We start from the raw sequence: 72,089 nt of genomic DNA on the forward strand, positions 1-72,089 counted from the left end.
AGTATGCACCAGGGGGCTGCCTTTCAGGGAGGTGTAATGAGGCCACGCCCCTTTTTGCACCTCTCTGCAACACAGCCCCCTGGCACATACTGGAGGCTCCTGGTGGGCTAGTTGGCCCCAGAGACCCCCAGTATTCAAGGGGATTCAGTTCCCTCTCTGGAAACGCGCCAGGGGGCTGCGTTGCGGAGAGGTGTAATGAGGCCATGCCCCTTTTTGAACCTCTGGCATCGCAGCCCCCTGGCGCATACTGGAGGTTCCTGGTGGGTTAGTTGGCACTCAGGGACCCCCAGTATTAAAGGGGATTTAGTTCCCCCTCTGGAAACGCGACAGGGGGGTGCGTTGCAGAGAGGTGTAATGAGGCCACGCCACTTTTTACACCTCTCTGCAACACCGCCCCTTGGCGCATACTGGAGGTTCCTGGTGGGCTAGTTGGCCCCCAGGGACCCCCTGTATTTAAGGGGATTTAGTTGCCCCTCTGGAAACGCACCAGGGCAAGGGGACTTAATCCCCCAACTTAGAACGCGCTACAGGGCGTGTTTGCACTGTGGTAAAGGTAGGGGGCGGGGCTTGAGGTGATATGTGTGCAAACATGCCCTGTGGTACCTGAGTTATACTTAGTACAACTAACTATAACGGAGGAATTTTAATTGTTTTGTACGAGTTAAATGTCCAGCTAACTATAACACCCCTAAAACCTAAGTTTTTTCAGTGAATATATATATATATATTTATATATATATATATATATATATATATATATATATATATATATATATATATTACCTACTGGCGGTCGCCAGTAGGTAGGTATAGTTAGGATTGGCTACCATAGGAAATCAGCAACATTCTATTGGGAATAACTCTGGCGCCGCTTGAGGAATTTGTGTGTAATTTTCCCAAATTTTGGCCAGCTCCGCAGCGCTCCTTCCCTGAAAGTTTTGGGGGGATTCGTGAAGTGGGGGCTGAGAAAAAAGGGGGGTCCAAAACGTGTTTTCCCCATGTTAATTTCCATAGGACGGTCTGACAAGTCTACAGCCCGAACCGCTGAACGGAATTACGCCCAAACTTGGCAAAATTGTAGGGACTGGTACGCAGATGTGCTTTTGCTATATTAGGTGAAAATTGCTCCAGTGTTTTTTATGAAAATTAACTACAAAAACACATATATATCTATAGGCGCGCTTCGAGCGCTCACAGGTGCGCGTACCAGGGAGCGCACCCGATGCGCGAGCAGAAAGCTGATTGGAAGTCGGGTGTCTGTCAACATTCTAAACAGTCCGGAGAGTCCGCCATCTTGTGCCTCGGTAGAATCGAGACACAAGAGGTGAAAAAGAAAGGGGGAAATAATTGAAAGGGGGCAGAGTAGACACCCCCTGACCCCTAGGTTTTCTGAGGGGAGCCTAGAAGGACCCTGAAGGGCAAAAAAACTTTTTTTTTTTAAAATTTTCGCGGGTTAAGCGCTGGGTGCGCACCACAAGGAAAAACAGTGTAAAAAAATAGAGTAAAAAAAATAATGTAGAGTGTTTAGAGGAAAGTGATGCATTGCTGGAATGTGTCACAAAAATGATGCAACTCCAGTAATGCATCCTTTCACAAGGGGCCAGTCCTATGTGAAAGGGCCTGCGTCAGTCTTACTGCTGCTGTTAAGCAGGCGCAAGATTTGGACGCAACAGCGTCATAAAAGTGACGCAGTGATATCTCTTAGATGTCACTGCGTCACTTCTACGACTCTTCCTTATGTCAATACTTCCCCTTTGCATACATTACAGCTGGCGCAGGTATAATGTGGCGCAGGGGTTTACAAAGTGACGCATCTACCTAGATGCGTCACTTTGTAAATATGACTCAACAAGGTGTGTTTTTTACAGCACTGGTGCGTCACAAAAAGTGACGCATCGGTAGCGTAAAAGTGACGCGTGGCCTCATAAATGAGGCCTTCAGTCTTCTACTCATGCGTCATATTTAATGTATGACGTGTTATGTTGCAAGTAGTTACAGATATGTCAGTATTTCTGACATATCTGTAAACGCAAAAGTGCTGCATTGCTGGAGTGTATCACAAAAGTGACACAACTCCAGCAATGCAGCCTTTCACATGGGGCCAGCCCCATGTGGAAGGGCTTGCCTCAGTCTTACGCCTCCTGTGAGGCAGGCGCAAGATTTTGACACAATGGCGTCCTAAAAGTGACGCAGTGAAATCTCATAGATTTCACAGCGTCACCTCTAGGACCCTTTCTTGCGTCAATACGCCCCTTTTGCATACATTACACCTGACGTAGGTATAATGTGGCGCAGGGGTTTACAAAGTGGCGCATCTATCTAGATGCTTCACTTTGTACATATGACTCAACAAGGTGCATTTTTTACAGCACTGGTGAGTCACAAAAAGTGACGCACCGGTGGCGTAAAAGTGACGCATGGCCTCATAAATGAGGCCTTCAGTCTTCTACTCATGCGTCATATTTAATGTATGACGCATTATGTCGCAAGTACTTACAGATACGTCAGTATTTCTGACGTATCTGTAAGCGCAAAAGTGATGCATTGCTGGAGTCTGTCACAAAAGTGACACAACTCCAGCAATGCATCCTTTCACATGGGGCCAGGTCCATGTTAAAGGACCTGCGTCAGTGTTACGCCTGCTGTGAGACAGGTGCAAAAATGAGGCCTTCAGTCTTCTACTCTTATTTTTTCTTTCACTTTCTCCGTTTCTTCACTGCCTTACTTAGCTGGTCTCACACTTACTTGTCTTTATCCAGTCTGTATCTCTAGTCTTTCCAAAACATCACTGCTCTTTTCTTACCCTTCCACACTCCTGTTCCTTTACTACAGTTTTTTACGTGTATCCACATTCCCCATGTTCACTCTCCTTCTCCTCACTCTCCTTCCCCACACTCACCTTCTTTCAGCCCCCCTACTTCACTTCCCTTCTCCTCTCGTCCCTTTCTTTGCTTTCTCACTCATTTTCCTCTCCTTTCTCAATGCACTCCACTTCACTTACTCTTTTTCATTTTTTTAAGAATACAGCTCTTTGATGAGAATTGGAGGTAGTTCTGAAAAGAACTTTTTTTTTTCTTCTTCTTTCCTTTTTTTTAACAAAAACAAAAACAGGGAATGGGAAACTGCTCAACAGGAGCAAAAAAACAAAACAAAATTAGGGCAGGGAACGGCAGCGATGGTTATCCAATGCTCAAACCATGAGCAGAACACTTTGTTCTGCATAGCAAATTAGCTGATCGCAATATCTGCATTTAATAACGCCTTTATTAAAAGCAGGCTGAATGTTAGGAATCAGCTCTTGTGATTGCTCCCTCCCTGATGCAGTTTGTCCTCTGGTTGAAGTAGAGGCCCCATCACTGGGAGCCTCTCGTGCCAGAGCCCCGACACTCTCCCGGGCAAAGTTCTGGGGGTGACTCCTCTCGACATGTTGAATCATTGTGGAGTTTCCAAATGAATATTTCTTTGTGGGGTCACCCCGTGACAGGACAGTGTGACAAATCCTGCACTCCACCTTTGGAGCATTTACTTTTTTCTTGTCATTTGGAATAGAAAAAAACTTCCATATGAAGTGTTCTTTTATTTTCGGCTGAGGAACCTCTTCATCCAGAAATCCCTCTGTGTTATCTTCACTGCTGGATGCTCTGGCAGCCATGGTAATCCAAGATATTAATTCAACAAAGATCCGACAGCAAAAAAAGAGGTCTTGCAGTCACAAAAGTGAAAGAAGAAGTGAAGGAAATGGGTGGGGATTTAATTCTTTGTAAAAAAAAATGTTAGCAACCAATGAAAAGAGTTATTTTAAGGTCACATGACTTGACACGCTTACGCTGTGCGCACCGGAGCGCTTCCGGGGGCGCTCACGCAGCGCGAACGTAGGCGCTTCCGGGGGCGCTCACACGGCGCAAACGTAGGCGCTTCCGGGGGTGCTTACGCGGCGCGCCTGATTGACGTTTTGATAGCTTTACGGAAATGCAAAATCATTTTCGTTTTGTAAATCAAAAATACTGCTTTTATAAATATGGTACTAAATGTCTTCCATTATTATTTACTTTGCATGCATATGTTTTTTTTACGAACGCAGAAATAGCGCTCTCAGGAAAAAATGATAAAAAAAATATACATTGAACAAATATATTTTTTTTTTGCAGAAAATATAATTAATAGTTATAAAAAACAGCTAATGAAAAAAAATGGTTACAAAGTCGATATACAAAGGAATCCGCTTTTAAATTTTTTTTTTTTAAATTCACTAAAAAAACCATAGGTTTCACAAACGTTATAGTTAGGAATTAGCTTTTAAAAAACCTTTGAAATTCACTAAAAAGAACATAGGTTTCACAAACGTTATAGTTAGGAATTAGCATTTAAAAAACCTTTGACATTCACTGAAAAAACCATAGGTTTCACAATCGTAAATAGTTAGGAATTAGCATTTAAAAAACCTTTGAAATTCACTCAAAAAACCATAGGTTTCAAATTTGTTATAGTTCGGAATTAGCATTTAAAAACCTTGAAATTCACTGAAAAAACCATGGGTTTCACACCAGTTATAGTTAGCTGAACATTTTACTCATGCAAAACGTTTGAAAGTCCCACGTTATAGTTAGTTGGACTCACTATAACTCGTGCGCCCGCAATCCACTGCTGATGATGTCACATATTACATCATTCATGACATGGTCAGTGACATCACTGATGACATCACTGATGACATCTCAAATGACATCACTGTTGACATCACTGATGACATCTCAAATGACATCACTGATGACATCACTGATGACATCATCCAGTGACTGTGTGTTTCTGTAAAGTTTAAATATGTTTTACATATTGAAGAATAAGTGTATGTATGAGTGACTGGATGAAGGATTTAGTAGGTGCGTGACTGACTGTATGAGTGAGTGATTAAATGTGTCTTACTGAATGCATTGGTTAGTGACTAAACTGTCTGAATGTGTGCATCAGTATGTCTGTTGTTGTGTAAGCTGATGCATGTGTTGATCAGTAGCTATATGAGTGGCTTTATGAGTTATTGATTGGTTGCCCAAGTATTTGTATGTGAGGCTGCGTGTGTGTGTGGGTGGCTAGGAGGTGTGTGACTCTGCGCATACATGTGTGAGCAGTTGATTGACTTGGTGTATGGGTTCAAGAGTGCAAGTGAAAACAACTTTATGGGCGGTTGACTGTGTGCATGGGTGTGTGGGTGAGTCAATGGATATCTCAGTGCTACATGTGCAAGTAAGTACATATGTAAAATGCAGTGCATGTGAGAGTTGGCATATATAAATGACTATACATGAGAGCCTGTGATTGCATAAGTGACTGTATCTATCAATGTGTACTTGTATCAATGATTGTAAAAGAGAGTAAGTATGTTAGTCTATTTTTGAATAAGTAAGTTTTTGTGTGTATAACTGTATAGATGAGAAAATGTGAGTGTGATTGATTTTTTGCATGACTGACTAGGTGTGTGAGTAACTCCATGGATGAGTGACAGTGTGTGAGTGTCTGTATAGGTGTATGTGTACATATGATAGTGTTCTATTGATGAGTGTCTGTATGTATGAGGGATTGTATTTGTGAATGAGTGAATGTGTGTGTAGACCTAGGAATCAGTGAGTGCGTATGTAGTCACTGTTATTGGTGTGTCAATGGTTTCAGCAATGGTAGTTTGTATTTAACATTGGGTGTATCAAAGGTTAGATTAGAGTGTGAGGAGGTGCATCGTATTATCACATGGATGATGTAATCAGTGATGTCATCAGTGATGTCATTTGAGATGTCATCAGTGATTGTCATTTGAGATGTCATCAGTGATGTCATCTGTGATGTCACTGACCATGTCATGAATGATGTAATATGTGACATCATCAGCAGTGGATTGCGGGCGCACGAGTTATAGTGAGTCCAACTAACTATAACGTGGGAATTTCAAAGGTTTTGTATGAGTAAAATGTTCAGCTAACTATAACTGGTGTGAAACCTATAATTTTTTCAGTGAATTTCAAAGGTTTTTTTAAAGCTAATTCCTAACTATAACAAATGTGAAACCTATGGTTTTTTGAGTGAATTTCAAAGTTTTTTTTAATGCTAATTCTTAACTATAACGATTGTGAAACCTCTGGTTTTTTCAGTGAATTTCAAAGGTTTTTTAAATGCTACTTCCTAACTATAACGTTTGTGAAACCTATGGTTTTTTGAGTGAATTTCAAAGGTTTTTTAAAAGCTAATTCCTAACTATAACGTTTGTGAAACCTATGGTTTTTTGAGTGAATATATATATATATATATATATATATATATATATATTACCTACTGGCGGTCGCCAGTAGGTATATATAGTTAGGATTTTTTCTCTATGGGTTTTTTGAAAATTCTATGTCTAATAACTTTGGCGTTTGTGGACGGAATTGGCTGAAATTTTCAGGAAAATGGCACATTTTGTTTCTGAGCAGCCCTTGAAAATTTGGGGGGGGTTCGTCCAGTGGGGGCCGAGAAAAAAGGGGGGTCCCAAAACGTGTTTTTAACATTGAGTTTTCCATAGGGCGGTTGGCCTCACTTTTAGCCCGAACGGCTGAATGGATTTGCACGAAACTTGGCAAAATTGTAGGGACTGGTAGCCCGATGTGCCTTTTGTAGGTCTCAATATATGTGCTCCAGTGGATTTTGAGAAATTAACGTTTAAAAAAAGATATATATCTGTAACAGCGGACCGGGCAGCGCACTGGTTCGCGGACTTTTCGCGCAACGGAGCTTTGTGAAGCGAAGCTGATTGGTTCTCCGGCGTCTGTCAACATTCCAAACAGTCCGTAGCGGCCGCCATCTTATCTCTCGGTAGGATCGAGAGACAAGAGGAGGTCAAAACAAAGGGGGAAATAACTATAAGGGGGCATAGTAGATCCTCGCTGACCCCCTAGGTTTGATGTGGAGGTTTTAAAAGGGCCCCGCGGGGCAAAAAAAAAACAAAATAATAATAATCGAACGGCTGAATGGATTTGCACGAAACTTGGCAAAATATTAGGGACTGGTAGCCCGATGTGCCTTTGCTAGGTCTCAATATATGTGCTCCAGTGGATTTTGAGAAATTAACGTTCAAAAAAAGATATATATCTGTAACAGCGCTCCGCTTCGCGTACTTTTCGCGTTACGGAGCTTTGCGAAGCTGATTGGTTCTCCGGCGTCTGTCAACATTCCAAACAGTCCGTAGCGGCCGCCATCTTGTCCCTCGGTAGGATTGAGAGACAAGAGGAGGCCAAAGCGAAGGGGGAAATGACCATAAGGGGGCATAGTAGATCCTTCCTGACCTCTTAGGTTTGATGTACCATTTTGCCAAGTTTGGTGTAATTCCGTTCAGCCATTCAGGCTGTAGACGTATGTAAATGTCCTATGGAAAATTGCATGGGGAAAACACATTTGAAAGTGTTGAAATTTAGAACCAATTAAAATGTTACTTTGGTTTTGTATTTGTGTGTGATGAAAGTTAATTGGTTATGTATATATGTCAAATGAGAGGAAACCACAGCCATTTTGTGATACTACTGTCTGAGGTACATTTGTGAGGAATTTTTGGTGGTGAATTTCCGGTGTTTGATTTACACAGTACTAACACTTCTGCTACTTTTAAAAAGGTGAGTTGTTAATTTGTAAGGGGAACTATGTTGTACACTTGAAGATAATTTGAAAAATGTTTTCTGTTATTTATTTGCAGTCCTTCTGTTATACTAAATACTTGATAAAGTTAGTTTTATATTATGTATTACTAAAAACGATAAATGAAAGTGATTATTTTTTTCTGCAATTTACAGCAAGCAATTTCAAAATAAAATGGCTCACAATGAAGAGACCGTGGCAATTTCTTTTGAATTGTCCAACACATTGATTGAAATTGAGAGCACCAATAATGAAATATTGTCACAAGGAGGACATGACTTGTATGATTCCATTAGATTGATTGAAATGGACAGCACCAAGAATGAAATATTGTCACAAGGAGATGACTTGAATGATTCCACTACATTGATTGAAATTGAGAGCACCAATAATGAAATATTGTCACAAGGAGGAGATGGCTTGTATGATTCCATTAGATTGATTGAAATGGACAGCACCAATAATGAAATATTGTCACAAGGAGGAGATGACTTGAATGATTCCACTACATTGATTGAAATTGAGAGCACCAATAATGAAATATTGTCACGAGGAGATGACTTGAATGATTCCACTACATTGATTGAAATTGACAGCACCAATAATGAAATATTGTCACAAGGAGGAGATGACTTGAATGATTTTTTTGATCAATCTCTTGATGGCGAATTTATCGAGTGTTTGGAGACCATAGAGTTACAAGAATCATCATTGGAGACTTTTAATGAGGACATTGCTGATGAGGACATGTTACTAGTTCTTTCAAATTTAAAAAATTCTGAAGAATAAATTTATATTTAGAAATCAAAAATTGTTTGAGACATTATTCATTTTTATTTTTAATTTATGAGGTTGTAGCGAAGTGATTGTAGTATAAAATGAGACTTATAGTATAGAGTGCAACATTTTTATGTTACATGGTAAGTTTACTCATATTTACTTCCCTTCTGCCACTATATTATCTCCAATGTGTATTTGACATGTCTTCTTCATCTCCGGCCTCCTTTCTCTCACTGTGTGTCTCCGATGCATCTTATCGCTGGTATTTTGTGTAATTACAGAAGAGAGTAAAATAAAATAGTTCGGAACGTGAAAAGGGGGCAAAGTAGAGTACTCCTCACCCCCTAGGCCTTTTTAGGCGGTCCCAAAAGGATCAGTTTCTGCTTTCCTGAGAGATTATGGTATGAGTTCCATATACCACAATAACTTGCATTACAACATGCAAGATATCTATCTCCTATTACCAACTTTTGGAGATATTCGCGCTAAGCGCGAATATCTTCAAAAAGTAACACCTGCCCTGAGCAGTTCTTAGCCATGTTATCCAATGGGAGGTGGATAACATGGCTAAGAGCATTAGCTCGGTAATGCATGAATATCGCTGAGTTTTTAGCGATATTCATGCATTGCGGCCGTTTATTATCGCATTTGCGATAAACCTTGATAATAGTAAAGTTTATCTTCGATAATTTCTGACGATGCTTAGTGGTAAAAAATTGGTTGGTAAGCATCGTTAGCGATAAATATCGCTTAACTTTGGTAATATGCCCCAACGTCTGTTAACGTTCGATTCGAAGGAAATGAGGAAGTGTTGAAAAACATTGTCTGCGCCATCTTGCCTTTTTTGAAATGCCACACTTTTGTCGTGCACGGCAGCCATTTTAGGTGTCTTGACCAGACCCACTCTCTGCACGCTGTCGATTCGTAGCATGGCTCCTCACCCACGCAAGCATCTTCCCTAGGCACTGGTCACCACCGCTCTCTGTCTTATGCATGGGCAATAAACCTCCCCCCATCTGCGCTGCTCTTCCCTGAGAATCACACTCTGTGCCCGCCCGACACCTCCCTTTCGCCCTATTCACTACCGCACCCTCTGACACTCCTCTTTCTCTGTGTCCGATTGTCCAGGCTATCAGCTAGCCCTGCAGATGTAGTTTATGGCCCCAGCTGTAAAGAATCACCCCTCTTCAAAGGAGTTATAGTAGATCAAGGCCCACACTCGATGAGATCCGTCACACCACACGTGTTCCTACTATCTGAAAACCATCCTGTATTGTGATTGGGGAGGGGACCGAGCCTGAAGCGGAAGATTCCAGGAATGACTCTTTGTACATCAAAGTTTTTACAATTATGTGTCACATTAAAAATATATAGCACTCCAACAAAGTAGTAGGTATATAAAACTTTAATAACATATAAATATATACAACAAAACAAAAACAGTAAAAACATTTAAACAACGAAGAGACCGTGGCAATTTCTTTTTAATTATCCAATAGATTTATTGAAATTGACAGCACCAATAATGAAATATTCTTGTCAGTAGCGGTCTGTTGTGCGAATAGTTCCAAGGCAGCAGAACGCGCTGAAATCTAGATGGCACGAAAGTGATGTCTAGTAAGTTGCCGCCCAGCAAAAAACGACGTGGGGCGCCGCGGGGGTGAGTGAGTCCAGTAGGCACCACAGCTATTCTTACCGGCATTGCAGAATTACTGCTGGGGACAATGCCTGTGCTGTAGCAGGGTCACAGCAGAAACAAAAAGGATTCTGTTGAAGATGTTGTTGGTTTTCAATTTGAAAACAGTTCTGGTGTCAACTGCTATGCTAATGTAGTGGTTAATGTTTTGTTTTCTCTAGAAAATGTAAAAGAGGGGGAGGCAGTCCAAAGTTCCGTTAAAAGGGCAAAGGAAAGGATCGGTGGTTTGAACTATCAGTCAAAAAGGGGAGGGGGTGCAATAATTTTTCCTACCGGGTCACACTGTGCTTTCACCGGAAGTGAGGTCTGCAGGATTCTAGTAATTCAAAGTGAGGCTGGCGCCAGCATGGGAGCGCCGACGTCCCGCGGATACAGTTTCGTCACTCCACGGGCGATCATGGCAGTCATTCCCCATCGGGGGTCGGAGACTCCCGCGGCTCCTCTAGAATCTTCAAGGTCGTGGAGGACTACGGTGGTGGAGTCAACCAGTGACCGGGCCATTTCTTTATGCTGGGCCCGCTCTTGCCAGGTCGACCGCCATTTTGAGAGTTCGGCAGCTACCGGCGATCGCGGGGTCACATGAGCGGACGGGCTCCACCCTGCCGGGCGAGACGTTGCAGCATGGCCACAGTGGAAGAACCGTTTTCCGGGCGCCTGGAGCGCTGAGGGTGCAGCTGGGAAGTCTCCACCTGGGGAGGCGGGAGAGGCCTGTTCGCACCGTCTCTCCCTCCCAGTGCACCCCACGGCGTCTCGCTTGAGATTTGTTATGGCCGGACCAGGCGATGAGGACGAGGGGGGGTCGGAGGCATGTGCAAGACATCCCCCCCCAGTGTTGTCGCAGCCATTATAAAAGAAAGAAGTGTTCCGTCCGTCTTCGGGCCGGGCTTCCGGTGGATGTCGGCCGGACGCCCCTGGCTCTGGCCCCATGAACGGGTTTCTTGGTTTATCGGCTGCAGCCGGATCCCGTCGGCCTCGGCCCCCCGACCGTTGGTGGTCGGACCGGAAGAGCATGTGGCGGGACTACCTGCAACTCTCAAGGGCCACCGCGGCCGGACTGGGAGAGAGAGGGGAGGGTCGAGGAGACATTCCCCCCCCTGCAACTGTTCAGCGTTATAAAGGCAATCCCCTGGCCGGGTCCCGCTGGCCTCGGCCTCTCCTTCGGCTACACCCTACGTTAGGATCTCCTGGCCGAGGCGTGGCAGCAGGACCTGCCTTATATGGGCTGCTCCCGGCTGGGCGTAGCCGGAACCCTGCCCCACCTTGGAAGTTTCCAGAGTGGGGGTGGATGTTCTACTGACTTGCATTTTCCCTAGTCTATCGATTTTTTGGGCGTGGCAGGCGGTGGGACAGCGAGGGGTGATTTGGTTTCTCTTACTGTTTTTCTGGTCTCTCACCACTGGCATATTTTAACGTTTTCTTGTTTCTAGGACATTAATAGGTTTTATCATTACGTTATGTTATCGTTTCTTTGTTCGTTGTTTAATAAAAGTTCATGTTCATCAGTGGCCTACTGATTTTCGTTTTCCTATTTTTTTCTTTCCAGGTTGTTTCATGGTAAAGTTTCTGTTAACAGGATACAGTGATCACTTCGTTATTATTGCATATGTCCTTTTCACTAGGGGTGCTCTCTGGTCGGGCCAGATGACGTATCTCTAGTAAATGGTCCGGGTGAAAAAGGTGCATCAATCAGTGGGGAGTAGATAGGCATGACAGATTACAACGGGGGAGAACGGTCCGCATTACGTACCCTTTCACTACTTGCAAAGATTTTCCTACGTTTATTTGCAAACAGGGAATACCTCCAAAAAGAACTAATTCCCAAACAGTCAATGTTCGGACAATCAATCAATCAATGAGGAATGAAATAGGTACGACGTGTTAAAGGCTTGCGTTACCTACCCTTCACTATCTGCAAAGGGAGATAGAATATTCCTATTCTTCCTCGTTTGCAGGTAGAGAAGATCCTTAAGAGAATTAACTTCGAACAATTCAATGCTCGATTGAAACAATCAACAAGGGGTACTGTGAACACAAATGAACGCCGCTTATATACATACGCATTGCTATTTTCAACAGGTTGTTCCTAATGTTTCTATTTTAGCGAGGTCAAAAGAGATCCCATTAGTGGCCTACTGATTTTGCTCGATTCCTTTTGTTTTTTTACACGATTTTTCGCTATCTGCAAAGACTAAACAGAGTATTGCGACTCTGTGCTTGTTTGTAAATAGAGAATGAACCAAAGAGAACAATCAATCAAATGGAGAGAGAAGCAGGCACGACGGATTACAAAGGGGGCAAAGGGCTGCGTTAACTACCCTTCACTATCTGCAAAGAGAGAGTACTCCTAATAGAAATGAGGGGTGGGGGGCAGCAATCAAAGCAGATCAGTGTGCATAAACACGAAAATGTTTTTACTTACCACGTACTTGACATTCGACAGCTTATGATATTTGCTATTAAAAAACCATTGAAATTCACTGAAAAAACCATAGGTTATAGACCATATATAGTTAGGAATTAGCATTTACAAAACCTTGAAAATTCACTGAAAAAACCATAGGTTATAGACCATATATAGTTAGGAATTAGCATTTACAAAACCTTGAAAATTCACTGAAAAAACCATAGGTTATAGACCATATATAGTTAGGAATTAGCATTTAAAAAACCTTATTTTACTCACACAAAACCATTGAAATTCCATATATAGTTAGTTGCACTAACTATATATCGCGCACCCGCAATCCACTGCTGATGATGTCACATATTACATCATTCATGACATGGTCAGTGACATCACTGATGACCTCACTGATGACATCTCAAATGACATCACTGATGACATCTCATTTGACATCAATGACCACATCACTGATGATATCATTCATGTGACAATACAATGCATCTCCTCACACTTTAATATAACCTCTGTTACACCCAGTGTTAAATACAGAGTATAATTTTTGAAACCATTGACACACCAATACTAGTTACTACATACGCACTCAGTGATTCCTATGTTTACACACACATTCACTCATTTACCCATACAATCATTCATACATACAATCACTCATCTTTACAACACTATCATATGCACTCATACACCTATACAGACTCTCACACTCTGTCACTCATCCATGGAGTTACTCACACACCTAGTCAGTCCTGTAAAGAATCAATCACACTTCCATTTTCTAATCTATACAGTTAAACATAGAGCACCTTACATTCTGAAACATATACTAACACATAATTACTCTCTTATACAATCATTGATACAAGTACACATTGATCTGCACAGAGTCACACACCTCCCAGCCAGCCACACACACACTCAGTCTCCCATACAAATACTTGGGCAATCAATCAATAACCCATATAGTTACTCATATAGCTACTGATCAACACATGCAGCAGTTTACAGAACAACAGACATAATGATGCACAAATTAAGACAGTTTAGTCACTAACCCATGCACTCAGTGAGACAAATTTAACCACTCACTCATACAGTCAGTCATGTACCTACTAAATCCTTCATCCAGACACTTATACATCCACTCATTCTTAAATATGTAAGACATATTTTAACTTTACAGAAAAATACAGTCACTGGATGTTGTCATCAGTGATGTCATTTGAGATGTCATCAGTGATGTCATCAGTGATGTCATTTGAGATGTCATCAGTGATGTCATCAGTGATGTCACTGACCATGTCATGAATGATGTAATATGTGACATCATCAGCAGTGGATTGCGGGTGCGCGATATATAGTTAGTGCAACTAACTATATATGGAATTTCAATGGTTTTGTGTGAGTAAAATAAGGTTTTTTTAAATGCTAATTCCTAACTATATATGGTCTATAACCTATGGTTTTTTCAGTGAATTTTCAAGGTTTTGTAAATGCTAATTCCTAACTATATATGGTCTATAACCTATGGTTTTTTCAGTGAATTTTCAAGGTTTTGTAAATGCTAATTCCTAACTATATATGGTCTATAACCTATGGTTTTTTCAGTGAATATATATATATATATATATATATATGTATATGTATATATATTTTAATTTTTTTTTTCACTGAAACAATCTAAGCTAAAATTGACCTTACAGTAGGATCTGGTAGTAATGTTAGTTAACATTGAAAATTAGTTTGGAACACTTAGAAGTTCACTGAAAAGAAATTGATTAATGAGAAGTTATAGTTAAGTGAAAATGTCAGTTAAAACATACCAAAGAAATTCACCAGTTAAAGTTCTGAAGTAACAATTCTTTGTCCCCTAAAGTAACTATAACTTGCGCTCCTGCCATATAGTGTTGTCAGGAATGGTGTGATTTCATAGGTCGCAGTGATGTTATCAATGATGTCATAAAGTGTTATGAGTGATGTAATATGGGAAGTAATAAGCAGTGCATGGCATGGTCAAAGTTAGTTATTTAGGTCACAAGTTATAGTTACTTGAGATAAATTAAACTGGTGAATTTTAGTGGTTTTCTTTATTCAAAATGGTATGTTTTAACTGACATATACACCTAGCTATAAAGTCTCTTTACCTTTTGTTTTTTATCATTTTGAGTTTTAAAAAATATGAAGTAACATACTACCATACTTCCCTGGCAGTTTGTACTTTTGTTTTCAGTGATTTATTTTTAGGTCTTGCCTAGGCAGCCCATGCAAGCTGTCTCTTTGAGAAATGCTGTATCTACAATATGGGCTTCAAGCACCACCCATCTTTTTCATTGGTTCCTCTGACCCTCCTTTGTAAAGGCCGGCTGTTGTTTAGTGAATGTGCTTAGTGATCCCTCCATTTGAACTTTTGTATCCTCCTATGAGGACTGCCCTGTTACATGTGCACTTACTCTTCAGGTTATTAACAATACTTTGAGAGCATACTTTTTTTTGTTGGCCTTCCTCTGCTTGTGTTAAGTGTTCTGTTTTGTTTACTTCATGCATGAAACATTCAAGGCTACTTCCTTAGCCATGCTGTTTGCCCTTCGTTGGTGTTTCAGGTCTGTCCGCCACTGAATCTCCCCATGCCATCCCCCCACTTCCTCACCCCTACCACAATAGCCTGCCTGCCCCATCACCGCTCTGAGGTTGCTTCTTGTTCCTGCTTGGGTTGGGGAGCATTCATCTTCAGCACCCAGTTGTGTCGTTGTCTCCCATCGTTGCTTATAAGGTGACCATTTTTTGCTCCATATCAAAACCACACTCTAACCATGAATGGCAGCAGCAAGATCCCATGTGGTTCACTACTGCACTTAAATATAAAAGAGCACTTCTACAAGTGTCTGTTTGTGATTGGTTTATGCTTTAAATGCATGCTATGTCAACAACATTGCTCACCCAATATTCTTGTAAGTATGCATTTTAGATTTGATTGGGAATAGGCACTTCATGCTTATCACAGCAAATGCTTTATACCGCATTGTCCTTTATTCCATCATTGAAGACGATCTCCTTGTTTTTTGGGTTGGCTGGGTTTGTTTATATTACGGTCTACTAATAAGTAGGGGATATGTTAGGTGATGCCGCACTACTTTTTATTAATTTAAGTCTGTGTTGTACGGATTACAGAATAAAAATGTTTTGAGGATATGTTATGTGATGTCACCTTCATTTTAATCAATTATGTCTGTGTTTGTAGGTTTTATATGATGGGAGTTTCATGTAAATCCAATATTGGGGCACATTTGCTTTGTGCCAAAGTGGACCTTTCATTTGAACTCCTCATTTTTAATTTACATTATGAAAATTTGGAGATGAAAAAGTGACTAAGCACCTGTCGCAGCACCGACTTTATGGACACCGAACTTCATTTGACTTGATAGAGCTGGGCCATACTGAACTATCATTCAAAACTTGAAAATAATAAGCAGACACACGCTTCACGGACCGCACACTTTGAATTTAACAAACACTTCTCAAATGGGGCTATCTTAAAATGTGTGCTTCATTAATTCTCCACCTGCTTAAAGGACGGCACACTTCACGGTGTACTAACTAATAATAATTTTTATGTTACTTTAAGCAAACTTGCACACTTTCACTCACGCATATCATACTTTTCACAAAGGGACTGTGAAAGCAATTTTCTTTTACAACATTCTCCAGGGAAACTTCTCCATTACAAACTTAGTCACTAGGGGCATAAATAGCATTTCTACTCAATAAATAAATAGAATAGATACACAAGTGTAGTTGTGTCTGACCTTTCACCATGAGAAATTATAGTAATGTTTTAGCACACACTATAATCTGATGCTTCTCTAAAAATGTATAAGAACCAAAAAGAGAGATGTATTGGCTATGCCAATGCTTGTTTTTTAATGTAAAGTAAGATATCCATGGAGGGAATGAGCCTTTAATTCACCAAGCATGCCAACTACTCTGTACTACGATGGGCCATGTAAAAGCAGTTTCGTACTTATATTGTGCAATAAATGCTGGTATCCTCGCACCGCTTGCAGAATTAAAAGTGAAATGGGAAACAGACTAAGCACTCCAGATTGCCGATATGGACTGGGAGAGGATTCTAGTACATATGCCGGATGTCCCGCGAAACACCAGGCTTAAATTAATAACATTTTACATTTTACATCGAGCATACCTTACACCTGACAAGGTTAACCAGTTTGATGTGACTCCTGTAGCAAAGTGTCCTAGATGTAGGGACTTGGGGGCAGAATTGTTCCATAGGTTTTGGTCCTGCCCGGCTTTAGATGGCTTCTGGGAAGCAGTTATAGACTATTTGAATGATGTAACTTTTCGAGCAAATCTTTGTACTCCTTTAACCTGCCTCCTTGGGGGACATCCTCATCCTAAAAAAATGAAAATCACTACTTGATTTACCGATTTGGCATTGATTCTGGCAAAACATGAATTGACAAAAAAATAGAAGTCTGTGCGAGGACCCTGATTGATTAGATGGCGAAAATAACTGGTTAAATGGGCAGGAATTAAGAGTGAAGTCCTGTTTGGGTAACTAAAGAGTGGGCGGAGAAAACTGGAATGTGCACAAGCATGGGACCGCCTTATGAACTGTTTGCTGATCCCAGATACAAACATAGATACACTGAATAGCTGCATTTCTCTGATATCTCAGAAGGATTTAAAGATTAGAATTAACTGTCCTTTCATGGGTTTTCAGGGGTGGGACTTTGAACAATTGTGACGAACTTTGTGGGACTTTGAACTACTGTGGGGTGTATTTCAATACTGGTCATTATGGTGTCCCTCATTTGGCAGCTTGAAAATGGTCAACTGTAGGCAAGAGTGTTAGTTATTAATGACTGCTAGTTGGAAGCAGGAATGATCTAAATGGATGTTGCAATATGTTTAATACCATGATTGTATTTATTGTATGTACTATGTATTAAATTATAAGCGTACTTGTCAATTTAATCTACATTCTAAATCATTATTTATAACCAATTTATTATATGTATTGGCTGGGTGTAGCACGGTTACAACGAATTTTTTACAACGCACTACCATTACATCGCAACTTTTACCACGCAAACCATTACAACGCAATGCGCTGGGGGGCGCTCTAGGATAGGGAATGTATTTAATATACTATCCAACACCTTCCCTGCTATCCACGGGGACTGGAGTTGGAATAGTAAATTAAATAATTCACTATCCAGCGCCTAAAAGCATTATGCGTTGTAATGGACTGCGTGGTAAAAACCGCGTTGTAAAGGCATGCGTGGTAAAAGCATGCGTTGTAGTGACACCAATCCATTGGCTGACCTATCTATTTTTTCTGTACGCTTGCAACTTCTATTTTATGTTCTATTTTCAAAATAATAAAATTATGTTTAAAATAGCTGGATAATATCAAGATAACAAAACTAAAATGTCCATCTCCTTGATTGGTGCTGGCCACAAGCCAAGCCCTACACCCAACAACCTCCCTGTGCACAGCTCATGCTAACTCTCTCCAAATGCCCTACATTGTGCTATTTCAACATTGACATTGTCAAAGGGTCTCAACTGGTAAGCATATCAACATATATAAAGTAGATCTAACACCTTTGTCTTAAATCACCAAAAACTATAATCAGGTGTATATTTCATTAGTTCACAAAATGCAATGGTTAAGTTAATGTTGTAAAAAAATGTTTAATAACGTGTTATTAAAAAAAGAAGACGAAAATCAACATGGAGTCTTTTTAAAAAAAATGTCAGTCCTCAAAACGTAGACATGAAAAACAACCACAAGGGAGCTCTGCACTCCAGCCGAAGAGCACAGAGGTCCAGTTAGGAGTGCTTTAGAAAATGTGGTCTTGATGACACAGGATACTTACTGTAATGTTGCTGGGGAGATGCTACACTCCTTGCAGCTCCCCACAACAACAAAAAAAAAGCTTTGGGGGGATTGGCTTTGGAGCCGAACATGGGGGACACGTCTCCTTATAGCCCCGCAAGTTCACTCCTTCTCAGGGCCCTTATCCTGCTTCATCCTGACCCCAACTGCTGCTACCTTGCGTCACTCACTGCGGAGTGCTCCGGGCCCCTGGTGATGGAGTTTGACAGCGATGGAGGACTGGGAAAGCCCAGACCTGTGCTTGATTGGCGGCGGCCGCGCATGGGGCTGAGAGGGCTGTGCCGTGTCTGCCGTTTCCCACAACCGTTTAGAGAGACTTCTGCTGCGGTGGCGGCCCTGCTCGTGCAGCCCCTGGGGGGTGTGCGATGCCACCCTGACCCTGTGGAGAGGCTGTTGGTGTGCCGACTTGGCAGACAGCCTTCAACGCCGCCACGGCGCCATTGTGGTGACCCATCCCCCCACCTTCCTGAGCATTGGCACCTGTTGTGAAGACGCCTCGGGTCTGGTGGGGCTCCAGATGGGGCCCGGAGCTCTGAGGCTGCCCGCATTGCCTGGACTGCCCTGAACGCCACCTGGGACTGATCGTCCTGCCCTGGGGCTGCAGATCCCGTGACTGCAGGTGCGACTACACAGAGGTGAGCCAGGAGGCCTGGAACTGTGGCAGTCACTATCTGCTCCCAGCCTGGCTCGACTGAGCCGAAGCAACTGCCTCTCTGCTGGAGAGTTGGTGCTGCACGTGGCCTTGGAGCCTTGCCAGTGAGTGGCCCGACCTGTGACTGGCTTCTGCTGTGTGGCACCCCGTTGCTGCCCCCGTGCCCCACTTCCCAGGTGGGAGAGATGCGATGTGAGGCCTGTGGACCGGTGGCTGCCCAGCTGATGGCGTGCGTGTGTCGCTGGACTGTATCATCTGCGGTCGCCCCTCTCCCCAGGGTGGAAACCTCTCTACGGCACCTGGGTTGCTTTAGAGGCGGGCCCTTACCAGATCACTTGGGACATCAGAGGCTTCTGTGGGTGCCAATGCTGGAGGCGCCAGGGCAGTACCCTGAGATTAAACTGGGGGTTGAGTGACTCTCACCACTAATGGCCACCTGCCATCCTCCAGCAGCCTGGTCTTCATCTTTACCCTCTGTGGAGGCCGGCCCGGTTCGGGCCCCTTCGGTCTGCTTCTCCAGCCGCCATGGGCAAGGACAAGCATGGTGCGGTGGCTCCCAAACAGAACACCATGGACCACTACACCACCATCTCTGCTGGGAAAAAAGTTGCTGAGGGCCTGTCCTCCAACACAGAGATGCTGCTGCCAGTGATCAACCAGTCACGGACCACTCTCGAGGCCCAGATCAGGGCCATTGGCTCCCAGGTGTTGTTTCTCCACCAGGATCTTCAGAATGCGGTAGACCTAATCACTGAAGCGGAGACAAGGGTCTCCATGGTAGAAGACATCGTATCCACCCTTCAGAAGAAAGTGGACAAGCTTTCCATGGTCTCACGGGAGCTGGCATCGCAGGTTGAGGATGCAGAGGGTAGGGCCCGCCGTAACAATAATATGGTGGGTTTTATGAAGGGGTGCGAGAGGACGTCGATGGACGACTTCCTTTCAGGTTGGCTTAATGCGCTGCTGCCACCCAAGGCCATGTCTCCATGCTTTGTGATGGAGAGGTCCCACCGCCTGGGGAGCGCCCGAGGCCAGTGATCTCCCCGCTCCTCAACTATGCTGATCGGGATGCCATCCTTCGGAATGCCCAGCTCCATAAAGACAAAATGACTTTTGAGTCTTATCCCACCATGGTCTTCCCTGACTATACAAGGCTGGTCCAGCAGCAGTGCCAGTCCTTCGTGGCAGCCAAGCGATGGCTCAGAGAGTTGAACTTATCCTATGCGCTGTTGTTCCCGGCCTGGATGAAAGTGATCTACAATGTCAAGACATTCTTCTTTGACACCCCGCAAGAGGTCTTCACGTGGACTGATGAGAAATGTAACCTCAAGCCTCACTCACCACTGCATATGGACTCAGACTCCTCCCAGGGCTCATAACTAGGCAGTCAGCCAGATAGAGACACAGCTACGAGGCGTCATAGATCCCACTCCAAGTGGTGAGCCCAGGGCCAGGCGGGCACTGTGGACTGAGGTACCCTTGATCATATGGACATATCTTATCCTGTTCTTCTTCAATGGATGGGCTATGTCGCTGGTGGTGGCTCCCATTTGGGTCGCTCCAGATCCTGCGGGTTGGGGTCTTCATCACCAGCCCTGGAAGGTGTCAGACATTGTACGCGCTGAACGTTTAGGGTAATGTTGGGGGATGTTGGGTGTGGGGGGATCCAGTGGGGGAACCACTTGGATCATCACGTTTGGGTCCAGAGACGGGATCCCACTGCGACAGATAGGTCTTGTGGGACCATTTGTTGTTAGTTCTATGTTTTACGCACCATGCACACAATTCCATGCTTCGTCACTATCACATCGTTTGTCACTATACATTTTGAGGACCAGGAATGACCCACTCTGCAGGTAATTCTCTGTGGGGAAAACTCAACATTCTTGCCTGGAATGTGCGGGGTTTGCTGAACAAGGTCAAGCGGGGTGGAGCTTCATTTAGCCAAGCGCTATTCGGCGGACATCCTACTATTACAGGAGATGCATCTTCTGGGCACTAAAGCCCCCTGCCTCTCCCGCTATGGGTTTGCCACGGTGTACCACTCATGCTTTGCGAGGGGTGCGCGTAGCACAGCAGTACTTATCCACTGCAGAGTGCTGCTTCATGTTACACAGCACTGGTCATATCCGGGTGGGTGCTTCATGGTTGTCTCTGGCACCACAGCCTGTAAGAGATCACAATTGGGAGTGTCTCCGCCCCTCCACTGTTAGGCCAGACATTCATGGACAAACTAACACAACTATGGGGAGATCTCCAGGGCGGCCTGACTATACAGAGTGGTCACTGGAACGACATCATGATTCAGCTTGATAGGTATCGGGCTAGGCTGCCAGATGTACTCCCTCCTAGATCCAAACTGTATATATTGGCACATGCACTGGACCTGGGCTGACTTGTGGCGGGCCTTTCACCCATCGGAGGCCGGGTTCACATATGCATCGTCAGTCCACCCCACTCTTTCACGCCTGGACTATCTGTTCCTACCACAAGCTATATACATAGAGTGACACCCGCCTCCATTATGCCAGGGTCCCTCCGATCATTCGCCGGTCCAACTCAAGCTGCGCCTACAGACCCATCGAGCCTCCTATCGGTGGCGCATGTCTCCATGGCTGCTCCGTGGCGCAGAGTATCAGGAGATGTTACAATGAACAATCGCTGACTATCTCAGCTTCAATGTCGGATTTTCCCCGTCCTCGGTCCCCCTCTGGTCACACGATTAGAGGTGTGGACATAAGCTTTCGCCCAGGGGAGAAGCAGCTGCACTTGGCACAAGTGTGGGAGCTGGAGGATCATCAGGTTCAACTGCAATCCCAAATTGTGTAGGTTTGTGACTCCAGCGCCCATGTTCAGCAACAGCTCCTCAGCGCTAACCCGTCCACATCTATCTTGTTCCCCATTTGCGGCGATCTGAGGAGTAAGACTTGGGCCTCGCAACTGATTATTGCAGATGTGGGCTTCAAGTACCTCAGGGTATACATCATGCTGTGTGCTAACGAAGCTTGGACGCACAATATAGCTCCACTGCTTCCCGCCGTCCGAGACGAAACAACGATTTGGTCCCACTTACCCCTTCCGCTAAACGGCAGGTCCACCATTTTCAAAATGGTGTCTCTGCAAAGCTAGCTTTATCGGCTGCAGAATTATCTGTATCCTATCCCCCATCGTGGTTTCTCCAAATGAATAAACTCCTGAATAGGTTCCTCTGCAGGGGGGTGCGGTCCGGGAGGCGCTTGCAATGTGTATCAAGTCTACGTACTGTGGTGGTATTGCAGCGGCCGACATCCGGGCGTATTCCTGGGCTTTGCACCTCCTGATGATCAATGAATGGTGGTATGGTTCTCAGGCACACCCGGCCTATTCTGTAGAAAGGTTCTTTATGGCAGATACTCCGCTGCTCTATCTCCTGTACAGTTGCTCGCCCTTGGAGGCATTTCCCCCGGCCTGCGGGCCGTTATTCAGATATGGAGGCGGGTGGTTCTGTCTATGGGTAGGTGGGGTATGTTGACCGGTGCTACTCCCCTCTGGCAGGGATCACACCTCTGATCTGTCTCGACAAAAGTGGGGTTTCGTAGGTGGGGTGATATTGGGATATCCACTCGCAGAGACATTATGCAGGGGTCCACACTTAACGGATTTGGTCCTTCACAAATCACAGTTTCATAAGTACCTGCAGCTCCATCACGCACTGATCCCCCTGATACGGCATCTCTTGTCCTTACCCGAGTTTCACCCGTTGGAAGGTCGATTGTTGATGGGAGATCTAGGGGCTCACAAAATCCAGCAAATTTATCAAACCCTCACTACACACTCAAAGACCACTATACATCGGACGCAGGAATGTAGCGAACGTATTTATGTTGTTACTAATAGAGTTATTGATTAAGAAAATATTGCAGTAAGATTTTGTGGAGGGTCAGTGGTAGGAGTAAAACTGACTAAAATTGAGACTGACAGCTTTGGAAAAAAGAAATTGCATTAAACTATTGCAAAAATGAAAATGTTTGAAGGTTTAAAGAAGCTGTTAGGAGGTAAAGTGAAAAATCTTTTTTTATTGGTGATGCTCCTGAAGGAACACCTGTGCATTTTATGTCTACCAATCCGGGGCAAAACATATGTATGTGGGTTCACCAATGGTGCAAGATTACTGAAAAAGAAGGTGCTTTGAGATTTCCAAAAGATGGTACTTTTGAATTGCAAATTATTGACAAATTAAGGGAAGTGTTATGTGAAATAAAAACACCATCTAAAGCTGCACAATTTGAGGCCTTAAGCCTGTGGGAAAAAGCAGCAGGAGAGAAAGCAAGTGAGGATAAAAAGGTAAAGCACCAAATTCAGGAGAAGGGAATTAGTGATGATAAAGAGCTTCAAATAAATAATAATTCAGGGGATGACATATTGGATGCATTGTTAACTGAGTGTCCACCACTCTATGTGGTTCCCACGAAAAATACTGACAACAGTGTACCAGTAAGTAGTACAGTGGCTACTGCTTCTGTTGAACAGAGAGAAAAACAGATTGAAAGAACTGTGCAGACATTTCAGATTGAGCCATTACCTGTTGATTCTGAACTGACAGTGCTACCTCCAGATGTTACTGTTTCAAATGTGACTGATTCAGTCCAAGAATTGCAAACTGCAGATGCACAGAAAATGCCTAGAAAAGTTATGACTGTCCCAATTAATATGGTCCCTACTGAAAAGGTTCAAAGAGCTGCAGAAGGAGTGATTTTGCCAGGGTTTATTTCAGAAACTCAGAATACACAGATTGTATGGTATTTACAACTTCTGCAGCCCAGGATAAAATAAATATATTTGAAAATGGAATTTTTCAAACCTGCTTTGAGGAAGCAGCAGTAATTAAAAAGATAGAGAACATGGGAGAACATATTAACACGTGCCCTGAAAAAGAGAATCAGCTTAGTGTTTTAAATTCAACATGTGAACATGAAGAAATTAACTGTCCCTGCTGTTTAAATAATGAAAATGTAAACCAGTGTCAGAAAAAATATTTAATTTCCCTGAGTAAGGAAACAGCTGCATGTGCATTAACTACACATAATGGACTGACAGATTTGGCTCAAAAATATGAAACTGATGTTTCAGGAAGTTTTCCATTTCAGAAAAGTTTCAGGGTACACATGGATGATGAAGCAAATGAGAAAATGTGTTCTTCAGGAATGCAATTGCACATTGCAGAATTAAAATATATTTTTAAATGCAATGGGTTTGAGCAATTAGGAGACAATTGGACAAGAAAACATGAGAAGAAAAAGAAACCACCAGACCTAGCAAGGAAACTGAATAAGAAAAAGAAACCACCAGACCTTGGAAGGAAACTGGATAAGGAAAAGAAGCCACCAGATATATGTCAGAGACGATGCTCACGAGGTTCCAGCTGTTTCCTTCTTGGCGATGCAAGCTCCCAACTCCCTTGCTAATTAATCAATTGGCAAGGAATTAGACTCTTAACCAACTGATTAATCCACAAGGGAAAGGGGAAGTGGACAGAGAAAACAAGACAAACACTGGATCTTTTTCAGGAGATGTCAGCGGAGTTCTCTCTCGAAGTATTCAGGGCTTCTGGATTGTCATAGACTTCTGGCCAGATATCTATCACTAAAATAACATTTGGATGTCTTATTGTAAACATACCTTGATTTCCACCTCCAAAAATTTTGAGAATAAAACATTTTGAACATACCATGTTAGCATAAGCCCTTTCAAATACTTCTACAATTGCCAGACGTTGTTTAGTTTGACTTGTGTCGCCTTGAAATAAATACAAGCGTAAATTACTCAGAATACCAGACTTATTGACAACTGATTAGTAATTAGTGGCGAGTTAGTTAACGTATCACACATCAAACTAGTTTACCTTGCAATTGTTAGCTGAGATCTTCTCATGGGTTCTGTAATGCACATAAAAGAAAAAGAGCAAGAAAAAACATACCAAATTCTATGTAAAGGAATTCTTCCTAAATACACAAATGCACGTTTGTACTTCACCAGAATCTTCAAACAAAAATCATATAATTGATTAATATTGAAACTCAAGATTATCCTCAAACGGGTGACATCAGGGTTTCCAAACACAGTTCAATCACTGTTGAACCCTTTCAAATATTGTCAGTTCAATCACTATTAAGCAAATATTGTTCATGAAGTCTTAATCCTTCTGTTCCCAAAATCGGAAATTGTTTTTAACCAAGGATTGTTTGTTTAAAAGCAAACTACCAAGAAATCGGAATTGTTTTTACCAAGGATTGTTTGTTTTTATGGAGGTTGCTAAGAAACTCTCCTTACTGTCTACAGGAAACGGATGTCCGAAGAAGAAGTCACCGGAAGTCCGAGGGGAGGCGCCGAGGTCCAAAAGTCGGGAAAACCGCCTCAGAACTGAGCGGTATTGAAGACACGATCAGGTAGGCAGATCTGTGCTCCGGGGAAACTGAAGGGAGGGAACTGAGCTGGGCTGAGGAAAAATGAAGAAGGAGGGAGACGAGGAGTCCAGGCAGATGGGAATAAGTCAGGCAGGACAGGAACAGCTGACTGGAACACTCACTGAGACACTGGATGACGCGAAGCAAAGCGTCTCCGAGTGCCAAGGCAGGGCTTTTATAGTCTCTCTGCTTGGGCGTAGGCTGCCTAACACGTGTTGGGAGAAAAACGTTAGAGCACTCTGGAAACGTGAGGCAGAACATGCGGGGGCCTAGAAACAACGAATAATCATATTCCTTGCAAATCAACAAGCATTTCTAAATCCAAATGACCATTCGTTTAAGTATACTATACCCCATACCAAAACTAACAAGCATTGTTAAATCCAAATGACAATTCGTTTTAAGCTATGCACAACAGTAGAGCTACAAGGAGATTGAGGTTTCAGCTAACTTACTTCTGCATATGCTCCCATGACAATATAGTTGAGAAAATTAATAAGCAGAATGAGGGAGAAGCTTTTGCTTACTCATTGAGAGAAAAGGTAGGAGAAGTGCATGTTCCTATGCCACAGAATAAAAGTGAACTTGAGACAAGATTGTGCTGTGGTACCCACAAGAGGATGGATTTGTTGAAATTTTAAAAGAGTTGTGCATTAATTTGGAAATGTTCTTTTACATTGCCATGCGGACTAAATTGTGGTTTGAATCTAAAGTTGTTGTTCAAAGGCCAGGTAAAGAGACAGAGAAAAGGGTTTGCATGAATGCACCATCATTTTCTGTTGTTATGGAGAAAAATATAGCAGTGATTACTTTCCTGAAGGGCAGAGTGCCAGCAAAGGATGTTGATTGGGTACAGATTAAAAGAGCACAGGATGGAAGTAAAGGTGTTTTGGTTTGTGCAAATTCAGGTATGGATGTTGTACTGCTGGAAAATGTGTCATTTTGCCATCTTTATAACAGATTTGAGCATTGGAAGAAGAAAAATAAATGTAAACATGATGCACAAAAACATGGAGAAATGCAGATGGAAAATGTGCCAGTTAAGCAAATGCAAATGTCAGTACAGGTACCAATGGCAGGAATTTTTGAAGCACAGATGGTCCCACAAAATGTGGAAAATGCTAAAATTAATTTGAATAAGTTGTCCAGAGCAAATGTGAATTATTTCCACAGACAAAAACAGAACCCAGTCCAACAGGTTGCTGTGTTTGAAAATGAGAGTTTTAACCCTCAGAATTCTGAATTTACCAATTCCATTGTGAAGGCAGTGGAACGTCCAGATTTAGTTGCAGGAGTTTTAAACAAAGAAATTACAAACCCAGTGTTAGAAGAATTTGAAGCAAAAATAGGCCCATTTGAGGAAAATTGCAAAACTGTCTGTGACTCAGGCCTAGCAAGAAAACAATTATTTTGCAAATTAAACAGCACAGATTACTGTACATCAGATAATGTTCATTTTCAGATTCCTGATGAGGAGGTACATTTTAAAATGGACCAACAAGAGACAGCTGTAGCATTATTTTCAGAAAAGACAGTTGAAAAATTACCTTCTGCTTTGGAAAAAATAATAAACACAGAAATAAGAGAGTTCACAGCGAAGGATGCCAGACTAATAAAATGTGCAGAACATGTTTTATTAAAGATAGAACCAAATTACATGTATTCAGGAACACCATCAGTTGCAGGAATTTTACCAATAAAAGGATTTTTGATGGAACTGATTGGAAGTTTATGCAACTCTCTGATCACAGGTTCACAGAAAATAAATGAAAAGAACAGAATAGTGCAGGAGATTAAATGCATATTTTTTCCATGTTGTCCTGTGGTACCGAATCCAGCCAATATATTTTTTCACATTCCATGTGCTGAAGAATGGCTTATTTTTTTTTATTTTTGCCAAGTTCATGTCACAGTGCCATTGCATGAGAATATTCAGGAGTACTGTCAAAAAGAAGATGAATACATGGGACACAAAATTGGAAAGGGAGGTAAGGTGTCACCAGAGAGGGTGGAAATGATTTCCAAGAAAAATCCACCTCAAATTCAGAAAGAAGTCAGGACATTTTTGGGAATGGTTAGCTGCTGTAGAGAGTGGTTACTAAACCTTTCCCTAGTGGCTCAGCCTTTACTGAGGCTGACACACAAGGGTGTGTCTTATCCGCTTCCATTGGACAACAATTGCACAAAAGCATTCCTAGAGTTGAAAGAGAAAGAATGTCGCGACCCAGCACTAGGAATGAAAGTTTATTTGAAAGAAAATACACCAATTTGCAGTGAGAGGGAGGGCTGCACTCTCTCATTGCCTATTCAAAAATATGACTGTGTTCAAAGGTCTGTGATGTATTGCCCAATGACCTTTGACCCTAACTTCGCAGAAATGTCAGCAAATGAATTGAATTGTGATGAAACTGAATATGAAAATTTTGTAGATGGCCCATGTTTGAAAGGTGACACATTAAAAGCAGAACATGCTGTGCTCCTTATACATTATGTTGTCAAAGCTTCATGGCTTTCAGTAGTTGCCCCAGCCCAAAATTCCAAATTGATTGCCCTTACCATAACATGCAGTATATCTGCTCAATTGGGAGTCACTGTTGTCATGGGAGAGAGAAATGCTAATTCAGTTGCACACATTTGTGTTCTGTTAGCATATACATTCAATGGAATCTTCATAGTTGAATTAAAAGAGGCTAAAAAAATGTATTTGAAGCAGCACAACAGAGTTGTATCAGAACTGTTTTTGAGAAAAGTGACAACTGCATAGTGGCAAAAGTGTTATTGCAAAGACTGATGCCCAGGTATAGATTGCCAGTTTCTCTGAAATCAGATCATAATGAAGTCTCAAAGATAATGAGTGCAGAACAACAGATTGGACAAGAAATGGATTGTAGCTATCTGCCTGAAGTATCGAGCATAATAAAGCAACACAATGGCAGCACTGAGTTACCTTTTCTAAAGGACTGTTTTTCAGCATCACCAAAGTGGCTTGAAAATACATATGCAAATGCACTTGTGGAAAACACTGATGAGAACACAAGCCATTGCTGTGTAGGTCTGGTTGATGTACAGTGTGCAGTTTCTCACCAGATTGCAGCTGCTACACAAGATCTGCATAATGGATGGTGCAACAAATTTGATCTGAGAGATGCTGTGGTGAAACATCTGAATCTGATCAAAGTGAAAATAAGAGTGAAAGGCCTAGGTTGAAAAAGTGCAAAAGGATTTATGGTGCTCTGTCAGAGTTTCTCAGCACCTAAGTAGTCTAATTTGCATGGAAAAGGTACAGAATGCCACACTGTACAAGCCATTCTGATGGCAAGGTGATGACAAAGAGCAAAGAAATGCTGAAACTGTCCTGTTGAATTCTCCTTTTATTATTTTAGTTACTTATTTTAAAGAAGACAAACTGTTCCAAGAAGCTACTTACAGTACTCTGCACTAAACATTTGAGCTTGGCTATATATGATCTGATTACAGATAAGACTTGTGTTTGCCTTAGAAATAGAAGTAAAATTGTTATATGCTCAGCTTTTGCAATAAGAAATGTCACTAGTGAAATGAAATATGTGTGATGAATTATAAATCATTTGATTATGATCTGAATCATCAAAAGGGTGGGCTGATGGAGCAGATTTCATCTGCAGTCAGGCATTGTTTTATTTTTTGTGCTTCAGACAGACTGCATTTAAATTGCCATGGAAAATTTTGGTGCAAGTTAAAAACATGGCACATGAAAAACATGAAAGTGAGGCCTATTCAGTCTGAAATGCTTTTGCTGAATTAACATGTGTTTTTGCAGTGTGGAGAAAAACTTGTGATAAGTGGACTTTTTAGCTTTGAAGATTAATAGAATGTGTTTCTCTCTTCCCAGCTCATCCCTTGTAATCTAAATTCACCATTTCTGTCTTAAAAGACTTTGACTTGTTGCATATATTGATACATATTTTCAGTTGATAACACCTCTTTTAATAATGTGTGTGAATTAATAATGCACCAAACACTACACATGGGACTAAATATTTTTTGCATGAAAAGCTATCTAAAACACTAAAATCCGTCCATCATCCCCTTTTGTATCGCTTTGTTCGCCCTAAGTGTGGCAGGGTATGCTCAGACGTGAGTCCCTTGCTCACTTGGCCACTGGATTCAAGATAGGCTGGCTGATGAGGATTATGAATCCGAAACCGGTCCCAGGATGCTTGTTTCCGGTCCATGGAAGACATGGCTTGGCAGTTCGGGCTGGACTGTTCCCATGAGGCACAGGGTCAGACTGATATGCATATAGCCATGTCTGAAATGGGGTGGCTGAGTGGGCTAAAGAATGGTGATGGATTAAACCCAGATCAGTTGACTGGGGGTGAGTGTTTGATTTGCTCAAATGCTCCGTCCATCATCCCCTTTTGTACCGATCTAAAACACTAAAGCATGTTGCTATGTGTGCTGTATTAACTGTGTGTGCTTTTAAAATGTACACTAAAGCATGAAAATGCTATGTTGCATATTGCACATTTATTTTGCATGTTGTCATAAATAATAGAAAAGCTGCTTTACGCTAATAGCTTGGCTAGGTAAATATTTATAAGGGGTATTAGTATGGAGTTGGGAAACATAATGGGCTGATTTACATGAAATTAATATTCTCTTTGTGTTTGCTTTGTTTTTGGGCCTAAGAAAAAATGGCTGCCTGTGAATCAAGCAAGGCTATGACTTGCATTTTCAGAGAAGAGTGCATGCGCAGACTTTGGCAGCTTTCCTCAAACTGCGTAAGGAGTCAAGGCCATTTTGAACTGTACATTCTTGTGATTGTGCCAATGTACCAGTTAGTTAAAATATCCATCCCACTGCGCTGTGAAAGGAAGGAAGAGAATTAGAATGAAAATTTTTTCCTAGTAAATGTTGCAAAAACAATATAAATGTATTTACTCATGTATGCTTCTTTTGTTCAAACTGGTATAGTCAGGTTTTTAGAATGAGTCAGGGTAGTGAGACCTCATGCCATCATGACTGACCAATCACGTACAAGTTTTCCTGAAGATGCAATATTTTTGTGTAATCTGCCAAGAATTAGTGTATAAATAATGACCTCTCTGGAGGCGTGGTTGGCTTTTTTCTCACTGGCTGGCTTTCTTAGCTCAGCTGGCTTCTTGCTCATTTTGGCTTAGGCTTTGCTTCAGTCTATGGGTTAGGTACGAGATCGTCACGGGTGCAGCCTTGGGCGTCCGAGGAGAGTCAGGTGGGTGTTCCCTGGTGATTTTTTTCCAAAGTCCTTGCACGTCATATTTTTGCACTGCAGGCCACATTCCTTTGAGGCCTTGTGAAGGGCGGGCTGTTTCGCTCTTTAGACACAGACAGATGCAGAAGAGCAGCAACAGATAGAATGGCTTTTTAGATTTAGATGCTAAACTTTAAGTTTATAGTTTGACTAAATAATTAGGTCTGAAAAGATTTATTTGTCTTATGCATTTATTTCTCTTTATGGGAGATTTTTGCCAGCTATTTAATTATTGATTAGCCTTGCAAGACTATTTTTCTTAAAAACTCTTTAAGAATTTTGACTCATATTTTGCGCCACATTTTCTTTCCTACATGTAATGCTTATATTCAGACTATAATATGTTTTATATTAATGCTATTTTTCCTGTTTTCCAAATTCTGTAACCTGATTGATATTTTACTAATGAATAAAGGGTCAGAGAAAAATTTACTTTTGACTAGAAAATAAAAGCCTTTAAAATACTCAACAACTCTCACTTTATTGGCTTGAATAATAATTGCATTTTTGACTGTTCATGATTGTATAAATCTCCTGAAGGTAATACATGGTGTGAAGGGCCCAACACCTTTTTCAGCGGTAAATTAGAGGTAGCAAGAGGGTTTTACATTGAGAAATTACCAGAAGAAATTACCACTCCATCAAACCTACTGCACAAAGGCAATATCCAATAAACCAAGAAGCTAAAAAACAGGTCAGGGAGATCTTAGATCAACTTAAATACCATGGGGTGATTGAAACATGTACCTCCTCAATGAACAATCCTTTGTTTCCTGTTTCCAAACCAGACAACACATATCGTCTAGTTTTGGATTACAGACACCTGAACTCTTGTTCAAAGACATTTGCAGTACAAAATCAAAATGCACATAGTACAACATGTTTATTTATTTAAATTTTTATTTTAAAGGTTTTATATAGCACTGGCTAGACCTGGAGGTATCAGAGTGCTTTACATGAGTATCAGACCATAGTTACAGGTTACATCATTACAAATGGGACACAGTTATTAGAGCATAGCTACATAGTTAAATGTTAGGTCGAGACAAGCAATAAGGATAATATCCGTAAAGGAAAAAGCAGGGGAAGTAGACAGCGAATGAAGGAGGGAAAGGGGAGGGGGAGGGGAGAGACACAGCCTGAACGAATGGGGCAGGGTGACGGGGGCACAAACAGGTAGACGAGTGATAGCTGCGTCCAAAGCCCAGTAAGCTGTGATCCCTGGGGAAATAGTATCATTCCCCCAACTCCGTTGCGAGAGTCTCCCTTTATGCAGTGGACTCTCTCAGAAGGGTCTCTGAGACTCCAAGGCCTACCTACTGGATCCTTCCTCAAAAAGGGGAGAGGGAGTGCTTTGGCAAGGGGTGCCATACCATACTTCAACTGTGAGTGGCTCCCTTGGAGCTGTGGACTCTCTCAGAGGGATCACTGAGACTCCAGAGTATAACTAATTAGATCTTTCCCCAACAAGGGGAGAAGGAGTGCTTAGTTAAAGGGCACAAGGGGCAGGGGGCTAGGTGGCATAGCAGGCAAGGGGAGAGGTTAAGGGGAGATGGGATAGGGGCAGAGGAAATAGACAAAGAATGAAAGAGGGAAAGCGGTAGGGGAGGGTGAGTGAGAGCATGAAAGAGGGGGAGGGTGAAGGGGGCATAAACCGGTAAATGGGTAAAAATCTCGTCCAAGGTTCAGTAAGCTGTGATCCCAGCGGAAGTGGTATCGTTTGTGCTGCTCCGTTTTCCAAGTCCGAAGTGCGGCCCTCTACATTGTCCAATCTCATGTTGTGGTGGTCGATGCGCTCACCCATTCCATTAAGTCGCTTGGTAAGGGAGTCAAATCGGGTGTCGAGCGCCTTGAATCCGGAGCGTAGTTCTAACAGCAGGTCTGAGTTGTTTGGAGGTAAAGCGCCGCCGGTTGCGCCAGCTGCTGATTCCGCCGCCATTGAGGTGGGTTGCCGGGCAGTCGTCTTTGGAATGGGGTCAAAGTTGAGCTGTTTTTTGCTTGGGATCTTTACGCACCATTCCCAGCAGGTGCAGTAAGTTCTGGTCGGTGGCTCTTAGTGATGCAATAGATTGCCCAAAGCGTAGAGTAGTGTATGCTTATTTTGTAGCAGGCATGTGGATCTGCTTTCTGGCTTCTCCAGTGACTGGTCCTGCTGGTCAATAGACTCCTTGCACCTGAGTTTCTCTGGCGGGGCCCCTTGGGCTGCATGGGGTGCTCTGTCTTTTCACCAGGAGGGGATAGGCATCCCAGTGCAATGTGCCAATGTCTGTAAGCCCCGGGCTGTACTCCAGCTCAGTGTCACATTATGGGCATTTTCCGCCCTCAAGGTAGCCTGCTCAACATTTGCTGCAAGTTATGGAGTGAGTCACCTCATTTCTTGTAGTGCAGCAAAATGAGTGAATTATGACTCTGCCCAGAGGAGTGCGAGCGAGTCCACGGTGTACCCACTGTCCCTTACTGCACCCTATTCATACGGCCGAAGGGCATCCAGGGTCCAGCAGCTGCAGAGGCAGCAACTCTATTCTGCACCCCGCGCTGTGCTCTCAACAGCCACCGCCAGATAAACACCCCCCAGGTCTCTCACCTTCATCTACGCACAACATTGTGCGTAAAAAAAATAACATCACATTAGACATTTCTAACGGTTTCTTTTGTCAAAAATAGCACCTGAAAGCAGGTATTTAACAGCTTTCTCAATAATGGGAACTCAACGTCACTTTCATCGACTCCCACAAGGGTTCAAGAACATCCCGGGTTATTCTCAGCAAGATTATCAGAGCTACTACAAATTTATGGTGACAAGGCATTGTCATATGTCAATGACATCTATCTGACAGACAATAACCTGGATAGGCACTTGAACAGGGTGAATACCATTATACTGGGCTTCGCCTCTGAGGGCTACAAATTCAAATTTAAGAAATCAAGAATTGTCCATCTCAATGTCCTTTTTCTAGGATATGAGCTTTCAAGTGAAGGTAAAAGCCTGGCAGCTAACTTTTTAGAAAAGTGTGCGCTGCTCCAACCTCCAAAAACACTGAAAAACTTACAGTTGATTCTAGGTTTCCTAAATTTTTTAAGAACTTGCATTCTAAATTACACCTCTACTAATTAGTCAAACCCAATTTCAAAATCGAAAATTGGACACAGGAACACACAGATATTCTGGGTTCACTTCAAGCTGACATGTTTTCAACAAATCATTAACAAGCGTGTGTAAACGTACGCAATTTAGTGAACCGAATCATTCTGGGTCAATGCGGATTCACTGACTTAACTTTTAATGAAGGTGAGAATGTACCAATTGCATACAAATCACATTTGTATACACAAGCGGAAATGCGCTTTACATCAACAGAAATAATTCTTACAGAAGTTCAAACTGCTGTAACAAAAGAAAGAGCTCTAGCTCAGGGGAAACGCATAATTGTCGTGACTCCAGTACCAGCCTTAGAGGCAGTCACAAAAGCGAGCATTCCAAATGCAAAAGCTTTACATCCATGATGGATACAATGGGTTAATTCTCTTGCTGCAACAGATGTTGAATATGTTTTTGATCCTTAATTAAACACACAAGCATTCCTGCAATATGAACATGAATGCCCTCTGCCCGCAAAAATTCTCCCTCTTGAACAGTACGAATTTATAATTTATACTAAAGGATCAGCACAACCTGCTACGGAAAGTAAGCAAGCTTACAGTGCAACATGCACAATTGTTAAAGGTCATATGCGTGATGGTATCTTCCGACCTATGGTCACTAGAACTCAATCTCTAGGAGATTGTACAGCTCAGTGAGCTGAACTACAAGCATTCAAATTGGCACTTGCAAATACAGATCGCGAATTCCCCAAACTCATAGTGTGCGATTCTTTTATACTGTGTTTAATCATATAATGAATATTTAAAGAATTGGCTTCAAAATGGTTTCAAAGATGCAAAAGGTGGCACAATGAAGCATAAAACATTTTGGGAACAAGTAGTTCAGTTGCGAAATGCACTACAAAACACGCATGTGATACACACGCTGAGTCATCAACGTGATGTCGTTCACGTTGCAGGGAATTAATTGGCTGATGAAGCCGCGGAGGGGGCTGTGCAAACGGCTTCCGTAGCTGCGATCACTCATTCAAAAACGAGAATAGACAGTGAGATATTATGGGCTGTCAATGCTTCCAGCAAAGGCAGTTGTGCAGCGTTACCTAAAAAGTTTCCACTCAAATACTCGCATATAATTGATGCGAACAATGTTCCATTTGCTCGAATCCCTGGAGTGGGGGATAGGGTAATTCCAAACATGAAGCATAGAGCAGCTTTGATTTATGAAGCACATCTGGGAGAGGGTCGGTCACATCAGGGGATCTCTAAAACAATATTGACATTAAAAGAGATGTACTGGTGGCCTGGAATGAACATACTGATTCACATTTTCATCAGTAACTGCATAAACTACAATAGAGATCGCAGTACAGAACACCACCAGACACCTGACTACGATGTAGTCAGCCCAGTACAGATACCATTGTTAGACAGCATTAGACTACCTACGTGCAGGCGTCTTTCTGGACAACTGCAATCCCATAAACACTAAGTCAAGGTTCCTATGGATGTTGCCTCAGCGCTCGTTTGACGCTCGAACTGTTATAAAAGATTTGCGAGTCTTTATCGGGACATACGCAATTGGCACACTACACTCTGACCAGGGCCCTGCATTTAGCTCTCAAGCTTACAAAGAAGCCATGGGCAGTTTGGGCGTACTCCTCTCCATTCCATCCTGAGGGAAATGCTATTGTGGAAAGGAAACAAACGGGACATAAAGCGGTCTATAACAGCTAGAGTATTAGGTTCGGGTGATGGGTAGGTCAAACATCTTTATGGGTACAATGCTCATTAAACAATTTGCCAAGAAGTTCTCTAGGGGGTGTCACTCCATATGATGTCATATTTCAGACAAGAATGTGGGTCCCAGAGCTTGAATGTAAAGGCACAGTGGTGGAAAATAAAGCATTTGATAACAAAGCTTGTTTGGCTGTTTTACAGGACTTAAATGAACTAAGATCAAAACAAAGCAACGTGTTCCTGAAGCCAGCCACCACTGGGGAAAATCCATCTGTCCCAGCAATGCCTGTTTTGGATCCCAAAGCTTGGGGATCTAAACAGAGAGAAGATCGTGGATAAGAAGGAATTTGGGCCTTCCTACAGACAACCAGTACTGTCCTAGCCATATACGGATCAAGAATAGGACTTCTGCTGCCCCTTGCTGGTAAAAAGGAGAAAAGATTTGTGTCTATCGACCACATCAAACTACACTATGTTGCCAATACTGAAAAGTAGGCCAAGTGGACTCCGACCAAGTAGCAGATGCACTCTTCTAGCTACTATCCAAGAGGTTCAAACTGAAAGACTCATCACCTTCGAAGAGTCAGAAGTGAGAAATGAAGGACTAAGCAACAATGCTATGGAACTCGTTCCTCTGGAAACCCAAATAACAGTTTGTCCTGATACACCTGTCTACACCAATGTAACAAGTGATCAACTGGTTCCAGCGATTTCAATGAATCCTGATGCAATTACAACTATTGACAGAACTGCCTCCTGTTATTTAATTAACTTTGGTATGTTTGCTGAGGATCCCAGCGAACCTGAAATGACGCCATCACAAAGAACTTTCAAAGAACAAGCACAAGACTTTTTTCATCTCCTGAAAAAGACTTATCTGGTTTCACCATGGATTGGACTATGGATTGTTTCTGGAATATTTTCTTTCTGCTTTGGCTAGCTTTAGTAATGACTATGAGCAAGTTGATAGATGGAACATATATTCAAATGGACACAGCAAGTAAAAAAGTGAACTTACTTCTGAAACCACACAAAGCATCCCCTCATGAAGCAAGAGAATTGTAAACAGTGAACATCACAGCCGTTCCTATACAAGATGGTATAGTTTGGGACAAAACTGAATATGACATATTCGGCCCATCAGAACTTTTGAACATTCAACACTTATTTAAAATGTCGTTAAGTGACTTTATTACCTCTAGTACCTTTTCTGATGATTGGGACTTCGAGACTGTTAATAACATGATGTCTGATCTGGAAAAATCAGCTGCATTGTCTATTCATGATTATTTAGAGGGTTCATCAGACTATGAACAGCTTTATTGTTATAACTACTATGGTCATCATTTCTTGCATAAATCTGTAACACTTAGAAAGGTATTTATGTATAACCAATGGGAACATTGTCCTACGCCACCAAATGGTAGCTCAAAAATGTTTGCAGTGAAGTTTCTATATTTTTCAGGGTTCAACATGTCTAATCCAGAAACGTTTTATTTAAAAAATGTGAACAAAACAGGAACGAAAAATATGTAAACCAATACACAACAGATTTATTCTGCAAACCGTTATTACCCAACTGTCTGAACAGGGTTTTGACTTTTGGAAAAACACAATCAACACAAAATCTGTCCGGAGTTCAAAATATTGGCAAGTGCATTGGATAGAAGCTTTGTTTAGAGCCTGTATCATCCCACAGCAAATAATGTTTTTGAATGACACTGTCCAATAAACGTCTTGCCTTGGATAAGCCAAGAACAAACACATGAACACTCCGTCCATACCAGCACCTGCAAGTAATAGCACTACACAGGGGAGGTCGACATACATACTATTTTACATCACAACAGATCAGATTCCGAATGGAAAAAATGGTTGCCCTGGCCCATAGACACAAACAACTGTCAAGTACGGTTCCTGAACAAAACACAGGGCTTCACTATCAATAGGCCAGACCCTCGCTATTTTCAAAGACAGCATCCAGGGTAGTAACAACATACAGTGTAGGACAATTATGCCTTGATTGGCTCCAGAAATCTACACTAGAGGATGTGAAACAACACTTATCTTTACTTAAAGTAGGTGCAGACCGTAGGGATTTCTTTCTAGGTCCAAGAAAACCACGTCAAAAATGTTTCTACATGCCGGTATCTACGCTGCTTATAATGAAATATGGAAGATTACCCAGGCAGAAACTGCAGAAAGAATACAAGAAATTGATCATATTAATTTAGAGAAATCTCTAGCTGTTGTTGACAATGGATTAACGACTCTGTCATCCAGGATATATTCATTGGGCAACATTGTATCCTCTGCCATAGACATTATGGAACAAGACTTGGTCATGCTGCGACAAGGCCAATCTCAACTATGTTCTATTTTGATCTTAGGCTGGATGCTACAAAACCTGCGTGCAGGCTATGTGCCTTGGCCTTTAATCAACATGACGTCTCTGTTTTCAGAATTCAATCTCACTGATAAGTAGGTCAAACTGGCACAAAGGGGAGCAAAGTATACAGTGCTGAGCATTGAAAAACTGGAAACATTGCCATTTACAGCGGCAGAAAGACCAGCTACTGAATGGATCATTCATGGCAAAATAACTCTGCCTGTTACAACTTTCCATTTTCAGTATTACCTACAAAATATACCAGCAGGCAAATATGAAAGGTTGGGTAAAGAATACAACACAACATCCTGGGATTTACCTTAGAAACACATATGTTGGAGTGGGGAGCGCAAAGTGTTTCTTAGCGGTGCACACTGTGAAACTGCACTAAGCGGTTCTCTCCTATGTCAGGGTATTAATTTACACGGGGCTTGTAATGGTTTCAATGTAAATTTGTCCTGTCACCTGCAAGATTCACCAGCTACAGTGATTATTCCAATTTTGGACAACTTTCAAATGGAAGTTACATTATGTTGAATGATCACAGCTGCTGTTGCATGTTGCCAGTCATTCCGTATCTAGTAACGGTTGCTTGCAGGGTCATTTGCTGTATGCAAGTCTTGTTCCCCAAAATAGACAAAGTCAGGGAGTGGCCTTTATGGCCTTCACTGAACATCTCTTCCATACGAATTGATACTTTAAGCAGAATGAAAGGTATTCTTTTACAACAAACCGTGCCTTTGACCTCGGCCAAAGAAACCTATGATCTAGAAATTGGAAGGACTTCGACTGAGATAAAGGCTTCATTAAGTACAAACTGCCCTACACATTTCACAGAAATGTTGGGACGTATCTTAAACATGTCTGATATGAGTAGTATTGTGCATGTATTTAAGAACGTATGTTCCGGACTGTTAACACCTTTTCAAGCAGTCCTCAGAATCATTCCAAACTTTGTGTACTCGGTGTTTGGTGGTCTGCCGCTAATTCAAGCACTCGTTGCAGAATCCTGTTTTTATTCCTACTGCTATGCTATGGCAAGCCAATCCACCGGCGTCACTCTCAGCACAGTAGAGAAAGCTCTCCTGGAAAGGAAGTGTCGTGAGTGCATAGTACAACTTTTTGGTTGACCTCGTCTACGAGAAATAAATACCACATGGTTTCTGTCATTCAGACCAATTGGCAAGATTGCATCTTACCTGTTCTACGCTGCCTGCTCTGCAGTGAAGAATGGGTGCTTGACATCTGTCAAACACTCCCATCAGTCATGCCAACAGATATCGATAATCTGCTGGACCCGATAACGGCCCATGCTCTGTGTTGTCCCCAGCAGCTACCAATCCTGATGACGGCATTCATTGAGATCTCACAGACGCAAATTGCTACTGCTGAGGTACAAGAGGAAACAACAGGCACGCAGGTAACATCGGAAACGGACATTGCTGATGCTTCCAACGCTGAAGGCGATGTTTTGAATCTATGTACAGTTAATCTTCTAAGCAAGGTATTCCAACTTTCACCTACAACGGTAGATCATTTTTTGTCTACAGGAATAGAGGATTTCATGTTTTCTCCATCCCCATACACTGACTATTGAATCAGTACACAGTGTACCGGGAGAGACTCTGAATTTGGCCTTCATTTTTAAGAAAACAAATGACAAGACTTGAAACTTTTTCCTGTTTTTTTTTTTTTCAAAATTTGACTTTTTGATTTTTATGGCTCAAATACTCTGCTTACAGTAGAATTATTCATAGAGAATAGATTTCTTTGAACACTTCCAGAGACAAATTGTCATCTTGTCAAATTCAATTATGTAACCTGACATGAAATGGTTTTGAAATTTTTTGTTCTGTAACTACATACCATTTCATCATGTATATTTATGTTCATTCATTTAGCATTCACTATAACCATATGCTTAGAATGAAACTTTGATTTGAATATGTACAGCACCTTTGCATTCCATGCATAGCCTCTATTTTAAGAGATATTTTTTAGAATATGCTTTTAGATATGTTTTACTGCATCATGTGATACTCTATTTTACATATTTATTATGTTTAGCATTTAGAAATGTCGTTCTATCAAAATTGGAGTGGGTGTTGTGTGTCCATTTAGATGCCCGTACATAGGTTTACTGAATCATGTCCTTTTATAGGCACAATTCGCATTGCCCTAATTTAGGCATAGAATCCCAGTCCTTATTTAGGTATTGGCCATGCAATCCAAATACAGGCATGGACACCTACATCCGTCCATCCCACGTCACAACGAGTTCGTAGAAACCAGACCCATAAGCCATTGGGACATTCCCTACTTGGATTATTGATTTCTCCAAGAACTCATTTATTATGCATGAACAATTATTCCTTAGTGGTTCTTTCATGACATCTTCCTCTGCCCGACTTTACGTCAATGCTAGCATTTTTAAGTACCTTCCAGGTATAAATATACCTTCACTTGCCATGGCAAGTTACGGCTGCATACTTGCAAGACACAGCTCGGCTACACAGCTCGCCATGGCAAGTTCGGAAGGAATTTGAGTCCCCACCTGACGCACTGACCAGACGCTGTCCTCACTGCTCGCAGAGATTCCAGCTTCCAGTGCTCTGACTCCCTTCATGGGGTATTGGAGTTTGAGATCCAGAAAGAGATCCTCAACTCTCTCATTCTAAGGTATGGAGCTGAGGGGACTCTTGGCATACAAACTATAGCATACCATACTATAGAAAACAACACCTACTTCTTCCCTCGTACTACACTTAGGTTAGGTACACTGGAGTAGTACTATTTAGAAGCACCAGATAAGTATTTACATTTTAGCCTGTGTTATTTATATGTATGTATATGAATATAGGTCATAGCTAAAAGACAATGCTATTACAGTATTATTTCTTCTTACTGCTCATGCAGTACATTTTATATCTTGCATACTGTCTAACGATCGTAACAGCTCATATCTCTTGCACGAGAAATAAGACTGTTTAATAAATCCTTTTATTGTAACGGCCGTCTATTCTTTCTGTGTAACTCTGCAGCAACAAAGCATGCTCAATTTACTGAGTGAAACTGTTATCTTTTGTTTCCACGATTCTGAGACATGTTCCGATTCTAATGGAAACAAAGTTGTCATGTTTATGCGGTTGTCAGAAATTAATCCTTTCTTGTTCATTTTAGCTGGCACACAAAAGTAATTAGGTTTAATGTACTCAATAGGTGCATACTGTCCTTATTCCTATACTAAAACTAAAGTGTAAATTAATCCAATGCGCAGATCCTATATGGGAAATAGGAACTACACTACAGGGCCATATGCCTCCCCCTTAAAATAAAGTAGAATATTGGAAAAATAAATGGCCACGCCCCCAGGAAGGGGTCCCCAGGGCCGAAAATGGCCTGGGGAGGGGGACCGCTCAGCTCCCTCCCTTAAATCTTTTTAAAAATGTTTAATTGCCTGGGCCTCGGGGATGGGGTCCCAGGGGTAGAAATCGGCCTGGGGAAAGGGGGCTTCATGGCTCCCCTTCGGAATTAAAATAGAAATATAGGCTTAGCCCCAGGGGGTGGGGTCCAAATAGAAATATAGGCCTAGCCTGGGGGGATGTGGTCCCCGGGAACGAAATCGGCCCTGGGGCAGGGCCGCGTGGCCCCTCTCCCTTTTTAATGTAGTACAAAAAATGGGTCAGGTCCCGGGGATGGTGGCCTGGGGTTCAAAAGGGTGAAAGGGAAGGGGGGCACACAGACACCCTTCCTAAAATACACAACATAAATGAAGCTGGCCACTCACCAGTGACCCTGCCTCATTCTACACTACTCTGCAAACGTGCCTCCTGGTGCGCTCTTTGTTGGGGGATGAAGTCCTCCTCAATGTTGAGGGTCCTAAGGGGCCAACTAGCTTACCTGTTACTTCCAGTAAGCCCCACGCAGTGAGATTACTGAGAGGTGGCCGTAGGCCATGCCCCTTTTTACATCATTATTTACAACAAGGGGTGGTGATGGACAGAGTCTCTGAATTAAGCAGAGTACTCTCACCCAGTCAAGAGATCAGGGCTAGATCCAACACCGTTTTTTAGCTCATTGCACCATCCCAGTTTCAGAACCTGGCTGTATGCAAATTAGTCTGTCCCTGGCCCAGTGCATCATGGGAACAGGGCAGACCAGACTACAAAAGCCAATTCTTACACTGGGAAGGAAACAAGCTTCCGGGGACTGGTTTCTGCCATTTCAGGCGTCTTCGGCCCGGCTTGCTTGAATCCTGATGGTGCAATGAGCAAGGGACTCACATCTGAGTATACCCTTCCACGCTTAGGGTGGACAAAATTATTTACAACAAGGGGTGGTGATGGACAGAGTCTCTGAATTAAGCAGAGTACTCTCACCCAGTCAAGAGATCAGGGCTAGATCCAACACCGTGTTTTAGCTCATTGCACCATCCCAGTTTCAGAACCTGGCTGTATGCAAATTAGTCTGTCCCTGGCCCAGTGCATCATGGGAACAGGGCAGACCAGACTACAAAAGCCAATTCTTACACTGGGAAGGAAACAAGCTTCCGGGGACCGGTTTCTGCCATTTCAGGCGTCTTCGGCCCGGCTTGCTTGAATCCTGATGGTGCAATGAGCAAGGGACTCACATCTGAGTATACCCTTCCACGCTTAGGGTGGACAAAATTATTTACAACAAGGGGTGGTGATGGACAGAGTCTCTGAATTAAGCAGAGTACTCTCACCCAGTCAAGAGATCAGGGCTAGATCCAACACCGTTTTTTAGCTCATTGCACCATCCCAGTTTCAGAACCTGGCTGTATGCAAATTAGTCTGTCCCTGGCCCAGTGCATCATGGGAACAGGGCAGACCAGACTACAAAAGCCAATTCTTACACTGGGAAGGAAACAAGCTTCCGGGGACCGGTTTCTGCCATTTCAGGCGTCTTCGGCCCGGCTTGCGTGAATCCTGATGGTGCAATGAGCAAGGGACTCACATCTGAGTATACCCTTCCACGCTTAGGGTGGACAAAATTATTTACAACAAGGGGTGGTGATGGACAGAGTCTCTGAATTAAGCAGAGTACTCTCACCCAGTCAAGAGATCAGGGCTAGATCCAACACCGTTTTTTAGCTCATTGCACCATCCCAGTTTCAGAACCTGGCTGTATGCAAATTAGTCTGTCCCTGGCCCAGTGCATCATGGGAACAGGGCAGACCAGACTACAAAAGCCAATTCTTACACTGGGAAGGAAACAAGCTTCCGGGGACCGGTTTCTGCCATTTCAGGTGTCTTCGGCCCGGCTTGCTTGAATCCTGATGGTGCAATGAGCAAGGGACTCACATCTGAGTATACCCTTCCACGCTTAGGGTGGACAAAATTATTTACAACAAGGGGTGGTGATGGACAGAGTCTCTGAATTAAGCAGAGTACTCTCACCCAGTCAAGAGATCAGGGCTAGATCCAACACCGTTTTTTAGCTCATTGCACCATCCCAGTTTCAGAACCTGGCTGTATGCAAATTAGTCTGTCCCTGGCCCAGTGCATCATGGGAACAGGGCAGACCAGACTACAAAAGCCAATTCTTACACTGGGAAGGAAACAAGCTTCCGGGGACCGGTTTCTGCCATTTCAGGCGTCTTCGGCCCGGCTTGCTTGAATCCTGATGGTGCAATGAGCAAGGGACTCACATCTGAGTATACCCTTCCACGCTTAGGGTGGACAAAATTATTTACAACAAGGGGTGGTGATGGACAGAGTCTCTGAATTAAGCAGAGTACTCTCACCCAGTCAAGAGATCAGGGCTAGATCCAACACCGTTTTTTAGCTCATTGCACCATCCCAGTTTCAGAACCTGGCTGTATGCAAATTAGTCTGTCCCTGGCCCAGTGCATCATGGGAACAGGGCAGACCAGACTACAAAAGCCAATTCTTACACTGGGAAGGAAACAAGCTTCCGGGGACCGGTTTCTGCCATTTCAGGCGTCTTCGGCCCGGCTTGCTTGAATCCTGATGGTGCAATGAGCAAGGGACTCACATCTGAGTATACCCTTCCACGCTTAGGGTGGACAAAATTATTTACAACAAGGGGTGGTGATGGACAGAGTCTCTGAATTAAGCAGAGTACTCTCACCCAGTCAAGAGATCAGGGCTAGATCCAACACCGTTTTTAAGCTCATTGCACCATCCCAGTTTCAGAACCTGGCTGTATGCAAATTAGTCTGTCACTGGCCCAGTGCATCATGGGAACAGGGCAGACCAGACTACAAAAGCCAATTCTTACACTGGGAAGGAAACAAGCTTCCGGGGACCGGTTTCTGCCATTTCAGGCGTCTTCGGCCCGGCTTGCTTGAATCCTGATGGTGCAATGAGCAAGGGACTCACATCTGAGTATACCCTTCCACGCTTAGGGTGGACAAAATTATTTACAACAAGGGGTGGTGATGGACAGAGTCTCTGAATTAAGCAGAGTACTCTCACCCAGTCAAGAGATCAGGGCTAGATCCAACACCGTTTTTTAGCTCATTGCACCATCCCAGTTTCAGAACCTGGCTGTATGCAAATTAGTCTGTCCCTGGCCCAGTGCATCATGGGAACAGGGCAGACCAGACTACAAAAGCCAATTCTTACACTGGGAAGGAAACAAGCTTCCGGGGACCGGTTTCTGCCATTTCAGGCGTCTTCGGCCCGGCTTGCTTGAATCCTGATGGTGCAATGAGCAAGGGACTCGCATCTGAGTATACCCTGCCACGCTTAGGGTGGACAAAATTATTTACAACAAGGGGTGGTGATGGACAGAGTCTCTGAATTAAGCAGAGTACTCTCACCCAGTCAAGAGATCAGGGCTAGATCCAACACCGTTTTTTAGCTCATTGCACCATCCCAGTTTCAGAACCTGGCTGTATGCAAAATAGTCTGTCCCTGGCTAATTTGCATGTAGCCAGGTTCTGAGCTGGGATGGGGCAGTGAGATAAATAACGGTGATGGATCAAGCCCTGATCTTTGGACTGGGTAAGAGTGGTCTGCTTAATTCAGACACTCTGTTCATCACCGCCCCCTTTTCTGAATCGTTTTTGGCCACTATAGGTGTGGCAGGGTATACTCTGACATGAGTCCCTTTCTCACTGCTCCATCAGGATACAAGCAAGCCGGGCCGAAGAGGCTGAAATGCCAGAAACCGGTCCCCGGTAGCTTGTCTCCTTTCTGGTGAAGAATTGGCTTGGTAGTTTGGTCTGCCCTGTTCCCATGATGCACTGGGCCAGGGACAGACTAATTTGCATATAGCCAGGTTCTGAGCTGGGATGGGGCAGTGAGATAAATAACGGTGATGGATCAAGCCCTGATCTTTGGACTGGGTAAGAGTGGTCTGCTTAATTCAGACACTCTGTTCATCACCACCCCCTTTTCTGAATCCTTTTTACATCAGTCTGCAAACATGCTTCTTGGCACACTGCTTGTAGAGCGATGCGGTCTCTTTGTGTCCTGAGGAATTCAGGACAGGACTAAAGTGGACTTCATCCCCCAACCAGCAGCGCCAGGAGGTGCGTCTGCAGAGAGGTGGACAAAAGGGCCGTGGCCTGATATCAGAACTCAGCAATCCTGCTGTGTGGGACTTACTGGAGGTAAGAGGAGGGGTAGTTGGTCCCCAAAGATGGCAGAGGAGTACAGCTCCTACAGCTACTTTGTTGTGAGGCATGGAGTGGCAGCTGAGAACCTATTTGGCGATGACGACATCGAGGATGATGCCAGTGATTTGAATGTGGTGAGTAATATGACGAAGGAGTGCAATGATCTACTAAAGGGAAATGGTGGGGGAATAAATTGCTATTGCAGTACCTAGAAGTTGGACGTGTCCCTAGAGGGTTGCGAACTCTTATTCCAAATCCGGATATGTTAAGAGAGTGGGCAGAGAATAATGCTGACTCATCTTAGAAAATGCTGGCAATCCTAATTAAGTATGCTGACATCGATCGGCAAGTACTGCTGAAAGAGATTGAGGCTCTCTCTGACCAAATAAGCAAATTACCAGAGCAGGAATCCATTAAGAAACTACAAGCAGAAATGCAAGAAAGAGTGACGAGGGGTCAGATATTCACCTTTTCAAAACGCTTTGAAAGTATTAGAAATTGTCACAAAGTCTTCGGGGAAATGCTGTGCAGATTAACTTTTTTTTAAATGTATGACATCGATTTGGATGAAGACTATGTAATGATGACTTTGGATTTCTCCTCCCTATACACAAGTATTTCACATACAGATGGCATTAGGGCAGTCCAGTATTTTTAAAGTTCCCGGCCACTAACCCTATACAAACACACTGAAATGCTGTTGAGCATGTTAGGGTGGTGTTTGCACAACAACATATTCTTCGTTGGAACAGACCTTTATCAACAAATGAGGGGGACAGCCATGGGCACCTGCTTCACCCCCAGCTATGTGAATTTGCAGATGGGCTGGTGGGAGGAGCAGGTGCCGGCAACCCAAAATGTCCAAGAGATTACAGAAATTGTGGTCCTTTGGTCCCACTATATTGGCAAACTGTTTACCATATGGCGTGGTAGTAAATTGTCCGCAGAGGACTCTGTGAAGAGTCTTAACAGGAATTAATTAAATCTGCTTTTTTGTCTTATCTCAGCGGAGGGGAGTACAGTATTTGGATTTTACGATCTATGTAATGGATGGAAAAGTGCATACCAAAACATTTTGAAAGAGTACTGCAGGCAATACGGTGCTCCATGCTCTGAGTTTCCATCCTACAAAATTAAAGAACAGTATCCCTTATGTAGAGAATTTGCGTAAAAGAAGAAACTGTAGCAGTCCGGAACAGCTTTATAAAGCACAGACTGAATTGAATGAAAGATTTGATTCATAAGGCTACAAAACTATTCTAGAAAAGACTAAAAAGAAAGCAAATTCAAAATCTAGGGAACAGCTAATCTTCACAGGAAAAAACTGCAAAAAAGACTCTTCTGACCAATCAGATCATACATTTCGTTTCATTACTAAGTACAGTATGCAGCATCAACAAATTATAGCCATTTTTCAGAAGTATTTAAACTTAGTGCGCAAAGACCCCATCGTAGGGCCGAAAACATAAAATAGGCCTCATTAATTTTCGTAAAGCAAAATCGATGAGGCAAGAACTTGTGTTTAAAAGTCCGGGCACACAGCATCAAGAAACATGATGGGGTTGAAGTCAGGGGTTGGGACTATGCCATGAATGCAAAACTTGCAACTATGGGATCAATACCACAGAGGTGCATCTACCTTTTACAGACAGAGAGTGGAAGATCATGAAACCTCTGAATTGTAAAAGTAAGTTTGTTATATATGCTCTAAGATGTAGTTGTCTGAAGCTCTACATAGGTGGCACTATTTTGCGTGCACACCAATGCATCCTACAGAATATTAGGGCCAAACAAAAATAAAGATCATACATACCAAGTAGCACGGCACTTTGAACAGATGCATGAGAGTAACGTAAATAATTTGGAATACTTTGGGTTAGACCAGGTGCCAAACAGAATAAAGGGTTGCAATAGAGAGAAATATTTAAGACAACTGGAATCTCAATATATTTTTCAATTTAACTGCAAGATCCCCATTGGCCTTAACACTGAAAAAGATCTACATGTCCACCTATGAAATGTAACCATAAAGGCTACTCTATGTGACATTTTTTAGAGTTAATGGTTTTAATCATCAATGAATTTGCTTTACACCTCTATTACTTAAGTTTAATCCTGTATATAATGTTCTGTTGAAGTTTTAAAAGTTTCCGATTATTTGCACAGCACTTTAGCACTAATCAGATCTGTTTATGATCAGTAGCAATATTATATGTGTTTAAAACAATGAATATTAACGGGCACTTGCCCTGTATGATGTTGTGAATATGTTGGGAACAATGTTGAAATGACAGGCATTCATTTGACTTACGCTTGTACTCAATGAAATGGAGCAATGTATTGCTTCATATGTATTATATTGAATTTTGAAAAATAGGCACACTGGTGCAATATAACAATCCTCTAATTCATGAATTGATTGTGGAACCAACTGTCGACAATGGGAAGGCATATTTAACATCCATTGTCTTTTCTAAATCCATACTGGGACAGGGTTCACTTTGTATATTTGTTAAGATTTATAAGCGAATATGGCACAGGTCACATCTCTTTGAGAAATTGAATAAAATAAATAATGCACATGTCACTTTAATCAGAAAAATCCACCGCTGTCACTAACATTTTGAAACTTTATGTTGTAGTTTAAATGAAAAAAGAAATCAACAAAGGAGTGTATTTCCGAAATGGAAGAGCAAGCATGTACTGCAATTCACAGTGAGAATTTCCTGTGAAAAGAACCAATTTAGGTTTTTTAGAAGGCCCTCACTCACCAACCTAGTTGGTGACATGCTTCATCATCGGGCCCCACCAGGAGTGGCCGAATGTCACCCTAGTGTGCTGCAATGCCGGTTTACTGGGGGTAGGCACTTGAGGACATTTTCCCAACTTTTGGCCAGCTCTGGCCCGCTCCTATCCTGAAAGTTTCACGGTGATTTGTCAAGTGGGGGCCAAGAAAAAAGGGGGTCCCAAAGCTTGTTTTCCCCATGCAATTTCCCATAGGACATTTAACCACAGCTACAGCTTGAACTGCTGAACGTAGTTACACCAAATTTGGCAAAGAGGTAGCCCTCAGTTCAGACTCGTGCCTTTTGCTTAAATGGTGTCAATCTGTTCAGTAGTTCCTGAAAAAACTACAGTTAAAATCATTTATATATCAATGGGCACGGTGGACCCGCGAATTCTGCGCGCATTGTCATCGTACCATAAGCGCACCCTTCCGATCACACGCTGAATGCTAATTGGCTGTCAAGTGGTTGCCAACAGTCGCAACCAGGAACTGTTGGCAGCCATTTTGTGCCTCGGTAGAAGCGAGGCTGAGGAAGTCAGTGGAATATGTGTGCAAAACGTTGAAAGGGGGCAGGATAGAAATACTTTTACACTCTAGACCTGCTTAGGGGGTCCCAGAAGGACCCCCAGGGCACACAAAATGTTATTCTTTTTTAAAAAAGACCCGGCAGGTGCATGTAGGATGCGCGGACTCTGCCGTAAAAAAAATAAGAAAAATAAAACTGAGCTTTTTTTATAATTCACCCCCGGTGGGGCTAAATACCGGGGCAAAATTATTACATTTTATGGGGGGCCCGGAGGGGGGCCCCCACCCCCGGGGATCGTCACCCACGGGGATCATCACCCCCGGGGATCGTCAGCCACGGGGCAAAAAAAAAAATTGTGGGGGGAGGGGTCCAAGGTCCCCAAAGCCCGGGGACCACCACCCCCACGGGGCTTTATGTATTGTGGGAAGGGTTCTGCGCGGCCCCCCTCCTGGAGCACTTGAGGGCCCCATCACCCCCTGGGGCTACAAAAAAAATGGTTAGGGGGTTGCAAGGTCTCTAAAGCCCTGGGGACCACCACTCCCCGGGGCTTTATGTATTGTGGGAGGGCCGACTCCTGCAGTGTCCCGGAGTGTCCATCCCTCCCTCCCACAGCAAGGAAATCTGTTCTCTCTTTCAAAATCTAAATCAGATTGCTTTTCCACATGGGGAGCTGCATATTAGTAGCTCCCCAATGTTAGTAGCTCCCCATGCGGAAAAGCAGTGGGGGCTCCCAAACGCATAGAAGTTGTGCAACAAAGGCGCTGGAGTCGTGCACCCTACAGATTATGAGTTGTGCATCCAGCACGTGCACACCAGGGGGATGCACTGAGTGCCCTGCTGGGTGCGCAACTTCTAATTTTACCATAAAAAAATAGCCCCCATCAGTAATTTCTAATATCCCGGGGACCCCATCCCCAGGGGCTTATATAAAATGTTGGGGACTGTGGGGGGAGCCACAATGCCCCCATGGTCCATGGTCCCGCCGGCTCCCCGCATCCTTTGGGAGCCGGCATTGCTTTTCCGCATGGGGAGATGCTAACTTGCATGTGGAAAAGCAATCAGGTTTGGATTTTGAAAGTGAGAAAAAATGTCACTGCTCTGTCTTTCAAAATGCAAAAGAGGTTTGCTATGGGGAGACGGGAGCCGCAAGACTCCTGCCCTCTGATAGCAAACAGCAGTGTCCCGGGGGTAGGCACACCGGGACACTGCAGCAACCGGCCCTGGGGGGTGAAGGTCCCCAGGGCGCTAGAGGGCTCCAGGCGGAGGTCCATGCAGCCTCCCTCCCACAATACACAAAGCCCCGGGGGTAGTGGTTCCCGAGGCTTGAGGGGGGTCATTGAGGCCTTTCCACTTCTAATTTTGCTGGGGGGGCCTTGGAGCCCACTCCAACCATTTATTTTATAGCTCTGGGGGGTGGCTCTCACTGTTGCCAGCAATGTTGAGAACATCTTCCAGTAAGATAACAAAGGATTTTGAAGTCAATTTTCAGCGTTTCGGAGTCAAGCTATCCTGGCTGAAGACGGCTGATAGCCAGAAACCTGTCCTAGGATGCTTGATTCCGGTCCAGGAAAGACATGGCTTGGCAGTTCGGGCTGGACTGTTCCCATGAAGACACAGGGTCAAGACTGATTTGCATATGGCCATGTCTGAACTGGGGTGGTGTGGAGTGCAAAAAAACGGTAGATTTAGGCCCAGATCTCTGTACTGGAGTGAATGTATGACATTGTTCTACATTCTGTCCATCAATTGTTGTTTTTGCGTAATGTTGCCTAAGCTGTATCACAGATGGTGTCAAAAAATCTTCCTCTTCTGTAACAATAGGACAATCTATTACAATATAATGATTGATACCATTGTTACAGTAAAAAGAAAAGGAAAACAAAGTTATCTATTTAACAGAACATCCATAACGAAATACTTTCAAGCGGTAATTATTTTCTGAGCTTCTTTTCTCCGGGAGGTCAAAAAGTTTGATCTTTGTGGTGACGGGTCATAAACTCCTCTGAGATCATGACTGTGAAAATTATAATATATATATACACAGTATATAATCAAAAGCGGGGAACAGACTAAAAACCAGAAGCTGGTGACGTTGCTTATATATCTTTAGTCTTTGTGACGACGGGTCATGAACTCCACTGAGATTAGCATAACTGTTAATATTATAATATACATATTAACAGTATATAATCCCTAGGGGAAAACACACTAACAACTGGAAGGTGGTGACGTTGATTGTAAATGTTTAGGGTTTGCGCCTACGGGTCACCAACACCTCTGAAGCGAAGTACAGTTTCAATATTATAATATGGAAAGTCACAATATATAAACTGAAAGGAGGCAGAAAAGGAGCGATGTTTGCTGTAATCTGTCTGGTTCTGAAAACAAGCTGCTGACGTTACAGAGAAAAAGGGAAAAACATGCAATAACACTTTTTTCTAGATATAAATGTTTAAATATTGACAAATAGCCACAAATTATAACTATCTACTGTGCCATAATGAAACAGCTTACAACTCCGGAATATGTTTGTTGACGCAAAGCAAGAATCCGATGCTAGAAAAGGGAACCTGCATCACAGATTGGCGACGCAGAAATAACTTACAAAAATGAAACTAATCGCACAATAGGTGTGGTTTATATAGTGTTTGGTTGTTTAGTAGTCTATGGAAGGAAGATTCGGCTCTTCCTATGTAGTTGCCACATTTTACAGTTTAGACATGCTAACGTTTTAACTGTTTTACTTCTGCACGTGTTGGGAAAAGTTACAAACTGTGAAGCTATAAAGGTTTCGATTTCCATAGTAACATGTATAAGGTCCTTATTATCTACGTACGTTGGAGTTACCCGGTAAACTGTGTCCTTTGGATTCTCATGATTAAAAACATCTAAATAGAAGATATAAAAAAAAATATTGTTTACAATAGAAGAAAAAAAAAGAGCGTATTAATATTTGTTATCACTATGCTTCTTAATACGGAAATTGTGTTATTTTTTGAGCGTTTTTAAATGCTGGCAATGATGAGTAGTAGGACAATAGGTCTGTCGTTCTAAAAGTAAAAGGGTAAAAACAATAAAAGACTTTTAGTAAACAGCCTTAACCCCTTAGGCGAGGCCGCGATTCTGCGTCTGTGCGGCCGTTTCGAAGAGTGGGCGGGTTCATGACGGCCCCCAGCCATCATCAGCACACGGGCACTGTGATGCATGACGGACGGGGACAGTTATCAGCACGCAAGGGGTTAAAGAGCAATATATATCCTCGTATAAGAAAACTTGCACATTTTAATATGAAGGTTGTGCATAGTTTATCATCTAAGAGTGTTTACATGAGTGAAAATGATCAGTCTTTCAGCCATAAGTGCATATTTATCAGTAAAATAAATGTGGAAATATACTCATTTCAGATTCATTTTTTTACAAAACTCGAAATATATATTGGTAAATATACATACAATTATTAGGTTATACAAAGGAATTATCTTTAAAAAAACCTTTGAAATTCACTGAAAAAAACATAGGTTTCAGGGGTGTTATAGTTAGCTGGACATTTTACTCATACAAAACCATTGAAATTCCTCCGTTATAGTTAGTTGTACTAAGTACAACTCGCGCATCCGCAATCCACTGCTGATGATGTCACATATTACATTATTCACGACATGGTCAGTGACATCATTGATGACATAACTGATGACATCTCATATGACATCACTGATGACATCACTGTTGACAGCATCCACATGACAATCAGATACACCTCATCATACACAAGTATAACCTTTCATCACTCACTGTAAAATACAGAGTACCATATTTGAATCCATTGACACACCAATACAATTTTCTAAAATCCCACTCAGTGATTCCTAGATCTACACTCACATCTAAACACTTGCCTATAGATTCACTCATACATGCTAACAAAGATCAATAGAACACTATTAAATATACTTATACACCTACACCTACATCAACATTACACACGAGCACACACCCTATTCACTTATGTAGTCATTCTACCCACTTATTATTATTATTATTATTATATGAAATTTGTAACACGCTCAGCTTACCCGGGGGCATCCCGGCGCGAATGTAAACAATTGATCATACTTATATTTACTAAGCTACACACTTATACAAACACCACTTTATTTATTCATCTAGATAATAACTCACACTGAGTGTGTTAAAAAATCTCTATTACAAGTATACAGTTTTTGATATAGTCACTCATGCAATCACTGAGTCTTATGTATACTTATTTATATACAACAACTGTCACATACATTGCCTTTTATATTTCTACTTTGTTGCTCATATATCATTGAGAAATATATTTACTCATCAACACACCCATAAGGAGATTCAAACACCCAAAACAACTGTTTTCACATACAGTCTTAACCTTATATATGTACTTAATCAACTATTTACACATCTTTAGACAGTTACACACCTTCTGTCCAACTACACATACATTCAGTCTCTCATACAAATACTCTCTTAACTAATTAAAAACTAATATGGAGTTCTACATACCTAGTAACCTACTTATGCAGTAGTTTACACAACAAAACACAGAGTGAAACAAATATTCACACAGTTAAATCACTATCCCATATATTTAGTAAGACACTTTAAATTACTCACTTACACAGTCAATCACAGGTGTAGTAAATCCTCCATCCAGGCACTTCTACATCCACTCAGTCTTCAATGCAGATTCCTATATATATTATAATTATATAAATAACATACCAAACCACATTCACTGGATGGTGTCATCAGTTATGTAATTTGAGATGTCATCAGTGATGTCACTGACCATGTCATGAATGATGTTATATCTGACATCATCAGCAGTGGATTGCGAGTGCGCAAGTTATACTTAGTACAACTAACTATAATGGAGTAATTTTTATGGTTTTGTATGAGTAAAATGTCCAGCTAACTATAACACCCAAGAAACCTATTGGTTTTTTAAAAGAATTTCTAAGGTTTTTTAAATGATAATTCCTGCCTGAAACGTATGTTTTTTTCATTGAATATATATATATATATATATATATATATATATATATATATATATTCACTGCAAAAACCATAGGTTATAGACCATATATAGTTAGTAATTAGCATTTACAAAACCTTGAAATTTCACTGAAAAAACCATAGGTTATAGACCATATATAGTTAGGAATTACCATTTAAAAAACCTTTTTTTACTCACACAAAACCATTGAAATTCCATATATAGTTAGTTGTACTAACTATATATCGCGCACCCGCAATCCACTGCTGATCATGTCACATATTACATCATTCATGACATGGTCAGTGACATCACTAATGACATCACTGATGACATCTCAAATGACATCACTGATGACATCACTGATGACATCTCAAATGACATCACTGATGACATCACTGATGACATCTCATTTGACATTACTGATCACATCACTGATGACATCATTCATGTGATAATACGATGAACCTTTTCAGACTTTAATATAACCTTAGATACACTCAGTGTAAACAGACACTCCAGACTGTCACTCATCCATGGAGTTACTCACACACTTAGTCAGTCATGCAAAGAATCAATCACACCTCCATTTCCTCAACTATACAGTTATACACACCTTACTTATTCAAACATATACTAACACATATTTACTCTCTTTTACAATGCCTGATACAAGTTCACAATGATCAATACAGCCACTCACACATTCACTGGCTCTTATGCACAGTTATTTATATATGTCAACTGTCACATGTACTGTGTTTTACATATGTACTTACTTTGACATGTAGCACTGAGATATCCATTCACTCACCAATGCACTCAGTCAACCGCCCATACAGGTGTTTCCACATGCACTTTTGAACCCATACATCTAGTGAATCAACAGCTCACACATCTATGCACAGAGTCATACACCTCCCAGCCACCCACACACACACACTCAGTCTCCCATACAAAATACTTGGGCAACCAATCAATAACCCATATACTTACTCATATAGCTACTGATCAACACATGCAGCAGTTTACAGAACAACAGACATAATGATGCACAAATTAAGACAGTTTAGTCACTAACTCATGCACTCAGTGACACACATTTATTCACTCACTCATACAGTCAATCATGCACCTACTAAATCCTTCATCCAGACACTTATATATCCACTCATTCTTCAATATGTAAGACATATTTTAACTTTACAGAAACATACAGTCACTGGATGTTGTCATCAGTGATGTCATCAGTGATGTCATTTGAGATGTCATCAGTGATGTCATTAGTGATGTCACTGACCATGTCATGAATGATGTAATATGTGACATGATCTGCAGTGGATTGCGGGTGCGCGATATATAGTTAGTACAACTAACTATATATGGAATTTCAATGGTTTTGTGTGAGTAAAAAAAGGTTTTTTAAATGCTAATTCCTAACTATATATGGTCTATAACCTATGGTTTTTTCAGTGAATTTTCAAGGTTTTGTAAATGCTAATTCCTAACTATATATGGTCTATAACCTATGGTTTTTTCAGTGAATTTCATTGGTTTTTTAAAAGCTAATATCTATAGCTGTAAAATGTATTCTTCTTTAAATCAAAAAATATATTTTATATGTTTATTAATAATTTTTTTTATTATTATTTTTTTTTGTTCGCGAACCGGGAAGCTTCCCGTTAGCTCAATTTGGTGCCGCGATCCGGTCCGCGAACCGGTAAACGTTCCGTTTGCGCAACTGGTGCATTAGAAATCAACATCGTGACGCGTCGCGGAAGCGCGACGTATCACGTTGTCGCGTAATGCGTCTTATGACGCGCCGCGTTAGCGCACCCGGAAGTGCTCCGGTACGCGAACCGAGACGCGAAGCGCAGCTCCCCGGAAGCGATCCGGGGCGCGTCGCGAAAGCGCGACGTATCGCGTTGCCGCGTAATGCGTCTTATGACGCGCCGCGTTAGCGCACCCGGAAGTGCTCCGGAGCGCGAACCGAGGCGCGAAGCGCAGCTCCCCGGAAGCGATCCGGGGCGCGTCCCGCAGCACGTAACATAAGCGTAACAGGTCATGTGACTTGTTAATAAAACTTTTAATTGGTTCATTTCACTTTTGGTTTCCTAATGATGTAAGGCTAGGTCATGTGACCTAAAAATAACACTTTTCATTGGTTTAGAACTATTTTTTTTCCAAAATGATGAAAGCCCCCACCTTTTTTCTCACTCTGACTTTCAACTTTGTGAAAGGAAGACCTATTTTGCTGAGTGGAAAATGGCTTCACTAGTAGCTGCAGCTGGTGCACCCCCACCACCACCACCACCTCCTCATAGGAAGAGAGGACCACCTCCACAGTTCCTTCCCAACACAGAGGAGGAAGAGGATGAAGAAGAGGAAGAGGAAATACAGACAACACAGTTTTTACAAGAGGAGCCCCGGATATCTCATCATAAAAATAGTTTCATTTGGCAGTTTTTTTCTTTTCCTGAAGGACAAAAAAAAGTGAATGCTCGCTATGTGACGTGCCTCATATGCAAAGAGGACTTATCTAGAGGCACAGATAAGAAGTATAGTTACGGCAACTATACTATGCACCGTCACATGCAGAGGTGGCATCCACTAAATTACAGCAGGGCAGAGATTCGTGGCCTCCAGGACAACCCACCAACTCCTGTGGCCAGGACATCGGCACAGGTAACTCTGTCGGGGCCAGAGGCACGGGAAACAGTGCCAAACATTCAAGACAACTTTGTCCACATGAAGATAGTGTGTTTATATTGCGGTACCTTACTCTCATGTGGCAATATGAGTATTCATTTGATACACAGAGCATTTGAAAACCACAAGTGCTCAAAACGCCCCAAAAAATAAAAAAAAATTTTGCTCCTGTTGAGCCCTATCCAATGCCTGTTTTTCGTTGTTTCCCCCAAAAAAAACCAAAATAAACATAAAATTGTTCAAAAAATACAAAAAAACCAAAAAATGTTCAGAAAAAAAATATATATATAAAACAACAAAAACATTTAAAAAAAAGTTCTTTTCAGAACTACCTCCCCTTTATAAAATAATTGCTATAATGTTTAGCACTCTGGCAACCTCGATTTCTTTTGGTTCGCTTTCAGGTTCGCTCTCCGGTATGCGAACCGGGAGCGAACCCAAAAAAAAAAAAAGAAGAGTAAGTATAAGGGAAGTAAACAGAGAGTAATGTTAAAAGAAAGACAGCTATAGGGACTAAACCAGAGATACTGTTTAATAGATTTATTTACGGAAGAAAAGATGGAAGAGGATATAATTGTGAAAAACAAAATAGATAAGGAAGTGAAAGAAAAAAAGGAGAGTAGAAGAATAACAAAGAAGAGTTTCTTAGAGAATGTGAGTGAATGTTCAAAATAAGATTAAAACATGTGGAATAACAGAGAGAAAAAACAGAAAGCAGAAAAGAAGAAGTAACAGAAAAAGAATAATTGAAGCAGCAAAGAAATCTAAATAACATAGGGGCATATTATCAACATAGGCAATAAAAGTTTTGCAGCTTTTATCGGCAGAAATGTGTCGCTAAAGCCACTTTTGCGGCAGAAAACTGCCGCTAAAACCGCTTTTGCAGCAGTTTTCAGCCGATAAAAACAGCAATAATTTTATTGGCTGTGTTCATAATATGCCCCTTAGTGTGCTTCAACTACACAGAGAAAGCATAATGAACAAGTAGTGAAAGAGTGATCAGTCAGAGACACTAAGAGTAATAGAGAAGGAGTGGGTGAACAAGAGTGAGGAACTATGAGAAGAGAGAGACTGAGAAAAGGAGTGGAAGGAGTAGAGTAAGTAAGTAATAGAGAAAGGAATGAGGGAAGTAGCAAAGGCAGGAAAGTGAGGGTTAAAGAAATGAAGCAGTGGAACTAATAGTATTTAAATGTGATAGAAATGTAACGAAAAGAGTACAAAACATTTACCTTATAATTGTCGTTAACTTAGTCACTTGTTATTTTTATACTTTCAATCTGTGAAAGAGAGAACAAACATTTGAAAAATATTAAAACATGTATTTAAAAATTAGAAAAGACAAGGGAAAAGATTGAAGGACAAATAGTTTTTCAACAACTTTGACACTTACAGAAGCTTCTGCTTCTCCAGGCCCCCTACACAGTCCTAAAGATATACATTTTAAACTAACAGTATCTTGATGCAGATGAAGAGAGGCCTATCTTGGAACATGGTGGATCTTTTGCACTGCTGTTGTCTCACAAAAGTGACGCAATGGCAGCGCAAAAGAGGTGCACAATCATCATAAAACTGTTCCTAACATTTTAAATGATTGTTTCAGGATGGCAATAAGGTGTGTCCTATCCAGACGTTTGTTTCAGGTGAGGCCTACTCAGGGTTGCAGATGAAATTTAGAGTTGTTGAAGAGTACAGAGGAGATAATACATGTGCAGGTCTAATAACGAAGTGAGTCATGTCCACTGCACTCTTGAACAAATGTCAGACCTCCTCTGTCTCCTGGAACAGGCCTAAACCTCATCTACACAATGTGATTTGTAATGTTAGGAAACACAGGTAATAGAATTGAAAAACGTGCAATTTTTTTTGCTCATTCCACAATTACATCACCTGTGTTTCCTTAGCTTAGGTATCTCATTGTGGAAATGTAGTCTATCATATGAAAGACTATGTAGAATGTGAGCACTGTATGCAACAACTTTGACACTTACAGAAGCCTCAGCTTCTCCATGTCTACTACACATTTCTAAATGTATATCATAAGTACAAAAAATACAGAATTAATTATACATGTTAAATGGTTTATTTTTGCTGTTCTCAGAATTTATCAAATTTCACTAAAAACAGTGACTTGAAGGTATTCATCATATAACAGCGGGGAAAAAAAACACAATCAAAATGATTGTGTTTAAAAAACCCATATAACATAACCAATCAGAAATCAAAACTCCTCAAAAGTAACTTACTTTCCATGACGTCGAAGGATGTCCTATGAACAGCTTACACTCTGTTGTGCTGTTTTTATTTTCAGCCCGCCACTTTCTGAAAGAAAACCTCCATCGTTTTGAAAAATATGTTACATACAATAAATGACTTCTCGCTCTCTACCACACGTTTCCACAAGGCCAAATCATGTAAGAGCCATTTATAACTCTTGGAATTCTTGTAAGCAAATCCCATTATTTTGTATTTCCGCAACTTTCAGAAAGAAAACGTTCAAGATCACTTTCACAATCCTGGACTAGTAATATCTTACCCTTCTTGCTCACTCATGTTCTACATTTCCTATGCCACTGATACTGCTTACTATGAAGCAGACTTACACTACCTCTATGACTACTACAATTATTTAATTGTCTACATCACTTTTAATCACAAAGCAATATAAAACAGTAGATAAAATTATATCAACCCCTAAAATCATTATAGGCCAGTTACCTACCCTAAATTCTGTCTTCTGAAAACAGAAAGTAAGAATATTTTTAAGTTAAAAGGCAACATTTTTCATAGTCAAATGTGAATCATTTCCGAAACACCAGCTTTTTTTACATTTTAAGCTGTGTAATAAGCGGATGTTGTCAAAGGACCATCATGTCATATAATAGATGCAGTTACAAATGTTCTTCCTAAAATGAACGACTGTGTAGCCACAACATTTGTAATTAAAGTTGAAGACTTACTTTCATCAGGTTTATATAGTTGGAATTTTAAAATGACATTATAACCAAAAGTTTGGTCAAATAATCTAGACAGCATTGCAGACTTACATTACCTCTACTCCATGTTTTTATTGGCTGCTTGAATTAGCTTATAAAAAGAAACAGTTTTTCTGAACTCATTCAAAGTGCAGTTATTTTTCTATGACGTCAAGTGTTATGGTAAGAACACCGTTTGCTTTGGGAAATACTCTGTTGTCCTTTAACTAATCCGTGCGCACCACTTTCTGTAAGAAAACCTTCTTTTTTTCCAGGAACTATTTAAAACTCAAAAATAACTTTTGACTCTGTACTACACTTATCCTCAAGGCCAAATTGTGTAGGAGCCATTAGAACCTCTTGAAATTCCTCAGAGCAAATCCTGAGATTCCTTCCCTAAAATTTTGGTTTTAAAAACACCAGGTAAGAATTTTTAAGGTCAAAAGGCAATTTTTAAAAAAAAGTTAAAACAGAATCATTGCAGAATGACCAGCCATTTCTAGACTTTAAATAAGCTGTGTAATGTCCTGATGTTATTGAAGGACCGTCATGATATATAATTGCTGCAGTTACAAAAGTCCTTCCTGATATTGACAACTGTGAAGCCACAACATTTTTAATTAAAGTTGTCAATTTTGTTCCATCAGGCCTACATCGTTGGAACATTAAATTTACATACTGGCCATATGTTCGTATAAATAATGTTGATAACATTTCAGACTTACATTGGCTACACTCCATGTTGTGATCAGCTGCTTTTACTAGCTTATTGAAGGACACTGATTTACTGTCTGGCAAAGTTAAATATATAAATCTTTCTGAGTCTACACTAGTAGTACTTGATACCCTACAGTTTGAGGAAAATCGAATTTTGCCTTGTCATGTGTCCCTACGTGTTCCCCATTATATGTTATATGTGCATGATCGATATGCATATTTACCCCTTGACCGAATAAAGACGCAATTATAGTTGTGTCCAACGTTAGTATGCCAGTTATCCAGTCCCTCGTGAAAGCAACGTGAATTAGGCTTCTAGGCCTATGTTGCCAACGTCTTTTCATTGTGCACGTTAAATCATCGAGTTGTCCCCGTTTCTAGGCCTCACAGGGCCCGGACACCAGATTCAAGCCTCAAGTCTCCTGAATCGCTCCAAGGAACGATGCAGCCCCTCCCGCATCCCTGACCCTTCACTTATTTCCTGCCAAGCAGCGCGGTGCCCGGCCTGGCCTGCCTGCCTGTCTGCCAAGAATATGTTATGCTTATAGTTATCAGTTCAGCTCCCCGGCTTCACATTCCTAGCTAACGAACCGCATAAACATCCTCATCTATAGTCTAGTCTTCCTGTCTCCATGCAAGAGAATTACTGAATTAGTATCCATAGAAGATTCATAGCACACGCAATACATGTAGAAGTATAGACATGCACCAGCCTTAGTGTCAAGTAGCCTTTGCCCTGATGACTTTTAGATTCAAGCAACATGTACTCCAAACACAAGATATCAGATATACTATAGGTACATGTCGTCCTGACATCCCAGACTTTAGTCTCCTCTTCTAGTGCCAGAAGTCAGAGCCCCCAGCTCTCCCCAGTTACACGTCATGGCCCGTTTGCGCGCACCAGTAGGTTAAAGGTTCCAGCTGCCCAGGTAGCCCCCTCCATGTATCCACCCATTTATGACACTTCTGTGACGTTTACATCACATGTCTCCGTGCACGCCCTGTGCACGCCTTCTTTGTACGCCCATGTGTTCTTATCTTTCGTTTTGTCACTTGTTACGCCTACTGTATTCAATGCAATTATACTGTTTTACTATATATACTGTATGATGTTAATGTGATATTAGCTGTCCCTTTTTATACGAGGCTTCCCTCTTTTTCCTTGTGTCTGTCCCTTCCTGAACCTTTGCAGGTGATGGAACCCGATGGTCCATTGGCTCGAGCCATCTGATTAAAGCCTGTACGACTCAGATACCACGGATTCTGCCTCTTATTTATTGAGCTATCCTTTTCAGTTAATGCATAGAAAAATAGTACCGGTAATTAATTATTTATTTACCACAAGTTCTCGCAGTCATGCTGCCATTGATAAGAAAGCCCAAACAGGTGATCTACATCTACACCTTCAGCATGCAATACATCAAGCATATACATTAAAAACTCCTGACAATCTTGCTGAATATTTTGAGAGAATTGTGTTTGACCTGAACATCTGTCTAACAGATTTCGAATTTCAGACACACTTTCTATTTTTGTTCTATCAGTGCTACATTTCTCTAACACAGAATTCAACAAACTGCAAAATCTCTGATCCGAATTGACCACAATCTCTTCTTTTACATTTTCTAGAGAAAACAAAACCTTAACCACTACATTAGCATAGCAGTTGACACCAGAACTGTTTTCAAATTGAAAACCAACAACATCTTCAACAGAATCCTTTTTGTTTCTGCTTATAATTTCAGGTTCATCGACTTTTCGTCTTTTTGCTACAACCTCCCTAGTATTGGTCACATTTCTTTGTTTCCGGCCTACCACACGTTTCTCAAACAAAGGATATTGAGGCAAATGTGGCGCATACTCTCTTCTTAACCTATTGTATTCCTTAACACAATCTAGATCCGCACAAATGTTTGTGACATCACACTCAATCAAGTACAATCCCGATAAAGTTCTAACTCGTGACAATGCCACATATGCCATACCCTCCTTGAACACAGAACTGCCAATATTCACCAATGCACTGTCTACACTTAAACCTTGCGATTTATGGATTGTCACCGCATATGCCAAGCAAACAGGAAACTGCTTACGGCGAACATATAAGTCTTTTACAAGCAAAAATCTAGCAGAACGACCAATTAGCTGTACTTCCTCAATGCCATCAAATTTAATTTTTTAAAATTCAATTCCATCTCTATTTCTGTATTTCACAAAATCAACAACATTACCCATTGATCCATTTACCAGACCTCTTTCAAAATGTAAATTCCTTCTTAAAATTATACGGCAATTTAAGCACACATTCAGAGTCTTTTCAAAACCCGCAGTTTTAGATATACTCTTCTCTAATGAATCCAATTTTGTTTTCAAATTCTCAGACAAAATAATTGTTGATCCCATATGCTCTACTCTGTCAATAGCTTCCAGTTTCACAATCTCTTGGTTTTCTAAATACAACATTTTGTTGTTGAAGATGGCACATTCTGCAAGAGTTGGCATCAAACATATTCCAGATTTCTTCTCAGTAATTTTCTGAAAAATATTCTCAGGCACAACGTCTTGTTCTGGATATAAATTTGACAGTAATCGTGCATGTAAAGCTTCTTTCCCATGCTCGGTCACTTTTCCAATTCTAACATCTTGTAGAATAGTCTTGTAATCTTCATCCTTCGCCTGACGCATATTTTCATGCAGTTCAGCATAATTGAAGTTTAACCATATATTGACGTTGCCAATGCTCCCTAGGCACTTCCTGGTATCTTCATGCGTGAGCATTTTGAACACAGGTTGTCCTTTCACTGGTGTCAGCTGCAGAAGATCTCCGAAAACAATGATGTGTTTGCCACCAAATAACACATCATACTCTGTTTTAAGAACTTCTTGCATTCTCAAATGCACAAAGGCAAGCATGACATTGGAAACCATGCTTACTTCGTCAATGATAAGAAGTTTCATTTTCCTCAAGACTCTTGAAACTTCATAACAAGCATCTCCAGATAACTTGTGGTATTGTAATTTGTTATCATGCTCCACTGGCAGCATCAGTAGACGATGCAAAGTAATACCTTTAATGTTATGTGCTGCCAGTCCAGTTGGAGCGGTGACAACACAAGACAGCGATGACTCAGTCCTTTTCTGCAAATAACATGAAATTGCTTTAATGAGGAAACTTTTTCCAGTTCCCGCTTCTCCACTCACGTACAGTCGGACAGGCTTCAACGACGTACATGAGCACTCTTTCTTCTCATGACTTAATCCATGATCAATTTGGTTGGTAACCTCGTCATATATTTTCCTTTGCTCAACGTTGAGTTGTCTTTCCAAGTCTTCTAAGTTAACCGCATCCTCCTGAGCATGTGCCATGGCTCTTTCCACTTCATTCATGGCAGTGGCAGCTTCATTTTCGATAACAGGTCCTCCTAGTGGATCCTGACTCAATGAAACAGAACTCTGACTGTCCTGAGAACTGTCTCTGGCAATCTCGGCTGCAATCGTTGCTTCCTGCTCGATTTCTGCATTCAACATTTCTAGATATTTGGGAAAAGCAGGACATTCTATGGTCTCCTTGGCGGCAATGAAAGAGTCTTCGTAACAGAGGAAATCTCCAAGCAGTTCCTCTTCTGCACGCCAAGGCTTAAAAAGTTGCAAAAGTGCTAAATAGAAAAACTCCTTTTTTTCAGGAGATTCGCCACTCAGTTTTCGATGGTTTACCAAGTGGCATTTTCTTTGCTTGACCAGACATCCCTCACTTCCAATTACAGCATACACTCCTTTATCAATATCTTCTTTGATGTTCCTCTTGAATATGTAATTTTGTAGAACCTCATACAGACAAACATTCTCGAGGTGACTGCTTCGATTTGGATAATATGTATCCAACATGTTGGTCTTCAAAATATCGGTACTGTTCGGCTCCTTTTCTGCCAAATACTCAATTTCCCGCACAGGTTTCAGAACTCGATTACGCGTTGCAGCAAGACCAAGACTCGCCCAAACGATACTCCTGGATTTGGCATAGAGACTTGCTGAAGACAACCGGTCAGAACATTCGTAAGCTCCGATTTCTCGATGTGACAACATCTTCAGACTGAAACTGTACAACTTCTTGCTGAGGCTCTTTTCATGGGAAATGTCCTCCCACATATCCTTCAATTCTGTCTTTTCTTTTTTGGTGATGTAAGATGTCACATACCGAGCCACAGCCATACAGTTATCAGCCACAAACTGTATATCCATGTTAGCATTCCACATGGACAAAATCACTGGGTTGTAGTCGTTGACGTACTTGGACTCTTCATTCCTTTTCAAATTGTATGTGTTTTTAGGTGATTTCTTCATCACATTATGTCGCAGCGAAGACATCAAACTGTTTACTCTTCCTTTAGAAATCACCGGTCGTGGAAAGCCGAAACGACATTTGGTGTAGAACTTGTCCTTGTTTCTGAATTTACGACTACAGTACTTTCCACAACGATGGCTTTGGAAACGTCGAACTTGTTCTCTTAGGCTTTTCTTCTCCTTTGCGTTTGGAACAGCACATGTAGAATACTGTTCTATGAAACTCATCACTAAGTCTTCTGGATCCGTTCCAAATTTAGGTGCATCCTTTATCCACAGCAGCATATGTATATGAGGAGCACCTCTTGCTTGGTACTCCTTTCTCCAGAAGAAATCCAACACCTCTCCAAGAGGTGGATTTCTCTTGTTCATGATGAAAGACATCATAGCTTCAAATCTATGATTGAAGTACCTGCATACATTCACTGGATCCAAAGAGCACAGTTCTCCGGGTGTCTTGAATTCGATATTTTCAATGTTTCCATTTGCCTCTCGTAGAAATTCAAGTAAGTCTTCCCAGCCATACTCGGCACAGCTCAGAGTGAGGAACCCTGTGGGAGTTCCTAAGTTCCTCAGCATACATTTTAAATCACCATGACGACGGTACCAGTACTCATTAGTACCACGCTGACACGCCATGAGATTAATCAGGTGACAATCCAAAATACTGTCTTGCACTTTGACTTTATCCATAAAGTCACTTGCAGAGATGTTTTGCATGTGTATACCACTTTTCAAGATGTGGTTCACTGCATATGACAGTCCAGACAGATCGCTTTCAAACAGGAGATGAAACAAATAGGGAATGCATTGTCGAAACCTAGCATCTTCTGCATACAATCGTAAAGTCCGGTATTCAGAAGCAGGAATTTGATGAGGTCGCTCATCATATCTTCCTCCCTGACCTGTTGGAAATAGCTGTGGGAAACACCGAGCTTCCAAACTTTCCTCCCAAACACTAATGGGACTCCCTTTGGCTTGTTTCATTTGAAACAACTCAATAGCATTCCCCATGACTTCCTTGGAATGCAAAGGATGAACACTATAATGTTCATATATTTCTTCACTTTTAGAGGGTTCTACTTTCTCAATTTGACCAGCACACAAATCGCTATCCTCTTCCTCACTTTCTGCAACATATACATTCTTATAGTACTTATTATTTTTTTTCAAATACAATGTTGCCTTTTTGACTTTCCTAACATCCACTAAATCTTGCCATATTTTCTTATTCTTTGTCGGAACACCATTAACTAAGATAACCATAGGTTCCTCTTCCACTTTTTCTACTCCAATTGTATTAATGTTTTTCTTCAAATCTAGAGGCAAATAAACAACTCTTCCCTTTAATCCTCTCTGTAAATCTGATGGAGGCAATTTCCCTGTCTTTGGCTCCATTCTTACAATAGCCTGAAAGGGATGGATACTTTGAATCAAAATAGATTAATAAGTATTTAAATCCTTCAATTCAGAAGGAATCTCAACCAATTCCAGATTATTATGAACCGCTCTAGCAGGCATCTGGTTTTGATTTAATTTGTTACAACAATAAGTACACACACGTTGATCCAATCCCAAATCAAAACAATTTTCTACCATCAAGTATATTGCGAAATCCTTCCATTCACTATTATTTTCCCTTTCACTTTTTGCATATAAATCCACTAACTTAGTCTGATTCTTATAATAAGTGCGTCGACAACACACACAAGTGAAATTAGGCCTCTCACTTGATTTCACCTGAAACGTGGCAATTTCCTTCTGAAAATTATCTGTACTGGAAACCTGTACACTATCTTCCACATTACCCTCTTCTTCTGGGTCAATTTCAACATTCTCCTCTTTACTTCCAAAGTAACAAAACTCAATTTCTTCACAAATATTTTTCACATCTATTTCAGAACCATGCAAAAGAGCAGCACATAATTGTTTAAGCATAATTGCTGGACTCTTAGCATAATACAACATTCTAACTAATTTCCTCACTTTATTATGATGCACTGCTAGCATCCTGAAATGATGAAAAACACTCTGGCATACTCTCCTGGAAAGACAAGCCAGTGAATGACCATGCAAACCTGTCACTTCTCTCACTCTGCAAGGATCTAATTCTTGCAACAACATCATTTTCTGCTTCAAACTTTTCTTATTAAATGTCCGTACAAAATCACAAAGCAAATTGATGGAATCCTGTCGTACACTGCAAATACTACTACACTTCCAGGTGTACACAGGACCCTTAGGACGTCTTCCTAAAACCTCATTACCTAACACCTCTTCTGTCTCTGTTGTCACAAGTTTTTCTTTTTCAACTGGACAACCATCTTTCACCTCATAAGCTCGACCATTGGTGTCAACTGCATGCACCAAATCATTATCCTGGAAATAACTCTCCTCATTAAAAAATGCCTCACAACTTGAACTATGCATCCATTCTCCGGAAAAAACTTCACAAAAATTACTACGATTAACTATTCTCTTCCATCTACTATTTCTTTTGAAATCATAAATTGCCTTGTTTAGCTTCCTAATTCTATTGATTATCAAAATAAATAACTTTCGTTTAATTTCAAATGCCTGATCAATAACTTTCTCAACTTTTTTTTTCTCTTATAAAAAACCACTTTCTGTTGACCTTTCTTAATATTTTTTAACAAATTGCCAATTATCCTGTTGCGGAACATTCGTTTACGAATGTCCCTAAACTGTTGTTTCCTTCTACTATCATGCACAGAGTTATCTCTTGCTCTAGCAGTAACATTTTTGATTGGCCTTTCCTTTCCGTTTAAATTGCTTCTCTTTTTCTGGACTAAAACATTTTCTGTAGTACTACTTTTTTTTTTTACAAATGTTACTTATGAATGATTTCGTGGTCTTACCCGGTGCTTTCTTGGTGACTTGACGATTTTTTATTGTAGAGGACTGCTGCATTAATTGATGAACCTGCTGTCTTTGACGTTTTGTAGCCTTTCTGATTCTATCCTTAGACGGCATTCTCAAAATTTGAAATGATCTGCAGTTGAATCTGTGGTAAAATATAATAAAAAATGTTATTAACCACTATTACCAAACAGTAAATCAATAACAGTCTATTGTGAAGAAGCAGACCAGGATAATCAGTTGAGGAGCAGTTTATTTGCCCAACAGGAAAACAAGTCGTTCACATCCAAGACCATGTAGCAACTGCCTCTCATAGGAAACATTCTCAGATGACATGGTTGCATTCCCAACATGGAATGTACATAATTAAAGGCAAAGATACAACACATCTCCCTTATTATAATAATGAAATGTGAGAGAACAAAAGAAAAGAAAACTAGAGAAAAAGAAAAGAAGCAAGCAGGAAATAATGAACAGAAGAAATAAACAAATTCACTGAATTAATCTTGGAAGAATTAAATTCATTTTGTGTAGTAGTTCTGTAGATACAATGGTGGTCTCCTGACTCTTGAATTTGTGGGAACAGGAACAGGTTTTACATTAACATTACCATCAATAGTTCCATCAACAGTTCTATCAACAGAATCAGGTTTCACATTATCATCACCCCTTTCCACACACTTTGATAAACGTGACATGCTCCAAACATCTCCCCCAGCAAGCATAACAACATTTTTCATGACTTTCACGATTCGCCTAGGCCCGAAGAACTTCGACTCACCCTTAGGGGACCAAACTGCCTTCTTGATAAAAACAAAATCACCTACTTTCCAAGAAGAATCCTTCGCCCCTTCAAGACGTCAAATCTGCGTTTGTACTTGTTCTGATAATCCCTTACTCTAACATCTTTGAGCACAGACCCTCTATCTTTGACAGATAACCACAAAGGATTAAGTTTAGAACCTGCAACTCTACCTTTGAGTCTCTTGAATGGTGAAATACCAGTTACACTATTGGGAGTGTTTCTGTGTGCCCAGAGTTTCTCTCTGAGAATGGGTTTCAATGGAAGTCTCCTCTCTAAAGCAGTCTGGGCACATGCCCTAATCAGTCTATTCATGCTTTCCACCAAGCCATTTGCCTGCGGAGAATAAAGAGCAGTTCTATGATGTGTGATGGATAGATCCTTGAGAAAATCAGACATCTCCTGGGAGGTGAATTGGACGCCATTATCAGAGACTAAAATGTCAGGTATCCCTTCACAGGTGAAAGCATCTTTCAAAAACTCAATGACATTTTTACTCAGAACACTTGCCATGCAAGAAGCCGACAACCACTTCGAAGTGTAATCGACAAGAACTACAACAAATCTCTCAGAGGGTCCAAGGTTCTCAAAAGGTCCAATAATATCAATAGCAAGTTTGGACCAAGGACGTTCAGGTAAAGCAATGGGAGAAAGAGGAGGGGTGTTCACCTTCTTAGATTTATCATTACTCGCACAAATGTGGCAGTCCTTAACAACAATCTCAACTTCACGGTCTAACTCAGGCCACCAGTACGACTCCCTGACTCTTGCCTTGGTGAGGCTACGACCCAAATGTCCCTCGTGGGCCAAATTAATTATCTTTTCCCTCATTCCAACAGGAGGAATCAATCTGTCACCCCTCAACAATTCACCTTGAACAATGTTTAGCTCATCTCTTACATTCCAATAACCTTTGGCAGAATCAGGAACATCTTTCAAAACAGGCCAACCATTGACTGTAGCTTCTAAAACAAAAATTCTTGCCGGGTCATCAGGAAAACTGTTTTTCCATTCCACCTCGTTTAAGGCAGACTCCCTTACCCAAGAAACAGTAGAACAGTCAGAATCATACACGGCCAACTTATCTAGAGGAGACCTAGAGAGAAAATCAGCAGGGTCATTCTTAAGACCAGGCAAATATTCTACACAGAAATTGTACTCCATGAGACCTTCCACCCATCTCTTAATTCTGGGAGTTGTACACTCAACATTCCTACATGAAAATAGCTGCACAAGGGGTTTGTGGTCAGATCTAACAACAAAGGGTAAACCCCACAAATAAAACCTAAAATGCTTGATGGCCCAGAAACAGGCTAAAGCTTCGCGCTCAATGACTGAATATCGCTCTTCTGCACCCTTCAGAGAGCGAGAAGCAAAACCAACAACTTTTTCTGAACCATCCACGAGCTGAGACAATACAGCCCCCAACCCACGTAAACTAGCATCCGTGGACAAGATAGTTTTTTTCTGCACATCAAAATGCCCCAACGTTGGCGTCTTTGCAATCTCAGACTTGACAGTTTCAAAAGCATCAGAGCACTCCTTGTTCCAATTGAAAATAGTACCTTTTTTAAGAAGAAGTCTAATTGGATGCATTACACTGGCAAAATTTGGAATAAACTTAGAATAATACTCCGACAAACCATTGAAGGATTTCACTTGATCCTTGTTAGTAGGGGTTTGGGCTAGAAGAATAGCTTCCGCAAGGTCGCACTTAGGACTGATACCCTCTCCAGATATGTTGTGTCCCAAATAAGATACTGATTTAACCCTGAACTTGCATTTTTCTTGTTTCAACGTCAAACCAGCATCCTTGAGTCTGGACAAGACGGAAAATAAGGTGATATCATGTTTATTAACATTAATTCCATGGACCAAAATATCGTCCTGGAAGAAAAGGACACACTCTATACCAGATAGAACATTTTTCATGACTCGCTGGAAACAAGCAGCGGCACTGGCCAAACCAAAGGGCATCCTGATAAACCTGAATGCACCTATGGGAGTCACAAAGGAAGTTAAATGTCTAGAATCTTCGTGCAATAAGATTTGGTGGTACGCTGCTGACAAATCCATAACGCTAAACACTGTTGCACCACCCAATCTGGTCAGAATCTCATTGATATTAGGTAATGGTTGCCTGTCTACCCAAATTGAACTGTTTAAACTTCTGAGGTCCACACACATCCTAATTTTTGTACCCTTGTCCTTGGTTGCCAAAACAATCGGCGCAAGCCATTCTGAGGATTCTATCTCCTCCACAACACCTAATTCCAACAACCTGTCAATTTCTGTTTGAAGAGGTTGTAACATGAGATTTGGTACTTTGCGAACTTTATGTACTACAGGCTTGGCATTCCCTTTCAAAACAATCTTATGTTTAAAACCTTTTAGCAAACCTAAATTTTCACTAAAAACTTCAGGAAATTTCTCAATAATGTCTGAGAAGTCGCCCACTTGAGAAACCAACATAACTTGCTCAGGTGCATTTGGGTTTAAGGTAATCCCCAAATTCCTTTGGTGGCGCCACCCAAGAAGATTATCACCTCTTCTTTCGACATTGACTTTACCAACAGTTTCTCTGTCTTTAAAAGTGATGGTTTGAATGGAATATCCTAAAACTTCAATCCTTTGTTTGGCATATCCTACAGGATTGATATCAGGGGCCATAAGCTTGATTTTGTCTCCATCAAAATTGGCAAACCAAAACTTATCACTGACAAGAGTGAACAGGGAACCTGAATCAGCAAGTACAGGAACAATTTTGTTGGCAATTTGGATCTCGCAAGAGGGCATAAACACCTCATCTTCATCAACTTGACTCACACCATTAATAATATCATCGGTAATACAATGAATAGAATCCTGAGAGTAAACTTCCTCATCATCAATACAATTAACTTTGTTGCTTTTGCACATCCTTGCATAGTGGCCCTTCTTACCACAATTTCTACAAACAGTACTCCTTGCGAAACAGTTCGGGTAATTCGGTCCATGTTTCTCACTACCACATCTGGGACATCTAAACTTATTGTCTTTGCTGAAGTTGTTAATATTTTGTTTGGACTTTTCAACCTTAAAAGAGGATTTCTCTTGTTTAGGGGGGGCTTTACTAACAGTAGCAACATTCGATTCTGGTTGAAAAGTTTGGCGTTGTTCATAATTTACAGCTGAAACAGCATCAGATTGAGAGGGACCCTTCCTAATCTCTTTAACCCATGTAGAGGTATGCTCAACACTTTCAACAATAAGTATGGCCTCTTTCAAATTAGGATTCTTCGCTAAAAGTTTTTCTTGGATTTTAAGATCATTGGTGCAGCGAACAAGTTGATCACGAATGAGAGAGTCTGTCAAAAGTTCAAAGTCACAGGTTTGTGCAAGGGATTTGAGTGCAGCAACATAGTTCCCTACTCTCTCACTCTTCGCTTGTGTGCGCATAAAAAATTTGTGTCTCTCCATAACAACATTTATGCGTGCACCAAAATGATTCTTTAAAAGTAGAACAGACATTTCATAAACATCTGAAGGTTCACCAGCGCCTCTACCGATAGGTATTGGGTCAAGACTATCGTAAATATTTCTTCCTTCTATACCAAGGTTATTCAATAGAACTGCTTGTTTTCTGACAGCAGAAAACTTCTCCC

Source organism: Lissotriton helveticus, chromosome 10, assembly GCF_964261635.1.
Source record: "Lissotriton helveticus chromosome 10, aLisHel1.1, whole genome shotgun sequence".
Taxonomy (NCBI): domain Eukaryota; kingdom Metazoa; phylum Chordata; class Amphibia; order Caudata; family Salamandridae; genus Lissotriton; species Lissotriton helveticus.